Source organism: Oryza glaberrima, chromosome 9 (genome assembly GCF_000147395.1).
Source record: "Oryza glaberrima chromosome 9, OglaRS2, whole genome shotgun sequence".
Taxonomy (NCBI): Eukaryota; Viridiplantae; Streptophyta; class Magnoliopsida; order Poales; family Poaceae; genus Oryza; species Oryza glaberrima.
The window spans coordinates 2,762,565-2,834,653 of NC_068334.1; the positions used below are offsets into that span (position 1 = coordinate 2,762,565).

At 42.1% G+C, this 72,089-nt stretch overlaps 2 protein-coding genes and 1 pseudogene across 2 annotated transcripts; 1 reads left to right on the forward strand and 2 right to left on the reverse strand.

Moving 5' to 3' along the window:
• The window catches only part of LOC127784643 (E3 ubiquitin-protein ligase listerin-like), a 5,107-nt pseudogene extending 3,120 nt beyond the window's left edge, over positions 1-1,987 (reverse strand).
• A 6,458-nt stretch (positions 1,988-8,445) lies between these two features.
• On the reverse strand, positions 8,446-18,540 carry LOC127784645 (uncharacterized mitochondrial protein AtMg00810-like). The gene is made up of 11 exons (XM_052311988.1): positions 17,850-18,540; positions 17,713-17,778; positions 17,537-17,637; positions 17,341-17,410; positions 16,083-17,256; positions 14,685-14,815; positions 14,125-14,583; positions 13,796-13,963; positions 13,436-13,507; positions 12,524-12,767; positions 8,446-12,031 (listed from the first exon to the last, which is right to left on the reverse strand). The coding sequence occupies exon 11, from the start codon at positions 9,646-9,648 to the stop codon at positions 8,446-8,448; it is 1,203 nt and encodes a 400-aa protein (XP_052167948.1). The 5' UTR covers positions 9,649-12,031; positions 12,524-12,767; positions 13,436-13,507; positions 13,796-13,963; positions 14,125-14,583; positions 14,685-14,815; positions 16,083-17,256; positions 17,341-17,410; positions 17,537-17,637; positions 17,713-17,778; positions 17,850-18,540.
• Positions 18,541-39,409: 20,869 nt separating this feature from the next.
• LOC127784570 (uncharacterized) lies at positions 39,410-45,769 on the forward strand. Its single transcript, XM_052311901.1, has 4 exons — positions 39,410-39,740; positions 43,102-43,219; positions 43,294-43,522; positions 45,448-45,769. Exons 1-4 carry the CDS (start codon positions 39,589-39,591, stop codon positions 45,474-45,476), a joined length of 528 nt encoding a protein of 175 aa, XP_052167861.1. The 5' UTR covers positions 39,410-39,588; the 3' UTR covers positions 45,477-45,769.
• The last annotated feature ends 26,320 nt before the right edge of the window (positions 45,770-72,089 follow it).

A 72,089-nucleotide genomic window follows, 5' to 3' on the forward strand; every position in this document is an offset into this window, starting at 1 on the left:
GTACTTTTCTCTAGCTTAATGAAATGATACCTTAGCGCTCCTATGTGTTCAAGAAAGAAAAGAGAGTATGAAGCACAGATAATAATTGTTTGTCTAGGCAATACATGTGCATTAGTTGATGAAACACAGAGAAAAACAAAGAAAGAAATCTATCTATCTATATGACTATACCTATATCTAATCCATATTTAACATTGTGGACTACTTTTAAAACCCATCTGAAAGATATGACTACTGTTCATCAGATTGGTCATATTATCTAATCTAGCTCTAATATCGTGGGCTACTTGCGAGGACCTCAAGACACAAAACCCTCCAAAACCTACAAAAGAAACAACCAGATTAGCTACAGATAAACCTTATCATCTAGCTAGTTGCCACATAAATCGATTTATGTTTAAGTCTATTTTGTATAAAAAATACCTGGTTGAAACATTAAGGAAAAGGTCTGACTTGATTGTTACTCCTATCTAAAAACAATTAAGTTGGCTCATTATCTAAAAATAATAGTGAAATTATTTATACCAAAATTAGGAGGTCCGATGCTACTTAGAAGTATCAAAGATGATTTATTTCATAGCACTATATTTGCAGCAAATAATACCATTATATCATGTGTATAAACCATCATAGGGTCAAGATGCAGTGTTTAATCCATGTGATGAAAGTATATTCCTATTATCTACATAGTATAATTTATTTGCATAAGCACACAGTTGTCTATCAAATATATTCCCATTATCTACTAATGCCATTAACACTTTATCACGTAAATTCACATCCTTAAGTATCCCACTGTGGAGATAGTTCTAAGAACTCATTAGAATTTCCATACTTCGGAATCAGCAAGTAAAAAAATATTGACTATACATTGGCAACAATTAGAGCATAAAGGTACCTCAAAGAACTAGAAAGAGAGGATGCTAACTATAAGCCCACCGGGATAATACCATCATGTGGGAAGAGCTTGGCTGCGCCATTGATCATGGTGTGGCAAGATGAATTATAAAGACTGCACGCATTGTCAGCATTCAGTTTCCCTTGGTTGCTGAATAATTCACTTGTTTGATTTGTTTTCTTGTATATTGCAAAAGCATTAATTGACTGGTCATGTTATTTGGTTGTGAAATACCAAGATTATCTTATCTATCTTGGTGTGGACAGCTCTCTTGCCCAAGTTTGTTCAGAAAGTGGTGTACTGGATGCCTTCGTGAAGACATACATCATATGCAAACAACAACTAAGATACTTATTTCGAGGCCAGTAGTGTCCTCAGACCATTTGTAAGCTGAGTTCAATAAGTCTTCCATTATCTAAAAAAAGGTACTCATTTCGATCTATTGAATACTTCAATTTGTTTTGAACTTAATCATGATTATTCATGTACCTTTACTAAATTTTATTCATGTACCCTATACATATCGACTTTACAATCCTTTGAAAAACTAAAACAACAAATATGAAAGTAAAAATAAATGGAACCTTCTACTTCAGAGGTGAGCGGAAGGACAAAATTCTCTCTTCCTGTGTACTGAAAAGCCCAAAGGACTGGCCTCGGAACTGTGGAAAAACCAACAAAATAAGCAAACTATCAGCATCTTAAATTTACATGGAGGATATAATGAACTGAGTGGATATAAAATATTACAAAAATGCAGAGAGAATAAGAGGCGTATTTCATATGGCTCTTCACAATTGTAAAGGAAAAAAAATAGATTCCTTATTTAAAAATGTAGACAGCTCTTAACTTAAAAAGCATCTCCAGGTGACCAGGTCTGATCTCTGTTGTTTTGACAATCAATAAATTTGTTAGCATTGTATTGCAAAATTAAAACTGAATAAACGAGATGGGGTTTTGTTGAGGATGATGCTGTGACATCTTGTACTATGGAAGCATATGAATGTCAATGGTAATCTCCTGTGGAACACCGGTGGCGCAGGTCTTGGTGATACGCTGGTGGTAGTCTAGGTGTGAATGAGGTGGCATGGGTGTTACCCTAATAGCAAGCAAAAATAAAATGTTTCATTCAGTTCTAGACTACAGGCAAAATAAGCTTTTTTTAAGACAAATTGGAGGGAGAAAAGCCTAATCAAATAAACGCCGAAGCTAATGTCTAATGGTATGGTACCTTGCATGACATCTGATATAAATAGGATAAGTACAACAGAACCAATGATTATGCATCTTAACTCCCAATTGTCACTTATTACACAAAAGAGAGAAATTGTGACATGTTTCACATCTAGAGTTGATTCGGTGCACTATTTGTTTGTGCATGCTAATCACCTTCATCACTAAGGACATCACACACATTGATTGTGAATACCTCTATATGCTCTAATTTGGGAAATCAGATCTCCTCTACGATGGCATTCAAATTTATTAAGTTTCTACTTGTTTCAGTGAAAAACATATCTCAAAATAAAAATAGATAAACAATTGAGGGATGCATACTAGAGAACTAGACCATAATGATTGTTTCTCAAAACTGGAAGGATAGATCTCAAAGATTCTCTATTCTAAAATATACTAGATAGAACACAAATTACTGATGGAAATTGTGTTACATTCATTACTCATTTGCATGGTGATGTTCGCTCCAAAACATTTCTGCTCTGCAATAATTCATCCCCATCTATATCAACTCTGCCAAAATTGCTCTTTGCTGAATCTGAAATCCTCCTCCCAAAACAAGTATATAGGTCATTGTCAAAAAAAAAGGAGAGAAGACAATCTAAAATGTATTTTAATAGCAGTAACTATATTACGACGTGAAAGGTTCCCTCCGTACTGCCTAAGCAAATTACAAAGCGAAACAGGTATAACAAGCACAATAAATCACCAAGGACTGAAAGTGGATGTGAGCTGTTGGACAATCAGATGGATGAGCTAATTGAAATTTTTGTTGTACTTTATTATTTAAGCATCACAAAATTCCAACACCATTGCACAAAATGACAGGTATTTCAGCTAACCAATCAGGTACTCTTTCCTAGATTTCTCGCTTTTTGGTCCTTTCTAAAAACTTATTACACAAATAGACCTCTGAAAAAGCTTATTCTAGGAATGGACCCTTTTCGCGGTGTTGTAATTGGTGTTGTGGTCCAACATAACAGCACCAATGACATTGGCATCGTCCCTATTGCTCCCCCTCAGAAGCTAAGTCACTGATGTGAAGGGGATCGGTGTGGCACCACGAAAAGGGTCCATTCCAGAAATAAGTTTTTTAGGGTCCTATTTGTAAAACAAGTTTTAAAAAAGTGTAAAATGTGAAAATTCCAGTTCACTTTCAATGATTATGCCTAATGGATACAACTATTAACTAACCCAGCAGACATGTGCTTCTGCGTATAGTAACTCACCAAACCAAACAAAGAAAAACATGAAGGGAAAAAAAATCTAAAACCAAGAGCACTTTCCACTGCATGCATCAAATGCCAAGGCAAATAACATTTCTCTAAATAAAATCACAAAATTCATTTAAGCCAATACAACATATAACCAGCTGAAGCATATCATATATAATCATTCAGCCAAATACACATTTAGGAATTCAGCGAACTGTTACCTCTCCACAGAGCAACAAAAATATTACTTGCTCATTTAGAAGTACAACAGCAATCAAAAGACATGACTGGAAAAGCAACCCATCCTTTGATCATATTCTTCAATAGAAGCATAGGTACTTCTGTTATTGAGAAGGGTTGCCACCCAAATGCAGGATTAATTGTAGTCTTGGACAAAGCAATATAAACTAAAAAAGGATCACATCCAGCACTGAAATGAACATCTCATAGCAACGATAAACAAACAAAAATTGGATCAATCGGCCTCTCAAATGCATCTCAACATAAGAACCAAAATTACGTCAATTTTTCATGAGTATGTGCATCTCACTCTATGGGCTGACAAACTAATCAAAATAAAAAGAACAATCCACCTCAAATTATGTTCGTTAGCACAACGACAAAGATATTGACCGGACCAATGAATTGTATAGGTAATGCAGTTCCTTTTTTCGTACAGTAACAATATAAGTGACACAGAATAGCGATATACCTATGCAGTAAAGAATTGTGCAATTCCAAATTAAGGGATTAGTCTATTCCGTATTCAAACAACTCCATTGTAGCTACCTTGGACACCTGGTTATGCCTATGTACATGGACATCTAGTTGCTTGTTGACATTGCTGCCTAGGTTGAAAACCCTAAAAAAGGTCAAATATAACGGGACAAAAGGCAAAGAGAATTATTGACAGAAAGTATCGATAATCTCTAGCACTATAATAAAAAATTCTATTCTTTCTAAAATGATGCATTTAGCATAATTAATTACTATTTTTTTGGAAGACAAAAAAAAAGAGAAATAACAATTAATCATGTAGAACCAAACCTGTCGGATTACTTGTTTTCCATAATATATACCACAAAATTTCAACATTTTCTTGCTACTGAAATTGTGAATTTTGGTGCTAAATCCACGCCTATGCTAAAGAAACATAATAAAATGACTATTAAGGGAACCAACCTTAAATCTGACCCAAAGGATCCATACAATGTCAAGTAAAAAAATATTCTGAATTTCTATTGTGATCCTTTTTTTTGAAAACAATGCTATATGCCCTATAAGGCTATATGGCTCTATCTGCCCTATAAGACTATGTTTTTTTTAACAATGCTATATGGCTCAATCTGCCCTATAAGGCTATGTTTTTTTTAACCTTTATGTTCATCAACAAAGTTTCAGCTCACCTGTACCAAGGCAAGTTATTATCAAGGGAAGCATCATTGTAGTATCATAATGTCCTATTCAAAATAATGGTGATGAAATCAAATTAGAAATATAACTTACTGTTGTATAAAAAATAAGATGAGGCTGTTGCTGAATCTCTTAGTTGAATAAACAAAGAAGCTAGACATAGACCCATCAACCTTTCTTCTCCCATCCCTGCAACAGCAGCATCGTCTTGGACAGGAAATTGTCTTGCATTTGGGAAATAGTATATATATACAAGGATTCATAAATTAGGATAAAAAGAGCGTGGGATCTAAATATTTCAGAAATAGGTTCTCACTATTTATGATGGGATTAGATGGAGCCGTACCAAATTTTAATTCACATGGCAGAGTTCTCAGCTTCCATTTAGGTGTCCTTCAACAAACAACAGAAAGCTATGGAACATCACAAAAGGGAAAATGGACCTCTGCTGCCGCCTACATAATACATTTCAGTGACAGACATGTAAGCACATCAGTTAATGGACTGGAAAGAACGTTAATGACCTTTTGAAGCAAATGGCAAACTTTGGAACTGAATCTCAGGCCTTCGATCACTTGGCACATCTCCAATATATAGAAACAAAATGATACTGAAGATTCAAAGAGCTGCTCACTATACCTACAGACAAAACAGAGAATTTGAAGCTATGCAGGTCTCTATGAAGCTGAAAACATATGACATGTTTCAGGATATATATATATATATATATATATATATATATATATATATATATATATATATATATATATATATATAGGACACTCATACGGGGCACCAATTCACCCAAATTTTTCAAAATTTTCAAATTGTGAGTATATACCTAGTTATAAGTATACATATATACATATATATACATATATATGTATAATATATACATATATATTCCAGGAAATTAGGAGTGAATTCATGTAGAAAAGGATGTACGAAGTGATCACCTGCTAGCAGGAGTTGCTTCAGATGGAAAAACAACATCCTCAAATGTGGAAGTTAGCTGAATTGAATTTTAGTTTGGATTCAAATTATCATGTCAAATTCTCAGAATAATCAATTATGTTTTTGCACCTTACACACGTGTGGTACAGGAAAAAAAGTAATGTCATGACTGATAGTGGTAAGAGCAAGTGTTCATTGATGAATTCGTAATAGTGCATTTTTTATGAGAATCGGGCCAGATCATTGCACCAAATTTTAAATTACTGAAGCAGTTCAACATTACTCGTATGCAAAAAGAAAAAGATTGCAAAAAGAATATAAAAGAAGTTCAAGCTGATGAAGGCCGGTCACCGTCATGAGGAGGCCAAGACCTAGAGAGGACAAGCACTCGAGTGTTGATTAAACAGGAGAACCATTTGAACTATGGAATGGAATTACCTGAAACATGCTAAAAAAAATAAAAACATGTCACCATAATCTGCAACAGGAGCATAATATATTACATTCAATATATAACAATAAGCTCACCTTTAGACATGTCAAGGTTTCATACTATCCCTTGTCCTATTGCTGGCATCAATATATAACATAAGCTCACCTTTAGACATGTCAAGGTTTCCTAGCATGAAAAGAGATATGCTAGGAGATATCGAGTCAAATTAATAGAGATAAATATACAAATTAAATTGAATCATTTGCTGCTGATAAAATGTAGAATAGCTACATATATCAGTACCATTCCTCCTCTGTCCTCTCGGACTGTTAGTCCAATCATTCATTGGTGAAGCATATTACCAACCTCAGTACCTTACCAACAAAACACTAATTATTCAGTCACTGTTGTTTATCATCTATGTTTCACGTGATATTCTATATAGTTGACTACAGAAAAAGATATCGGTGGCTATCTACAACATCAATCAAACAGATTGGATAGAACAAGAATTCTTGATCGTTTGGCTAAACTCAAAAGCTCGGCTTCGAAAATGCATGAAAGAAGAACTCAATGCATGAAAGAAAAAACAAAAGAGGTACACAGAACGGACTGAAATCACTGGAGTTTAGATGGGTATAAAGTTGGTACCTTGTTGTAGTTTTCAGATCTCAGTGCTAATGTTCTACTACAGAAAGGAACCAAACTGAATTCCGTCAGACATCAGGGTAAGAAGTTAAGCACCGGATGGCACTAATAAAGGAAATGAATTCATGGCCTGCTTAAGAGAGTAACTGTCCGTACTAAATCTTACTATTATGCCTGATTCAAATGGGCTCAACAAGTCTGTAGCTTCTGCAACGGGAAGTAACTATTATAGGGAGAAAAAGTTTTGAATTTTGATTTTTTTCCCACAGACAAAAAATGATGATGTTCAGATTTCAAAAGCATGCATTCTTCAAGATTCACTAAAATGTGAAGTGTCTTTTCAAAATAACAACACAACTCATAACTGTGATTTGCAAACAACCGACCACGACCAATCTTAAATAATTTAGGGCCATGGCGCTAAATTCTAAGTTGTAAGCTTTATAAACTACCTTCCAGGAACTTTTGCTATGCCCATTTATTCCCATATATCCATACATGGCATTCATGAGTGCATGTTTCTCTTCAGCAGTACAAGCGTCTTTCATTGTTTCTGGATCTAGATGATTGTGCCACCTAAAGACTGTACAGGTTGAAAGTTAGCTCTATATAATGTAATGTAAAATGTCAAACTCATCACTTTTTTTTTCATAAAACATTACCATTAAATCTACTAAGAATGAAAAATCTATTTTTTCATAAAATCTTCATTTGCTCAAATTAAGATGCTTAGCGAAAGAAAATGTGTGTTAAGTCTACTACAAAATTACAATGTTCCCTAAAAATTCATTTTCGGATTTGATCCTGAGTGTTTTCTCATTTCAACTGATGGATTTCAGAGCACAAGATGGAATCACTATTTGGGAGTCCTATAATACTATAGATGTGATTTATTTGAAAGAAGCTAGAAATAAAGAAGCTACATTTTGATGAACACCTAGCAAGAATGTTTCAGAACAATGTATGGAAATGGAAAAAAGAGAAAAACCAGAACACAAGCATTAGGTACTCATATCCTACAAGATCTATAATACTGCCTTAGAGCCAAAATATTGATAACTTCCATTTGATTTTAGGAAAAAAAATGGTATGATAGGATAGTAAGGGAAGTCTTAAGACGAAGACTTGCTTTAACTCATGTCATGTGTACCAAAGCATCCCGCAGCATACAAAAATTGCAATCTATCAAATTTTCGATGATATAAAAAGAATAGGTGGATATATTACGCTGCAAGTAGCACTAAAAAAAATCTGAGCACATACAACAGAACTAATGAAGCATATACAACATGGAAGCACTTTATTCATTAGTAACTTTCATGTTTTAAAGGAAAATATGAAGCAGGAACATGTGCGACAGATATGTGGCCAATAAAGTTTTATATGAATTTAATTAGCAAATTGTTGTAACACTTTATTTAGGTAAAACGCAAGTGATTAGTCGAAGCTAAAACTATAAATGTAAATCTTTGCTAGGGTCAATAGTATTACTTACCTTGGGGATTACAATCAATACAATCCTTCTCTCTCTGGATGACAATATATATAAAGTCCTCATGGACTATATGGGCCTAATATATGGGCTGGGCCTTGATATATAGATATATACATAACACCCCCCCCCCCCCCCCCCCCCCCCCCCTTCAAACTCAAGGCGGAAGTAGAGGATCTAAAGCACTAAGTTTGAGCAAGTGAAGACGATGCTGCTCACGAGTTTGTGCTTTAGAGAAAAAGTCCGCGACTTGCAGTTCTGAGGGCACATACTGGAGAGCAATTGTTTTCTGATAACAATGAGATCGGGTGAAGGATGCATCAACACCAATATGCTTTGTAAGTTCATGCTTCACAGGATCATTAGCAATCTGTATGGCTCCAATACAAAGAAGAGGTGTGGGGGCACCACAGACAATACCAAAGTCAACTAACAACCATCGAAGCCATACAATTTCAGACGTGGTAGTGGCAAGGGCTCGAAGTTTTGCCTCTGTACTAGAGCGAGATACAACCGCCTGCTTCTTGGATTTCCATGCAAGAGGGGAAGAGCCAAGAAGAATGCAATAACCTGTAACAGAACGACGATCCGTTGGGTCACTCGCCCAAGTGGAGTCTGAGTAAGCATGCAGCTGAAGCGGACTATCACGAGCATAGAACAAACACTGAGATGATATTCCCCTTAAGTATCGCAGCACACGAAGCAAATGTCCAAAATGAACTGAAGTAGGAGCACTCACAAACTGACTCAAAATATGGACGGCATGAGCAATATCAAGTCTAGTAACAGTAAGGTAAACAAGGCTGCCTACTATATGATGATAATGAGAAGGATCCTCAAGAGGTGTACCATCAGTACCACGAAGTTGCAAGTGAAGGTCCGTAGGTGTTGCAGCTGTCCTATTATCAGTAATGCCAGAACGCACAATAAGATCTTGTATGTATTTGGATTGAGAGAGATAATATCCCTTTGCTGAATGCAAAACCTCAATTCCCAAGAAGTAACTAAGGGGACCCAGATCAGTCATTTGAAATTGCTCATTAAGGTGCCTCTTCACATGAGAAATGTGGTCGACATCATCGCCCGTAATCAACATGTCATCAACATATAGGAGAAGCAAAGTACGTCCACGTGGAGAGAGATGAATAAACAAAGCAGGATCATGTTCACTTGGTGAAAACCCAGCCGCTTGCATCACAGATACAAAACGCTCAAACCAGGCATGAGGAGCTTGTTTAAGACCATATAAAGCATGGCGGAGACGATAAACATATCCTGAGGGAGCATCAACACCTGGGGGTGGCTGCAGATAAACTTCCTCATACAAATCACCATGAAGAAAGGCATTCTTAACATCCATTTGAGAGATGGACCAAGAAGAGGTAGCCTGCCACTGCAACGAGAGTGCGAACTGTGGTCATATGAGCGGCAGGCGCAAAGGTTTCATTATAATCTTGTCCCTGAGTCTGCTGAAAATCTCGAGCAACAAGATGGGCTTTATATCGCTCAAGAGAACCATCTGACTTAGTCTTAATTTTAAATACCCACTTAGCTGTAATAGGAACTGCATGTGAAGGTAAAGGAACAAGATCCCAAGTACCTGTACGATCAAGAGCAACGAGCTCCTCAGACATAGCAAGCTGCCATTCTGGAATAGTAGAAGATTGCTGGTAGGTGGATGGCTCTGGAATGACAACACTCACATGAGGAAAACCCAATCGGTCAGGAGCTGCAATAGTAGTTCGATCTCGTAGATTACATTTAGGACCAACCTGTGACTCATCAATAGTGTTAGATTCATCAAAAACAAGGGTGTCAGGACTTGCCGAGGAGGTAGGAGTAGATAGATGCTCTCTGGGTTGTGTGGGACGAGTGTATACATGTGGGAAAGGTGATATAGGGAGTGGTGGTGATGGAGCAGGAGTGGGTGTAGATAATTCATCAAGAGAAGGTGTCATGTTAGGAACAGAAGTATCAGGATTGGCTAGTGCAGAGATATCATCACCAGAGGAAATGGGAGGCAGACACAAAGACACGAGCAGAAGGCGCAGCGGAAGGAAGACGCAAGGTGTCCAAAATATAGAGGCTAGCAGCACCTTTACGGCAATGACCAGTCCCAATCACAGCCCCGCTTCGACGATCCTGAATAAAACAAGATGAATCATCAAATCCAACAAAGCAGTTTTGGTTGGTAACTTGACCGACTGAAAGAAGATTCATTGATAACTGAGGAACACAAGAAACATCAGGTACAGAAAAATGAGAATTGCAAAGAGAACCCTGATGAATGATATAACAAGATGTACCATCAGCTGTCTGAATAGAGGCACCGTCACTAACTGGCTTGCAAGCTACCAACTAGGACTGATCAGATGTCACATGAAAAGAAGCTCCGGAATCAAGAACCCAAGACGACTGAGCCACTGAGGGGCGCCAATAGGTGAGGTGGCAGGAACGGACACAGAGCCTCTAGTAGTAGGAGCTGCACCGCGACCACGAGAAGCACGACGGGCACGATACTCAGCCAACTTCTCTGGGTGTTGAGCAAAACAATTCTCTGCACTATGTCCTGTCTTTCCACAATGCTTACAAGGCATTGAAGAGGTACCTCTGGATGCGCCAAACCTCTGAGAGAAGCTGCTAACACACCATGAGAAACTGACACAGATGGTGCAGGTAGAGATTTGAGGCGTGTCTCCTCAGCAAGTAAATCAGACAATGCCTGTGCCATGGTTAGAGTAGAGGAACTGTGAAGCAGCCGAGTACGGATAAAGTCAAAATCTTCTCTTACTCCCATAACAAAGCAATATGTAAGAAACTTTTCAAGAAATTGGTGTGCTGGACATGCAGCAGTTGTATAGGTAGGCACCATTTTAGTCAATAAGATGATCAAATGCAGAGTAGTACTCATCAATGGACATACCATTTTGCTCAATGGCATGAGTCTGCTGCATGAGAGTATGGAAAAGAGCACCACTATCTTGAACATAACGTTGCTTCAGAGAACCCCATATAGCCTTGGCTGTTTGAAACTTGGACAGACTCATAATCAAGGAGTGCTTAACACTATTAAAAATGGCAGCCATCACTTTACCATCATTAATTTTCCAACTTTTAATTTCAGCTGCATTAGTATCATTAGTTTTATCACCAGTTTTAGGCGCAGGTGGATCGTCGGTTAAATGAAAAGCTAAACCATGACCCCTCAAAGCAGTCTCTACACAAAAAGCCCACTCCCTATAGTTCTGACCATCAAGGATGATATTGATAGAAATTGCATTGATCTGTGACATGTTGTAAACTAGTACTAATACTTGCCACAGCAGCCAAACAGGAAAGATACCAGTTACCAATCAAATCCAAACCAGAGCAGTCCTCAGTCCAGAGCAGATTGCAGAGCGTGCTCCTAGATGAAGACCAGAGGTTGGGCTCCCAAACGTGAGGATGATGCAGAGGATGCAAAGCCTCGATGATGACCGGAAGGAGGCTTGACAGTGGTGAGATGGTGCCGTGATGAGCAGGATGGATCGTGGGTAGGAGATGATTACAAACCTAACCCTAATCCATGGCTCTGATACCATATTACTTACCTTGGGGATTAGAATCAATACAATCCTTTTCTCTCTGGATGACAATATATATAGAGTCCTCAGGGACTATATGGGCCTAATATATAGGCTGGGCCTTGATATATAGATATACATAACAAATAGCACTTGACATCTCCATGCCAAATTTTCACCCTGGGATATATATCAATGCAAATTAAGATTGATAGTAAGATTTTTCTTTCATATTAGTTCTTATATACATAGACATATATTCATCTTCAATGTAAACCTGCCACTAATCCAATTCCTATCAACTTGATGTAATCGTCTGAGATTAATAAAAGCTTCCTTTATCAAAAAAAAAATCCAATTCATTATTCTCTGTTGTGAGGTTTGCTGAAGCTGAAATAAATGGAAATAGAATGGAATAAAAGGCAAGGTTTATGCCATGGAGGTGGCAGATCAGAACATGTATATTCAATTGTGCTGTGGGCCTATGAATCATGCAATTCTATTGAATATTGACCAAATAGCAAAGCACCAAAATAGAATTAAGTGTAAGCATATAATAACATGAACCAGAAGGAAGGCTAGCAAAGGAACACATACAACTTCATTTATAGATTTTAGAATAAACAACTAAAAATATATGCATAGGGAAGCATAAATTTCAACCGACGTTACCTTGATTGGAGCATCTCACTATATCCAAAGAATACATGACATAACATACCACCAAGAGTAGATAAGCTGAGGATATAATAAGTATTGCACTATATATTGGCAGCACCAATATTTATGTAAGGCAGTAAGGATACTGCACGAGCCAAGTCTGTAAAATGCTTCACTCTTGTGCTGTAGCCATAGTCTTGTAATTGCTCATTATGCAATAACATGCCAGACACTCCATGCTCCGAAGTAGTGGTACCTATTTGCATCAGTATTGTTTTATTAGTAATTTTCCAGCATAGAGGCATCATTCAGACAAACACTTACATTTACAAAGCCACTTTCATCATGTTGATAAGTTCACATTGAAAATATTCTCTGCTGAGCAAATACAATCCTAGTGCGTATGGATTCTCTTCAGTGCTTACCTGGCTGCAAAGCTGATGAGCCATGAAGAAATCAACCATGACAACCTAGAGGCTTACAAAATTTTAGCCACCTATTTTGTAAATTTAAGAGACATTGAAGTAGGAACGCTCCACTACTTGCAGGTATACTGAAAGTGTAAATATGCCAAAGCATAAACCATACCACAAGTTTCTTAAATGATAAAATAGAAGTCACAACAAACTAAATGACATTTATATAATGTTTTTGAATAAGACAATAGTCAAACATCATGATAAAAGTCAACAGTGTCATCTATTAAAAACATAGGGAGTAGTTCCACATAATCTGCTTGCTAGTCATTATAATTCTTCACCATGCTATTTACATTCACCTAATGATTTTCTTTTCACATCGCTCTGTAATACTATCCATACATAATGCAAGAATCACACTATTTCTATATGAATATGTACCAAATGAATCGAGCGAATTGGATATATAGAACCAAAATTAACCTATAAATGCAATGTATAATACCTCATCCAGAGCTGCGTCCTTCTTTTCAGATTAGTCCAAAAATTTCTTCAAACTGCTTGCATCCCTGATTCCCTGTAATAAACAAATTATTTTTTTCTTTGCCGAATCAACCACACCTACAAATGAATGCATCTGAAGATTCTTTTTCAAGGGGAATGCAAAAAAAAAAAAATCAATCATTTTGCTATGTGGACAGACAGCGAGGCAGAATGACCAGCATTTTCCATTATTTTGCTATGACTACACAGAACCAACAAACATGTACAATCACCGTCGAAGGCAAAGAGACCAGCTATAAGAACAGGCCACCAAAAGAATAGCAGCAAGGCAGGCAGATTCAGGCGTCTAAATGATTTTTACCCGTTGCAAGGGTTGCAATTGCAGTTGGAGCCGCAGCAGCAGCCATGGGCAGTCTTGCCGAAATTGGTGGCCACCTCAAACTGTCGTGCCTTCTTCTCCAGCGCCAAGTCGAGGACGATAGTAACCTTGGTGCTGTTACTCTCCTCTTCCAGGTCAGGGTACTTCTTTCTGCAACCAGCCGCCCACAAAATCAATATTAAGTAGCTACCACAAAACTTAATTTTACAACATACATGTAACTCACAGGCTAGTCCTGATTGTGTTCAGAGAAATAATGAAAGCATTTCCCTACAGATCAAGAAAAAAGTCAGCAAGTTAGATGTACCCACTGGTGTAGTTTGTGTTGCAGCTGCACCTAGATCCAGAAGTGCAAAACATCTTCTCTCAGGCTGTAAGCTCAAGCAACTGAATATGAAATCAATAAAGGAGAAGAAGAGCTTTGAGATGATGAGCCGAAACATCATTATATGTCTACTGTAAGCATCTAAAAGCTGACACATTAGGCATTGGTTAGCTGCTATCTTGGGTGATATTAGAACTGTATGCGCAGGGCATAAAAAGGAAAAACTAAAATCCACTATTCATCTATTCATAGTTTTTTTTTCTTTTTAACCAGTTAATAATTGATATGTAATGCTTTAAATACGAGGAACCTTGGAAATAATAAGGAAGAGGTTGTAAGGTTTTATTTCATGACACAGACCACCAAACCTGGGAAGAAAGTAAACATGGAGCTGCAGGGCAAAGAGAGAGAGAGAGCGTGCAGAATGGTGTTGGATTGAATACTTCTGCAAGGGAAACAAACAGGTAAGCCCAGACAAAATCATAAATGAAATCATAGTGGACATAGCTACAGCAAGGAACTAATGGGAAATAGATTCAGGGTAACCTGTAGTAATGGCAGTTTGTTTCCAGAAAAATGTTGGGGGGAAACCCCCCAACATTTTCATATATGTGCATACCAATGTTCTTTGGAGGTGGCTATGAAATACTTTGCTCTGACTCCCACTATATCTTTTCCTGTGCAAACCAAACGAAGTATTATAAATGAGCAAACATGAAAAGCCAAAAAAGAGCAGTGGATAAATGTAGTCATTAGACCAATAAGAATTATCATACATTGTCGTTTAACCTTTAACCTAGTGGTGAATCCAGGATAACAAATAGAGGATGGGCTCAAAGCAAAGTCAGTAGAACTAAATTGAAGAGCATACCATTATGCAAATTCAACACATATGATTGAGAAGAAAAGAGAAGAAACGAAAACGAAGGGATAACTTGCCGATGCAAAGTGAATTCTCTTAGACCTCAGGAAGTAGTCAAGTTAGCAAGCACCAACACATATAAAATAATTAAGCAATGTTGTTTCTTTCTCCATTACAAATACACCAATAAATCAAATACTATGAAACATAAGGCTCGATTTCTTAAAAATCACATCATCAGATCACAGTTATTGAGACCAGACCGGACCGGCGGTCGGACCGGGAAAAACCGGAACCAGAGCCTCCGCCGGTCTGGTCCGGATAAAAGATCGCTGTGCAATTGACTTGCTAGAAACCGGATGGACCGTCCGGTTTTTCTTTAAAACCGGCTAGGAAACCGGTCCTTGAGCCGCTGATTAATGCTAACTACCCAGGAGACAGGAGGGGCGAAAATTAAGAAAAAAGGGTTTGGGTGGGAATCGAACCAAGGAGCTCACGCAAGGAAGCCACGAACCTTGCCACCAGGCGAAGCTTGCCCTTGCGTTTCAATGGAATCAGTAGTATATATAAACACTATTGAACCGCTTTAGACCGAGGGTAGAACCAAGGGCTTCGTCGGTTTAATTACCGGTCTGGTCTCAATAACTATGCATCAGATCATCTCAAAGTTATGATGTTTAAATATTCTCATTCAATAGACAGTGAATAGCATGACTTGTAGTCTTACGCTAGCAGCGTAGCACAAGCAGTAGGCAATAGCAGAGTAGCAGACCTAAATAATGTGACCAATGAGAAGAATGAAAAGATAATTATTGTGATCTCCATGCTGACAAAATAGTAAATATTGTAAGCTACTTACAAGGAGGAAAAATATATTCAAGACAAAAGGAGAGGGAAAATTGGTACTAATATAAACCTTTTGAAAGAACTAAACTAAATGGTTCTAAAAAACATAAGAAAACATTTTTCATCCTTATAAACATGTGCCAAACTGCGCGGTAGGTTGGAAGTACAGATATAGTGACAGCTGACAGACAGAGACAAAACAAAGTTAGAACATCTAAAATAAAGTGCAGACACACCTTTCATTAGAGATTTAGAGTATTGAACTTCTTTTCCCGATCTGTCAGCCACCATCACATTCTGCTGATTCAGATAACACCGTTTTTCAGTTAACAAACCGTCATGTAATCTTGAATTAACAAAAAATGATAACCTTGGTAATACCTAATGGACACAAATAGATGGCAACACATTTATGATGTGGGTGTTAACAATAATATATAATTTTTCAGTCTGAACAATGTCTTAGTGGACAAAACTGAAATGAAGCAAGAAGTGGAGAAGTAAGAGCAAGAAGTGGAGGAATGTAATGCCTGACTACATAAGTTTAAGTGGCCTATCACAAGCATTAAATAAATTACACTTTCATGTAAAACCATATGTTTAGTTGTTTAAAATTGTGAAACAGCTTCATAGTTAGTTTCATAATGGGCCATAACTTTGATCCAAATTAAGACACAACCAAGAACACATATAGTGAAATCAGAAAAGGACAGTCCGATTTGGTTGCAGTACCTCTCCGCCAATTTTGCTAGCCGAGATAATGGACATGAAGGTGCTACAGCTCCATCATTCCTTCTTTTATATAAAAGCAGTACAAATGAGGCATGCCACAAATCATCTTTTATTAACATTTCTGAGGATTATACAGAAATAAAATTCATAGACAATTTTTAGATAAGTAAATAATTGTCATTATCGAAAGCATCAATATATGGGATATGGAAGTATGCATGGCATTGCGTGCGTAACAATCACATATTTATGCAGACATTTTGATAGAATAAAACATAACTTTCTTTTTTTTTAGGAATACATAACTTTCATTCTTCAGGGGCAAGCAAATAGGCAGGGTCCCTCAATCAGGAAATAAATAAATAAATAAACTCTAACTGTGAATTGGGGGAAAAGAATCACAAGCTTTTCTAACAATAAAAAAAAACTCTTAACTGTGAATTGGGGGAAAGAATCACAAGCTTTTCTAACATCAGCTTCTAATTTGTATTCCAAATCACAAAAATGAAGGGAAGTATCTGTCCTAGAAGAAAAGCAAGAATAAAACAACTAACCCTAACCACCCCCAAACCCTAGGTAAATGCAAGAATAACAAAAGGTATATGGTTTATGTTTGCAACTTCACCCTCTCTTCTTCCCTCCATGTTGGTATCCTCGGTGAACCTTTGAAAATAAAACCTGCAAAGGTGAAAACCAACCAATCAATTTTAGCCAAAAAAAAGAAAGAAAAAAACAGGAAGGAGTAGAGCAAGGCGCCGACACCGTTTTATCTTTTCAATCTCTTTAGTTTTTCACTTTTTTGTTGTCACGGAGATGCCAACACTGTCTTCTCCTTCCATTGCCAATAGAGCCATTACACAACAATCATTGAAGCCATTCCAAGAATGGGCAGATACAGAGCCAAGTTTCAGTTTCACTCCACAAAAAACAGACAATATACATGTGAATCAAGATATACCGTGGATGAGTCGACGTGTGGGGATGGCGGATCTGTGGGTACAGGCTAGGGACACCCTCCATTTGGAACCGGCCCTCACTCTCATCGCATGTTCTTCTTCCCTGCGGAGGCGATGGACAACACAAAATAGATGAGGATAAACAAAGACGACGACCTGAAGGAGAGAGGGGACTGACCTGAGGTGACGACCAGCAAGCGGCCAAAAGCTCCACTGGATTTGTACCGCCTTCTAGGTTTGGAGCCTGCGACAAAAGCGAGGTTGAGCGAAGAACGGATCGGTGACAAGGGGCGAGCTCGAGAGCTGGCAACGTACGGCTCTCCTCTTCTCGCTACAGCACCCGCCTTCCTTGACGTCGGTTCTGGCAACGGAGGGCAGAGCAGCGGCCGTTGGCGAAGGCAGCGAAGGACGCAGCGGCGGCGCTCGGTGATGGCGGCAGTAGTGGAGGACGGTGCTACGGCAGTGCTCGGCAACAGCAGCAGCAGCGGAGCGAGGCGGAGGCGGCAGCGACGGCGCTCGGCGACGGCGACAGCGGTGGCGGAGGCAGAGACGGCTGCACTCGGTGACGGTAACAGCGCGAGGGGGGAGGCGGAGGCGCCCAAAGACGGCGACGTGATGGCGGCGGCGGAGGAGGTGGAGGCGGCGCGAGGGGGAGAGGCGGAGGTGGCCGGCGACGGGGACGGCTGGAAGCGGAGGTGGCAGGGCGATGGGTCGGCGGCGACAGCGCTCGGCGGCGGCGGCGGGGGTCGAGGCGGTGGCACGAGGGGGAGCCGAGACGGTGGCGCGGGGGGGAGCCGAGACGGTGGCGCGAGGTGGCAGCGCGGGAGAGGGAGCGGGCAGAGGGAGAGGGAGCGGGCGGCGGCGGGCATGGTAGAGGTTAGGCACCGGCGGAGGGGGAAGCACAGGCAGGGTGGAGGTCAGGCGGTGGCGAAGAAGCGCGGGTGGGTGGAGAGCAAGCGCCGGCGGAGAGGCGCAGACGCCGGCGAAGAGGAGCGAACGGGGTGGAGTGCGCGGCCGACGGTTTGTTCAGGAGAAGGATTAGGAGTCGACGACGGGGTGCAAGCGCTAATCCATGTGTTAATCCAACTCACGATGTGGATCGTTGGATGAGAGGATCCAACGGTTAAGAAACTTCTAGCTATACATTTTTTGGTGGATGAAGGAAAAAAGCAATCAAGCAAATAGTTATATGCCTCATCCATACATTATTCAATCACCCAAAATTCTAGCATCATTGCACAAAACAACAAGCTTATGCAATTTTGTAGATTTAGCTAGTCGGCTAGGTACTCTTCCAATGATTATACCTAATGGATGCATTACTAATTGACCCAGAAGACAAATGTTCAGACGCTGATGCAAGTAAGGTAAATAACATTTCTCTAACTCAAGTCATAACTTCATTTAAGCCAATGTAACATATAAGCAATTGAAGCATATCACATATTTTCAATCAAAAACAATTATAGGAATTCAGCAATTTGCTACCTCTTCACTTAGGAAGGAAAACATTACTTGCTCATTTAAAAGCAGAATAGCTATTCAAAAGGCATCACAGCAAAAGCAAAAGCTTAACCCACCATTTGATTGCATTCTTCAACAACTATTGTCAACAATTGTGTTAGCTTATATAGATTGATTATTGCTTTTGCTATACAGATATATTAGGCTAAAAAATGTACTAATAACCACTAATTAGAAAAAAAATGCTGGTACTTGTTATTGGTATGAAAAATTATAGGTTAGGGATTACATTTTTTCACATTGTATAAGCATGGAAAGGAATAAAAAAATAATGATGCTTGTGCTTTTTTTCAGCAGAAGAAGATAGTCTGACAAATATCTTAAACAAAATTATGTTAACGGTAAAGGGAAAAGTGTGAATCATTGACAACTTTCTTAATAGACCAGGCATTGTAAAGCAAACAATAAGATGCAAGTAGGTGAATACGGGATCCCAAGATTAAATGTCCTTTCAAAAGAATTTACATGGGTTAAGTGGCAGAATAATTCATTTCTTACCATTGAACCCAGTGAAATGGACAGGCTAGCAAGACAAAGAAGGAATATAGCTTCTGAGAAGTAATTGAATGGAAATAAGCATCACACACAATAGAGAAGTTTTATTGACTATTGTAACATCCTGAAAATTCCCAACAATAAAAATCACTAAAATTTCGAACTTTTTAAAACTTTTGCATCATGCTGGTTGTTATGATTACTATTGCTTGCCAAACCGTAAATGATCACAAAGAAAGTAAAGAAAAGATCTACATTTAAGCAATAGATATAATTTACGAGAATATGTTATTTATTATTAACCCTACAAATATTAGTGCACAAGAAAGCAAGCCAAATCAAGTATAAGTCAAATATTAATTTCTATTATAAATCATGGATCAAATATTAAATATTTGAACCATGCTGATGGCTTGATGCCATGATTAGCTAAAAGAAATAGTAAAATCGAATCTAATTCATTTGAATCCAATCTCACATGAAATATAAGAACACATAAAATGATGATCACCACTATAATGATCGTGTTTATAAATAAGTAATTCACCAGCATATATAGATTGATACTTAGAACATTTTACCGAGTTCTTCATGACATGAACATCACTCATATAAAATAATGGCCATATAAATAAATTAAGCTTTATATATAAATAAGAATATGTGAGTGTATAATTGAACAATTAGATTAATGTTGTACCGAGTCTCAATCTATATTTATAGAATGAATAGACCCACGTAAAATGCATTGTTATACAAATAAGTTCATTCAATGTGCTATTGTAATAATAATGGCCACAATAGGATATTTTAATTAATTTTAGAACCCTCAAAGCCTCCAAAATTATCTAGGTTAATTTTAGAATTAGAACTCATTTAAATAATGCAATAGAAAAATATATATATAAAAGAAATAAAATATGGGTAATATTAAAATTTGGTACACTTTCATCTAAATTAAAACATATATTGGGTAAACTCCATTTGTGTGAAATCTAGAATTTATGGGACAAGTTTTAATAGGAAATAGGCCCCAAAATTGGATAAATAGGAAAAAGTCACTGTTCATTAGCCCCTAGGTGTTCGATTTGGTTCCTAGCCATCCTAGCTCTCTTCCTCCTCTGCCACACCGCGCCTAGCCGTCCTCGCGCCCCGCGCCGCCGTGGGCCGTCACCGTCGCCGTCGCCTCGCTCCGCCGCTGCCGCCGCGCGCCGTCGCGCCGTCTCTCGCCCTGCGCCACCGTCGCCGTCGCGTTCCGTCGCTGCTCCCGCGCCGCGCGCTGTCGCCGTCCATCGCCGCCGACGTCCCGTCGCCGCGCCCCTGTCCCGTCGGCCCCGCGCCCCTGCCCCGCCGCGCGCCTGTCACGCCGCCGTCGCGTCGCCCGTCGCGTCGCCAACGCCGCGCGCCGCGAGCCGTCGCCGTCAGCCTCGCGCCCCGAGCCGCCGTGCGCCCGTCGTTGCCGCCGCACGCCGCTCGCCTGTCGCCGTCCCGCCCGTCGCGTCGCTGCTCCGAGCCCTGCGTCATCGCGTCGCCGTGCGTCACCGTCGCCTCGCTCTCCGCGCGCCGCGCCGTCCCATTGCCATCAGGCCAACCACCCCTCCCCGCGCCTATATAAACCCCTCTCCGGCTGCCCATTGCTTCCCACACTACCCTCACCACCTCCCCTCCCTTTCCCCTCTCTTTCCCATCCCCGGCATCGCCGCCTCTTTGGAAGCCACCGCCGCCGCCGCTGAGCCGACGCGCCCCGCCGCCGCGCTGCGCCTCATAGCCGCGTCGTGCTCTGCCGTCGACCCCGCCGCCGCGTCTCCGTCGACCCCGCTGCCGGTCAGGTGAGCCTCCCCTTTCCCCACCGCTTGTCGTCGCGCCGCGCCGCCTGCCGGTTCTAGCCGAGCCGTGAGAGAGAGAGAGGAGAAAACAGAGAAGAGAGAGAGAAAAGAGAATGGAGGAGAGAGGCTAGAGTGAGCCCCACGTGATTAGTAAATAGTAATCCTCCCCTTGATCTTTATTAGTTAAGTCCCTTACATCTGGGGTCCCTATGATTAAAATCTATGAAAATTCACTTATATATATATGTATGTTGTGTCCATGGCAGGCCGGTCCCACGGGTCAGTCAATGTAAATTATGGAATAAAAATAAATGAATTAGGAACAGTACTGTTTCGCAATTATTCAAATTTGAATCTTTACACTAGCATAACTTATTCATTTTAACTCCGATTTGAATGAAACTTGATCCTAAATTCATCTAAATTCATAAGCTTTCCAATGGTATATAATTCATTATTTAATAAAATATATTTATAATTATTAAACAATTAATATCAAGATGATGCATAGTAGCCAACTTAAAAATGTGCTAATAAATAGATTTGATAATGTACAATAGAGTAGATGTAATAATATAGGCCTTTTAACATGTTTTGTCACTGTAGCAACCACATAAATTAATTATAATCATTGTTTCAAATTAATTAAAGCATAGGAAATGCTAGTGCCATTTATTAATACATGACCACATATAATTATACCCATAACGTCCAAACTATATAAATAATGTTTAGCCTCATATTTTGTGACTAAAATATGAACACATGTTGATGAGTCTTTAACTTGTTTATGAGAAATAATACCAGAGCTTGTATGATTAAACCACCAATATGAAATTAATTAACGACATTTCCAATACAGTAGTATATGTTTAGGTTGGAAATCGACCCTTAAGTTGTATAGGCAGTAACTCACTCATAAATCCACTTAAAATCACATGTACTATATAGCTTAAAGTAAATAGCAGATATTCAAATAAATGATTCAATATTAAGATATTGTGCACTCACATATACTGTACAGTCCATTATAGCTATACGTTGTAATATTAAATCGCTTGATTGCATATTTTAAAATTAAGGAGGATATATGACAAACATGTATAGTGGATAAATACTAATTATAAATCTTGGCCTCGTATAACTATAGTTCAATTGTAAATTAGGATTATTCATTGTAAAATTATGTGATGGGATAATCTGTAACCATAATTGATTAACCTAAACAACTCTAACATACAAAGCATGGATAATTATTAACCTTTTATAATTTATTGTGACAAGTAAAATATGTTCATAATTAAAGTAAAGCCTCCATCAATTAAATAATAATACAAATGATTCATTATTTGATTGATCCTAAATCCATCTAACAACAGAACCTCTGGTATGTAACTGTGCTATTTAGATAGATGCATATATAGCCATAATCCTTCCATAGCCATTTGATAGACTAAACCACCGATTAGCCAAATATATATGTATCCCATAAATGCTATGTTGGTTAACTCCTAAATAGACCACGATGACAATAGAAAGATTAAGAAACTTTAGCCCTTAGCATGATTGGGATCCATTAGCAAACACGAATGGTACATTTTGTTGTGCATATTTGATTGTTGTTTGAATATTGGTTTTTCTCGCGTATTATAGACCTTGTGTATCGGTTAGTCATGAGGCAACATCTGCAACTTCCAGGAGGTGAAGGTTGATCAAGATTATATCAATAATAAGGATTATCCTGAGCAGGCAAGTCATCACTATTCCTTGAACATGTTGATCCCAATTGTGAAATTATTTTATTTATAAATAAGGTTGCATGCAATGATGAACATACTATTTGTGAATATGCCATGCCTTGATTATTGTTTACCCTTATTCCCTTGTAACCATGATTACGTATGAGTCGCTAGTCAACTATGACAAATGCTTAGAAATGCTACTCTAGAATCATGCATACTCATATTTATCAAATGCTATATGCTTGGGCAATTACCTTTGGGAAGGTAATTGAGATGCGGCATGTGGAGACATGAGCGCCACATTGCCATGATGTTGATGACATGATTTGTGAAAGGAGAAATAAAATTAAACAACTGTTTTCGACTGGGGCGGACGGAGGATTTAGGTGGTATCCGGAAAAGGCTAGCACCGTCCCCGGTCAATTAAGGACCGAGCCATGAAGTTAAGCATGAAACGACCCCCCGTACAACCGCACTTCTCGTATGGGTATAGACCTAGTGGAATAGATAGCTGAGCGGAGGCAGTATCCATGCATAGTGGTTTCTTGATGTGTGAGGCAGGGGCTCTACGGTGGGGCAGCCATTGGTAGAACCGCGAGGCGAGTGTCTACAGTGGTGTCGCCATCGGTAGGACTGCCATGTGAGAATTTAAACATAGTTATAACTTAATGCATATGTCAGTCTTTCCTTCCCGGGTGCGCCAGAACTCCTCTCACTGCTAGAAACCGTGTACGCGTAGAGTGCATGAGGATGTAAAGTTCATGGAGCGGGTACTGCCAATGCGAGGTTATCGAAAAGCTTTGCCGTGACGCGTCTCATGTGTTGGGACGAGGCTCATGTGTTGGGCAGTCGCGGAGTGTGGGTAAAGTGTACATCCACTGCAGTGTGAGCAAATCAAATCTATTCGAATAGCCGTGCTCGCGGTGATTGAGCACCGGGACGTGTATTACACTTGGTTAGACTCTAAATTCTTAACTTGTGTGGGATGGGATATTGCATGATGATTTTTATGCTGTTGGAGCCACTTCCTGAGAGACGGGAAGGTGGACGTCCTCAGAAAACCATGACGACTCAATGGCGGGAAGCTATCCTTGGGATCACAATGCATGGTGGACAGAACCGTCGTTGTTTAATGTGAACACTGGTATTAAAATTTGATCAGTCTATGCTAGGTCTTAGGCTTGTGAAAAGATTTGCAAAACTTGCTTTGCGCAAAGGAACCTGAAGCCATTCCTTGAAATACCCTCTATCATATGCATCGTTGCTGTGGTGGCTTGCTGAGTACGGTTGGTACTCACCCTTGCTATTTATATATCTTTTAGGAGAGTGTTGAAGAGAAGACCTTGTTAGTACGCTTGCGTACCTGACAAGATGATCGGAGTGCGGTTTTGTTCTAGGTCTCGTTCCCCAGTCGGCTGCCTGTGGTATGTCAACCGGGCCCTTATATTATTTTGTCTTCCGCTGTTGTTCTCTGATAGTTGTTGGCCTACATAGCCCTAATGTAAGTATTTAACTCTTTTAGCCTGAATTCATTCATGATATGTTGTGATCCAACTATGTATGTGTGTACCAACTACTGATCCAGGGATTGGTACGGATAAACACAGAAGATTTCCGATTTCCAAAATCGGGGGTCTACAACTATTTTTGCAGTAACAGAATATTTTCATACCAGGAACCTTGTGCCACTATTCTCTGCAGTAAAGAACTGAAATCTAAAGGTATAGTACAACAAGATGTAAACTTAGCTCAATCTATCTCCCTATACACACTAAAAGTGTTGTTTTCTCATTTTAGATTAAAATTGACATGCCATTTTATTTCTTCAAACCACACTGATTACTTTCCTAAGTGGGAAAGATATCATGCTTACCTTAGCAGGGTGATTGGAGATATGACATTGGTACGCATCTAAGCAAGAGCTCCTTTTGTGACAATCAAGAAAAAGCTTCCACATCTAAGAGATTTTCATTTATTGTACTTCCTCCATCCCAAAAATCATTTGGTTACAGGGAGCTATTGCTCTTTTATGTTTGGTATATAATGTTAGAGATGCATGTGGCCATTATTGCTATGCTTAATGGACTATTATAAATAGAGATAACAAAGCTTAGATAGATGCCTAAGATTTCAATTCGATCTAATCCCACTACGCCAGATCCTCACACCTGTGACGGCACATTTGTGACGGGCTTAAGTGTTGGTCAGTGATGAGGGTCACCTTTGACGGGTTCTGCGGGATGCCGTCATCGGTGAGCCATCCGGCGACGACCCGTCACAAGTAACTAGTCACCTGTGACGGTCCAAAAATAGAACCCGTCAAAGGTGAGGTAAAGTCACCTCTGACGGGCCAAAAATATTTAGCCCGTCACAGGTAACTAGTCACCTGTGACGGTCCAAAAATAGAACCCGTCAAAGGTGAGCTAAAGTAACATGTGACAGGTCAAATTTTGTGTGCCCGTCAAAGATCACAAAAAAAAATTCACTCTCCTCACCCTTATCCTCTTCTTCTCCCTACTGCCGAGTCCATCCTTATCCTCTTCTTCTTTCTCCCTCCCCTCTCTTTCTCTCCTTCCGGGCGCCTCCCCCACAGCAGCGAGAGATCGAGCGATGAGAGTCGGGCAGCGAGGCAACCGCAGGCCGCTCGTCGCCGCCGGACGGCGCCCTCCCTCCTCGCAGCCGCAGCCCCAGATGGCGCCCTCCCTCCTCGACGCCGCCTCGCCCTTCCTCCTCTACGGCACCGCCGCCGCCGGTGGCAGCAGCAGGCTGCTCGCCGCCGCCACCACCGGTCGCCGCGCCGCCTCCTCTCTCCGCGTCGGCGCCCTCAAGTACTGCCGGATCTACAAGCCCTACCACCGGATCTAGAAGCCCCGGAGCTCCGGTCGCTGCCTCCTTCACCCTCCGCCCCAGGTCGCCGGTCGCCTCATCTCCACCATCTCGAGCTCCTGGGCACCAGATCCGGTCTCTATGTGGTTGGGGACCACCGGATCTGGTCACCCCCATGCTCCGGCCACCGCCTTCTTCGTCTACTCCGCCGGCATCGTCTCTTCGTCTACTCCGCCACCGAGCTCGGGTCGCCGTCGCCTCCATCCACGTAGTGCTGACCGCCGTTTCTTCGTCTTCTCTGCGCCCAAGCTGATGGCAGGTGGAGGCCCATTGTTCTGTTCATGATGGACGATTATGCTTGCCTTCCTTGTGTTGTTCATGTTGCTACTGTGATTGATGATTCTGCTTCTTGTTGCGATTGTGATTCCTGTGATTTGTAATTGGGACAAATGTAATGGAGACGAGAAGAATTGCGACGATTTTTTTGATTTGTGAATGCCAGATGTGATTTGTGATTGTCCAAATGAATTTGATGGTAACCTAGGAGGATGGTGTTTTTTTTTTCTTTTTTCCCCACTTTTCACACCAGTGACGGCTCCTAATGTTGACCAGTGACATGTTAAAATATATACCCGTCAGAGATGGCTTTTACTTGTGACGGGTTTTGGTTGAGACCGATCAGAGATGACTCTCACCAGTGACGGGTTTTAGTTGGGAGCTGTTTGAGGTGACTCTTACCTCTGACGGGTCTTCACCCGTCATAGGTGAATCGAAGTCATCAGTGACCACTAATCTCTGACCAGGGCTAAACCCGTCAAAGGTGAGGGTTTAGGCCCGTCAGAGGTGACTTGATCCAATGTAGTGTCCATAGGAATTCTCATGCGTTGTCAACAAAGGTAGTTAAATAGGCCATATATGCAAGTCGCTTAACCGAATTATCCAACTACTATAATTACAGATAAGTTATGAAAAAACCATAGGATTCAAATCCTCCGTATTTCCTATGTTCCAAAAGAGATAGGAAATGAAAACTCTACTTTAATCAGAATGAATTTGCCTACCAATAGAATTGAAATGAACTCATAGTATGTAGAATTGAAATGGTTGGGTAGTCTTACATTGATACTTATATAGAAAAAATGCACTAAGTCTATTCCTCTATAAAACTAAACTAATGTAGACAATTCTCTATATACAGAATGCATGGGTAGATTGCATGTTCATTTGCTCCTGAAACTGTTGACAGTTACTTTCGCTACTTACATGTACTATGAAAGGCAGTTTATTATTTATGCAAGATATATGAGTTCTAAAACAAATATATCGTACTACTCCATGAATTTTATCCATCTAAGAGTTTTATCCTTGACGACACTGAGAATGCATAGGTGTTCTGTATACAAGATTAGAACTTCCTTGATAACAACAAGAACATGTGAGTAGATTGAACAATATGTCGCTAGGCTGCTAGCAAGGGAGCCAGTCTAATGCCTTTATTTTTACACAAACCATTAAAACTTGCATCAGTCTAATACCTAATTTACTTTGTCTGAAAAGATTATTATAACAAAATAATAATACAAATCCATCACCCAATAAATTTATGTATGCAAAACTATGTGTTACACATTTTCAAAAAAAGGGACGAAAATTAAGATTCATCACAATCCTAAATTAACTATAACACATGTTTTCACAACTGAACTTATCACACTTTAAAAAATGTGAGCCTAGTTCAGAATTTAGAACCTCAAGCTGCAGCTAGAAATATAGAGAAAATGTTTAGACTAAAAAGTGCTACTCCCTCCATCCCAAAATATAACAACTTTTAGCCCTCAAGATTTGTCCCACAATATAACAATTTCTCCACCAACATTCTCTTCCCAACCAATCACATCCCTCCACTATTCTCTTGTTGCACTGATCTTCCTGACGGATTGCCTTGTCTACCAGCTTCTCAAAGTTAGCATAATCCCTAGAGATCAGCTGGTTGGTCAGTTCATCATTAAGGCCAGAAAGAAACTTCTCCTTCCGCTTGGCATCAGTACGCACATCCTTCAGAGCATAGCGCGCGAGGCGGTTGAACTCATGCAGGTATTCTGTCATTGTCCTGCTGCCTTGGTTAAGTGCTCGGAACTCCCTCTTCTTCTGTGCCACTATCCCGTCAGGAACCTGAGCTTTCCTGAAGCTACAACAGAATTCCGCCCAAGTGACTTCTGTTCCGGCTAGACGGGTAACCAAGTAGTTATCCCACCAAGAAGAAGCATGACCTTATAGCTAGTGAGTGGCAAAGGCAACCTTCTCTTGGTCATTGCACTACAGAAGGTTGAGCTTTTTCTCAATGGCATGAAGCCAGTCATTTGCCTCCATTGGGTTGGTGGTGCTTGAGAAAGTAGGTGGCCTGATACAGAGAAACTCTGGCAGCTTGGATTGAGGAGGACCAAACTGTTGGTTCTGCTACAGCTGCGTCTGCTATTGCATCTATTGATGCACCTGCTGCATCATCATGGTCATCATCTGCGTCTGGTTGGCCAGCACTTGAGCGATAGTTGGATTCTCCGATGGTGGAGGTGGGCCGTTGCCTGGCACACCATTGACATGAGCAGTCTGTTCCTCACTATTGCTGCCATCTCCTGCTACACGACTGCCAGTCCTAGTGTTGACCATCTGAAGGGGTAATAGGCAAGAAGGGGATATAAAAAAAGAAAAACAAACTGCTTAGAAACTAAGCTTTATTACATTATAATTAAACTGCAATTGTTCTTATCTGACTTAAAACACTTAAAAGACAGCAACCAAGTCCTTATTAAGATAGCCATACCATAGGCACATGGTATCGACCACCAACTAACCCTCAAGCGAACAGGCCTAAACACGGAAACTAACAAGCAAACGAACTGCGCAAAGAGCTAAACAAAAGGGTAACGAGCTAAGCAAAGAGGTAAACTAAAGGGTAACGAGCTTAATGCTCGGAGCGGCTCTTGCGGTTGGTGGAGTCGTAGCCAGTCTTTTGCTCGTCTCCCAGCTCCTCTAAGCGACTCCTGGAGTCCATCAGGTTGGTGTTGCCATTGGCTGCCTCTGAACTAGAGTTGTTGTTGCCACTGGGTGTAGAAGGTAACCATCTACTGCTACCACTAGCTACGCCTCGGAAAGCTGAGGCTAGAGCGAAGGTGAGAACTGGCGCTGGAGTGGAGGCTGAAGCTGGTACAAGAGCGGGTGCGGGTGCAGGAGCTGCAACTGGCGAAGATGAAGGAGCTGGAGCTGGAGCTGGAGCTGGTGTTGGTGCTGGGACTACTGGAGGTGGTGGAGGTGGGTGCACCAGTAGAATGCAAACTGGAGCTGTGTGTTAACTGCAGAATTTAGAGATAAACTCAAAGTCAAAGAACAAATCGAGGCAGATTTGGAGGGAGATGGAATTGTTCCCAAATTTCGGGTGTGCATCGACTGGAGGTTGTATCGGGTAGAAACGGAGTCGAACTAGGTTGAGCCCATATAGGGTGACATGAGCCGATACGGGTATGGCTGAGCTTGCACCAGGCCTAGATTGGATTACAAGACATTGCCGTGCGAGGAAAGAGTCCATTATAGGCAATTATTTCTATTAATTAGGTATATTAATGTGGGTTTCTTAAAGATTTGGCAAGAGTCTGCCATAAGGACTTGTTTGTATTTTTTTTGTAATTTAGGAAAGCTTTGAGTCATGTCCATAATGGACAAGTTTTTACTATGGGTATAAATATGTGCCCATAACCATGTAAAAGACAACAATCGTTCAATACAATCTTGGCACTTTGCCAGCTTTTCTTTTAGTTCTTTTCGACGAGTTCTTTGCTTTGGGTTAGGGCATCGATTTCGATCTACTGACAAGAGGTAATGCTTGTCTCAGAGATTTGTATTATTAAGGTTATTATGTCGCTTTAGATATTTTAATCTTACTAATATAATCATTGTTTATCATATATATCTTAGTTAATCTATGTCAATAGTTCATTTTATATGTATCGGCTAGTTCTTTTCTAGGGTTTTGCCGGTATCGGTTAAGTTGTTTTTGTTAAATAGATTAACTAAGGTATCCTGAAAATCAGCCAATGGCTTGATTGTCTAGATATATTGCTTCTTTTCATACTTAATGCTGCATCAGTTAAGTTTGATCTATTAATATGTGATTTGAATATCTAGCTCAGCATGCTTTTTGATTGCCAATAAGGGTAGAATCGGGGTCTCAGCCGATCTTACCTAATATAGATGTTTTAATATGTTTAGTTAATCTAATTATGCTTTACATGTTATATCTATCCTTTATATATATGTATCACTTAAGATAAATATACTGGGGCAACTGTGTTCTTACCCCTACTTTGTATTCTAATTGTGATTTACCCTTTTTTTAGGGTTTGCATTTTTGCCCTTACTTTTTTCAAACGAAGCTTCAGTTTACCCATATTCTGTTAACATCAGTTAATTGTGTCAATTCACTCATAAAAAGACATGTATACCCTTGAACATTTGTCCAACTTCTTTTAGAATTTTGATAGCATTTTCACACAATTGGCACGGTTGCAGAACATCAGCACAAAGATTCATCACAAATTCGTCACAAGTCACAAATACTATGAGATGGGGAAAATAAAAGGAAAATCAAGCAGCAAACGACATGGCATTGTTTGTATTTGTGGACGAGCTGCTTGTCGTGTGTCGCTATTGCCGGCTTGCCGCACCATGCTGCTCGCTGCTCGCTTGCCCGTGCGTTGTGCAGGAGCTGCCTCACCACAGCCTTCGCCGCCGCCTTCCCGTGGCGCTGCGCCAGATTCACTGCCTTCCTGTACGCTGCGCCATCCCGCTGCCAAGCTTCCCTGCTCGCTGGCTTGCTGGCCGACAGAGCCGCCGCTCCTCTCCGCCGCGCGCTGGCCGCGGGGCCGCTGCGCCTCCCTGTGCGTGCACCCGCGGGGCCGCCACGCCGCTCCACCCTGCGCGCTGTTGGTATTTCTTAACGTCATTACTAGAAATATAATTCCCAACAATGGCGCAGAAATACTCCTAGTATATTACGGTTACAGAGTTCATCCGCCAGCGCACGGATATACCATTGTAGCATTTCACCCGAGAGTATTCCAAGGGTATCGTATTTATTTTATTCCGTGGGAAGATCATGTAGAGAGAACTCAACTAATAAGTTTATATATTATTTGTGATAATCATATTCTAAGCAGGGGTTAAGATAATCCAAGGGTAGAGTGACACACCAGCATTACTACTCATTCTCATAATAAATCATCTAAGCTAAGTGGAAAGAAAAGAGAGAAAATCTATTCCTATACTTCTAATATACATAGTATACATACATTCTAGTTAACTGATATACTAGCTAATACCCCTTATCCGATGCCCTCCTGGTACTTCGAGAAGCCACCCCTGACTGCCGAGTTCCTTACGACAGCCCGTCATGACCATACAACCGGGGCTAAATACGGAGGAATACCCTCCCCAGGGAATTAACATAGGATTATATATCGGCGCGGAGGAATACCCGTACTGAGCTGTCACCATCAGTGGCCCACCTCTCATCCGCAATATATAACCCCAAATAATGATATCCCGTAATCTAAACACCACGCCTAAACTACCATATACTACTCTAATATCATCGTCATGACATAGAGCAATTGCATAAGCAAACATTATACCCGCACCAAAGCATCTCCCAGATAAGCTAGCCGTATATTCAGTATAACATGAACATAATGTAAATTAGGTACTCATATACTCGGAAAGTATTTCAATACCATAAATGTATTTAGAAGAGTATTCTAATAAAAGTACAAAGCTTACAAAAGAGGAAAGGAAAGCTACTAGAGCCATACCCGAACTCTTCCGAAGGCTTCCGGACTCCTGATTTCTACTCTATTCCTATTCCACTAGCTAGATACTACTAAACTAAACTTGAGAGAAATGAGAGAGCTATTGCTTGAGGAGTGTGAGTGAAGTGAGAAGGTGAAGTCCTTTTATAACTGAACTATGACGGTTGTGACGGTTGGAATGGTCGGTAATACGTACCCTCCAACCGTCATTGGGGTTTCATCTCAACCGTCCAGCCAAAACCTGGATCCAACGGAGGCAAGGGAGGTTCGGCCGAACCACCAGGTTCGGCCGAACCTGGGGCTGGCCCAATCCAGCCCAATTCCGGCTGGCGGCCTTCTCCGTTATTCTTCTCCGCAAACTTGTGAATTTTGGCCCAATTTATCGTGTCAATTCTGAGTTCTTGGCCCATTCATACACAAGTCTGGTTCTCGACATCGTCCAATTGATTTATCGTCTGAGTTGATGTTGATTCTCCTCCACTTTAGTGTCTATCTAAGTATTGTTCTATTGGCTATGATATAAACACATCTAATCTCTAAAGATGGTCAATCTGATTTATATACAATCCATATTGTCTCTATAAGTCTGATCTATACCTTTTGCCTATGATTCAAAAAAGATTGACTTCGAGATTAGATGATTGTTTGCCTCTACAGCCAATACATCATACTTAGGGTTTACTTGTATTATTTTAACATCACACCTAACAGTCGATCCTGTTTAATTGCATCGGCTAGTTTAAAGACAATACGTCATCAACTTTCTAGCCGATCGGCTATCGTTTGTGGTTCTAACTGTCCGCTCAATGGCGAGCTCCCACACTAGGTTCACTTGGAGGTTCACGACATTCCTACCGTTCTACCCAACATGGTGGTGAAAACAATAGGAGGCACCTTCAAGCATGCTTGTCAGAGGGCCGCTTACATGATGATGGCCAGGATAAGGGAGCTGCATGACCATAACCTCCACAACACTGCTTACCACTACCACCCTCGTCATGGCAGTTCTGCTGACGTCAGCACCTTCAAGTCACCGTCTGAGGAGAACGACACAGTTGACGAAAAATCCGCGCTTGGCCAATGGTTCCGGAACTGTGTTGGCGCGAACTAAGTCAACGAACACAACGACCTGGGAGATTTTCTTAGCTCCAATGTAGGTCTAAAGGTTGATGAGATGCGGGCATGGCTTTGATCCTGCAAGTGACAAGATATACAAATAGAAAATCAATGAGCCGATTGGCCGACAAGCCGATAGAGTAATTCCAGCCGATTCCGATACCAGCCGATAGCGATAGGGTTTTGAGCTAATGGCTATATGCTTGATGTAGAGTCTGACACTTGATGTAAATAATGATATAAAGACAATCGGCTGATGATGATAAATAAAATATAATCCAGTAGAAACCAATTGGCTAACAATGATATGATAGAATAAGCAACGAATCGAAGGTTAAAGCATGAATCGGCTGAAGGTCCGATGTCATAAAATCCACGAGATTAGATAAATAGTGAAACATGTGTTGCGATCGGCTAAACCAAACTTGTATGTAATCCTTACAAGCCAATGCGACATCTAGATACCTCAACGGCTGAAACCCCGATGAAACCCTTATTGACAATAAAAAAGCAGGGTAGAGATTAGGGTCTAAACACGACTTAGTAGATCAAACTTAACTGATGTAGCACTAAGTATGAAAAGAAACATAATATCTAGACAATCAAGCCCTTGACTGATTTTCAGGGTGGTAGATACCTTAGTTAATCTAATCTAGCAAGATAATTTAGCCGATATCAACATAAACCCCTAAAACGAATCTCAGCTGATATGATCAAATTAAGATGCTTAACTAGATTAACTAAGATATATGATAAATAGGTAGGAAAATATATCAACTAAACCAGAGCAATCCAAGAGGTCGAATGTGCTGATGCAACCTTGAATAACGCCAATGTAGCCAATACAATTGCCAGGGGCTGGCGGAACGTAGGACTTACCCCTTCGCCGGAGATCGAAAACCGATGCAAACCCTGCATCTGGTGCCAAGTTCCGCCGCGATAAGTAAAAACCTCGGTAAAGAGGGTGGAGATGCGCCGAGAGTAGTTGTATTGATCTGTGAATAGTTTACAATGACCCCAGGTGTACATATTTATACCCATAGGTAGATACTAGTCCTTCTCGGACAAGAAAGAAACTTTCCTAAAGATAAAAGGAAAACATAAAGTCCTTATTGGACACTAAACACAGTTTCCTAAAGATAAAACTAAACTAACAAACTCTTCCTAATTAATAGATAAACTGCCATGCCGCATCCTCCTTGAACTCGGTCACTTCTGGATAAGTTTCCTTTAATAGATTAATTTCCTTAACCGAATATAGTAAGAATCCGACTATTGGCGACTTGATAATTCCCATCAGCCGATTCTAGGACTCTAAAGCCGATAATGACTCGAGACCGATCATGACTTTGGAGCTTAGCAAATTTCACCGTTAATAGACACCACCTTTGGACGCATGTGCTTTGTGATGAAGAGTTTATACAAGGTCAGTGCTGATACCAACTTGTTACGCCTAGAAATTCATGAACCAAAATCCCCAAGCAGAATGTTCATTGGAACCCCTGTCCAGGACCGGCCAGGGTACACAAACGACAAAATTGATACACATATCCACGTCTTACAAACATAATAAAGTTTTACATATGGAATGAAATTAAAAGCAAGCTAAACTAGATTACTTGACGCTCGCAACGTGACGACTCCACTCTCACTCTATATGCATCCTTAACGGCAACGACGAGCCTACTTCTCCGAGTAACCTTCATCTGAAAAGTACTCTGCCTCTGAGGTAGGGAAGATAGAGCAAGACTGAATACTACCTAATGTACTCAGCAAGTCATACCAAGAGGAGGTATGATGCAAGGTAATTCCAAAGGAGGCTAGGGGTTATTTGCATAAAGCGCTTAAAAGCAGAAGTTGAAAGTAGGAAAACTACTAAAGTAAATTAAGCAATATTAATCATCTATGTCAAACGCTACACAACATTACAACAGGCCCAACCAACCACCTGAACTAAACCAGTTCCATTTAAGTCGAATTATTAAGGGTGAGACTAATCACGGTGAGTCTGGTTGATCTCCCATAACCGCGGGCACAACTATCCGAATAGTTTTACTCTGATTAGAGGTGTACAACTGTACCCACAAGACACAGCCCCACGACACGTTTCCGTGCGCTGACATGCCACCATGATATACCAGAAAGAGACTGTGACAGGACCCATCGCATAACCCTCCCTAACCAATCATACCCACTTCAGGTTTTGCCACCACCTTTATAACCATGGCGGGCTACCCCATCCTGTGCCTAGGTGAATCCGGAAGCCGCAAAAGCCATCACATGGCCCATCCAAAGTCCATCACGCTCACCCTTCCGGTGGTACGTCAGCTAGGGAAAAGCTACACTACAAGCCCAGCCATTGACCGCACTGGCTTGTGGTAAGCACGGTAATTCTTCCAGCGTAACCCACGAACCGGTCCTTAATTGCCATGTCCCCGCTAGGCCCTCCGACGTGGCCAACTTGTAGAAACTAGGACGCCGCCACAAGAGGATGAGAATCTAGAGCGTGCTTGCGCCGATTGCTCGAGTGATTTCGACAAGGGGATACCTAAACGATGTCTCCAACGAGAGAAGTGATGGAAAACCGCCGCCGCCATCCATCAAGGTCTCAAAAGAGCCAAGACTGGGCTTTCGCCCGGCAACCACCCTTGAGGGGTGAGACGGCATGACAACGCCCTTAGGAGGGGGAATGACACTCGAGCGCCATCGTTGTCAGTCCGGCAAAGGCCGGGCTGGGATTTCAAAAGCCGCTCACCACCTACGAGTCCATGGCTGACGCACCAATGCTCCACCACCACCCAACCTCTACCGACATGTGGGACCCCTCCACTGGCGCCCCCGCCGGCCAGCCGTCATGCGCCGTAGACCGCGCCACACCCACCAGCAGCTCCTCCTCATACCGTGGTCGCCTCCTCCACCACCAACAGTGCCTCATCGTGCCACATCGGTCTCCTCCACTGCCGGACGCACCTCATTGTGCCAAGCCGACCTCCTGCCACCGGCCGCGCCTCAGGCGCCAAACTGGCCTCCACAGCTGCTGGCCGCACCTCCTCACGTTGTGCCTCTCTGCGCCGAGCCGGCCTTCGACCCCTCCTCCAATTGCTGCGCGCCAGCCAGATGCAGCCGTCTGCCACGCCCCTGGCTAGCCATCCGAGACCGCCGTGCCTCCTCCCGCCACAGCCACGGCCACGGTCGCCACAGCAACCACAGCCACAGCCGCCGCAGCCCCAGTCCTCCGCCTCCTGGGCTCCGCCACCGCCGTTGTCGCTCCACCACCAACCGCGCCGTCATCGCCACCCCATCGCCGTGAAGAAGGCCACCGCAAGCATGCCGTCCTCCACCTTCGTAGCTTCTCCGGATCCAACAGCCTCCGACGCCCGCCACCGACGTCCACTCACCGGCCCGCTCGCATCGGCGACCCGCCTCGAGCCGCCGGCCTGCCACAGCCTGCCGCTGGGCACAACAGCAGTGCCTTTGTGCCTGCTACGGCCACCCGTGCCTCCGCTACCTACTGCCGCCAACTCCGCATCGCCGAGGCCGCCAACTCCATCCACAACCTCCACTCAGCTGACGCTGCCAACTCCACGCCGCCGACCCCGCCAACTCGACGACCCGGCTCTCCGCTGCCCGGAGCAACAGATCCGACCATAGGGGGACCGGATCCGTGCATTCCGGCGCCGGATCTGGAAACTGCCATCGGATCTTCCTCGGTGTTGGCGCCTTGCCCTGAGCTCCATCTTGCTGGCACCCCGACCGCCTTGACCGCGAGCGAGGGAGAGAGAGCCCGCCGCCGCTGTCCTTGCAGCCACCTGGCTTTGCCGGCAGCGGCGAGACGGGGGAGGGGAGGAGAGGGGTGGAGGTGGCGCGGCTTGTTTCGCCAGCCGCGCCACCCCCGGGGCACAGCGACCGGGCGTCTTGAACTACTGAAGAAAGATCATGATCATAGCCACCATGGTATTTTCCCCATAGTGAGCTAGTTGATCTAAGCATGGCTAAGCATCATATTAGATCCCAATTTATCAAAGGCATGTGGTAAACAACATATGGCTGAGTAATAGGAACCATCCACATGACAATGTAAAATAATGCAATTTAAATAGAAAGCAAGATGTTTGCAATATAGGTATAATATGTTCAATGAGGGATGCATGACTTGCCTTGCTCCTGTGCTGCTAGAACCTCTGCAACCACTTCATAATAGACGAGAGCGTCGAAACTACCGGAATCTAAGCGACAAACAAAGCACATAAGCAAAACGGGCTATAAGACTACTGAAACAGGAAACAAACCACTTTTAATGGATTCTAGGCATTTTTATGAATTTACTGAGACTTGAATGGACTTAAACGAAGCTCGGATGAATTAGATATGAAATTTAGAAGATTCACTATGTTTTTACTATAAACAGAACAATCCTTAATCAATTACTGCGTATTAAAGCCGGATGTTGATGTCAGCAAGGGGAGAGGCAGCACCGACATGCGGGTCCCATCCATCAGTGACACAACGCCCGGTCCACTGTGGAACGGGACCACCGCGACAGTCCATTGCCGGTCCACGGGGATAGGGGCTCGGCTCGGGACGAGCCGGCTAGGTGATGGCGGCACGGGAGCGAGCGGCGAGTGGCGGCGGCGCCCACCGGAGAGCAGCGATGTGGCAAGGAGAGAGAGGAGGAAAAGAGGAGGGCCTCACCGACGACGACAGCGACCGATGCGGAGTGGACGACAACGAAGGCGGCAAGGGGCGAACGGGCTCCGGAGCAACCTTGGGAAGGAGATGAGAGGGGTTAGAGGGAGGGAGAGAGAGAGAGAGAGAGAGGCCACGGCGGCAAGCATTGCCAGCCGTAGACGGTGGGCATGCAGAGCTCATCGGCGAACCGAGGGAGGACGGTTCCGGCGGTGGAAGACGACGGGGGAACGACGGCTGAGGTAGCTCTCGACCTCGCGAACCCGATGGAGGCGACAGCGCGGCTTGGCGCAGCTAGCGATGGCTGGAGACGACAGCGGCGGGAGTGACGGTGTGGGCGCGATTTAGGGCACGGGAGCAAGCGACGAAAGAGGGAAACAGAGGAGGGGAGCACATGTATCATTTATATAGCGGTGGGGCTCGGATGTGGCAAGTAGGGGGCAGATTTTGCGACGGACATGGGAGAGAGAGAGACGACGGTCGGATTCGAAAATCGAATCCCGCCGATTTTGAGGAGAACCACGTGCGGCGAGAGTGGTGGAGGTGGTTCCGGGTAGTGGGGTGCATCAGGTGCACGGAGAGGGCGGAGTGGGGCGCCTCCCTGACTTGTTATTTTGAGATGTAAACCTTAGATATATATAAATTTTGTACGTTTCAACCCTTGGAAAGAGGGGTGTGTGATATAGAGGGGCATGGGGGCCTTCGGGACTCTAAGCAGAGTAGCTCCTGACCGCGAACCCCTGCCCTGCCACCCCTGCCCTGCCACGCGGTTATTTTAAATAATAGCTAAACAATGTTTTCTTTATGTGACGAGAATATAACCTCGGGTCCCCAAGGAAATGGGTACCTAGTTCTCATTTCACCAACAGTGGTTAATGTGCAAAATGGGCCTAGCGTTAGCAGGAATCATATTGTATCTGATGGCTGATATTTGAGATGAGGAACGATCAAACGGCTATAGCATTTTTAGTAAATTCCCTGTATATCATTGGAAACTCACTCAATCCTGCTCATATCCCTAATATTTATCTGATCCCTTCTATACCACTAAAATTTTAACTTGATCCTTCTATGATCATACTGTTATATTTTCTTTCATTTCACTGTTAAGTTTGTTTGCAAATATCGTTTATCCCGTGACGATGTAGGTTTGAATATAAACTTAAAAAACAATTGAAAATTAAATTTAAAATTTTATTTGAATGCTTAGTATGTGCATTTTATGAAACTAATGAGACTAAATAATTAGTGCAGGAAATGTTAACATAAAATTTGAAAATAAAAATGTAATAAATTGAAATTTTTATTTAATATTTTAATAGGATAATGACTTTTTATTGCGAACGTCATAAAAAATGAGGAGCATCCGTAAAAAAGAATTGTGAGCATTATTAGACCCATCTTGAATACTCCTCATTTTGTAGAACTTTTTAATAAATAAAATAAATACATATTGTTTTTCTTTCATTATCTAAAAAAATTTGTGATAAATAATGTGTCGCACAATAAACTTATAACTATAATAGTCTTATGTAATAAACTTTTACATTTCAATAATATAATTCATAAATTTTAATGTTTATCCATGTGTAATAATAATATTTTTTGTAAAAATTAGACGGTCAACTAATAATAAACTGACGGGAGGGCATGGAATAAATCAAAATCAAATTTTGGGACTTCAAAAGAAATTTTCTCTTTTTTTTGTTATGATGGGACTATACGTAATTGCAGATACAAATTATAGGGTTCAGGTACAAATCAGATCCTATTATAGGGTTCAGGTACAAATCCGATCCTATCAAGTGCGTGCGTGCGAGGGATTGTGGCTTGATAAGATCGTCCGGACCTGACGGGAGAAGGCGTGGGTTCGTGCGACGGGACCTCGATTCGTCCATCCAGCTTCCACTACCCCTCCGCGCGCTGCCTAGATCTTTCCTCTCTCTCGCACCCTCTTATTGGCGGAGGAGGAGGAGGAGGGATGGTGCGGGAGGTTGCGGAGAGCTGTGTCGACGGGGTGGTGATGGAGATGGTGGCGGCCTACTGCGGCCGCTTCTACGCCGCCAAGCCGGAGCTCGCCGCCCGCCGCATCGAGGCCATCGGCTTCCAGGTCGGCCACCAGCTCACGGAGAGGTAAACGAATCTCTCTCTCTCTCTCTTGCTGGATGGATCTGCTGCTGCGCCCCTCCCCCGATCTTTCCGGCGAGTCCGCCGACGAGGGCCTCAGATCTTCTCAGTCGGCAGTCGCTATCGGTTCTTGCTGACTCCGATAAATTTTGAAATGTTGCTTTTAGTCGCCCTAAATAAGGGCTTATTAATCAGATTTCGCAACAATATCGAGCCTTAGACTTGATCGCGAAGCACTTCTTGTCTTTGGGAGCAGGAGTGCAGGGCCTTGCCTACAATCAAAATTTGGGTTAATTGGATCCGCTATTATAAATTTCACGGTTTAGAAAAATACCATTACTATTTGGTACCATTGCCATTGCAATTTCATAAGTATTATCACTACAGACCTTTTCATAACATTTTTTGTTTTTTAAGACCAAATTACCCCCTCTTCTTCCTTCTTCCTTCCCCTCTCTCCTCTCTTCCAGCCGACGAACTCGTATGAGCTCAGCAGCTCATGCCGCAGGCTGCAGCGCTGGAAGAGCCGCCGCGCAGGACACTGCTGCCGATGGAGCTGAAGGAGAGTGGCATAGAGTTGTGAGAGCTTGCTTGCACTCATTTAAGCTAGGATTCAGTAATGTCGTGCAGAAACGTACAACATCCGTTGGCCTATGTAGTGTGTCATTGTGTATATGCAGAGACGTACGGGACATGCATTTGCTGCAAGTATTCAGTGACTGAACCATGCCAGGTAGGAGTGTATGTGTATACAGGCTAGTTCCTATATGCTGTGTCGTATGGTAGGGCACAGCACCTCAACCGGATCACGCCTCCAACAATGTGGCAAACGCTCTTGCCGTCTACAACAGCCTTTCTAGCACACCGTCGTCGACGTGAACGGACCAACTGCTGCCGGCAGCCTCTCTGAACTCTGCCGAGACTGCAGTCCTCGCCGTGCAGTCCAGCACCGTGGCCGGCTACACAATTTCGTCAGAGTTTGTTAAGCTGGACTACAGGAGATTGGGGGAAAATAAGTAGATGAGGGTAGAAGAAAGGGACAATTTGGTCCTAAAAACTCAGGGTTAATTGGATCCATGCCATTATAAATTTTTTAGTTTTGACGTATGCAATTACTATTCAACTATTCAGAGTCATACCATTACAATTTTTCAGGTGTGGAAATATATCACTACATACCCCTTTGATGTGTTTCACAAAATTTTTAGACCAAAATGCCCTCATCTTCTTCCTTTGTCTCATCCCATCTCCTGTAGTCCTGTTAATCTTCTTCCTCCTATTTTTCCCCTTCCGGATCTGAATCTGGCAACTTGTCTTCTTCCTTCTCATTTCCTCTGTCGGCCATGATGCCAGTGTTGTGCTGCGCCATCTAGTTCCTCTTATTCCCTTCGCCGGCCAACCAAGGAGCGGAGCTCGTCGTCGGCGCATCGTTGTGGAAGGTGCTGCTGGTGTTGTTCGCCTGCGGCGACTTCACCATGGCACGTGGTCGTCGATGGGCACACGCTGTCCATGATCTGACAGAGTGACCTTTTTCATGTGTAATCTCAAACTGAACATCCTTTTTTATGTGCCTAATTGAGTTGGTCAAACATCCCAAAATCCATTCCACTAGCTTCTGCCGAGCAGCAAGCAACCAACTACCAGACTACCAGTACGTCCTTCAACAGCAGGAAACCAACCATGTGCAAGAAATGGGAAGAAGAAGAAGATGAACAGCAGACAGGTCGGGTAGCTCTGACCAGCTGCTGCAGTTTCGTGTATATGGGGCTGGTGGCCGGCGCCACCGGGACCAACACCATCGAGCAATGGCGGTTGGCTCGGACTAGGTGCTGCGGCATCCAGATCCGATGAGCCTGAACCCAACGCCATCTTTGGCACAGCCGACTCGAGCCAGCCTGTCCCAATCGGCAACCCCTTGCACTGAACTTGCAGCAAGAATTGAGAGAAAGAAGATGTACAGGAGAGATGGAAGGACACCAAGGAAGAAGAGGAGGGCATTTTGGTCTAAGAATTTTGTTAAACACATTGAAGGGGTATGTAGTGGTATATTTTCAATACCTGGAAAATTGTAATGGCATAGCTCTTAATAGTTGAATGGTAATGGCATATGTCAGAACTGAAAAAATGCTGTGAAAGGGTATATAGCGGCATATCTCTTAACACTTGTAAAATTGTAATGGCATGATTTCAAATAGATGAATAATAATGGTATATTTCCAAACTGCGAAATTTACAGTGGCATAGATCCAATTAACCCACCATATATATTCCACAATTCCAAATGTTCATTCCATAAGTTTTAACTTCAGTACATGTCTAGTATTTCGAACAGGTCACTTGTTTAACCGTTTACTGATGTGTATACAAATTTGTAATTCTAGACAGTTTATCTATTCTCTTGACTGGTACTGTTGTATCAGCCTTTATTAATAGATCGCATAACTGGATGCCGCCAGCACCAATGTTCTGTCAGACAGGGTAAAAAATATATCACATGATTACAGCCATACGGAGTATATATTTTTATTTAAACAAGTACAACTCTTTTTTACTGCATACCTGGCTTTCAGTGTAGGGATCCGAAAATGTTATCACTTTGAACTGCAGTATATCCTCAAATATGGTGGGTACTGGATAGGTTCATCTCATATAGCCTTGGAGATCTAGATAACATAGATCATTCTGGAGTTAATTACTCCCCGGCATTCTTCTTGAAATTGATGATATATTTCCTAAACTTTTGTGTGTGTGTGTGCGGGAACTTCAAAGGACTCAATGAGCTGAAACAGTTGATTGAAGAACCTTTGTACCGATACTTTGATTCATATGCGACAGAGTTTAATAATGCTTACATTTTATCGTATGGACATTTTCTCGTGCAATATGTATGCTCATTATTACGAAAATCCTATATTCCTTCAGTAACCATTGACATCCTTAGTTAAAAGGATAGGGTATGTTTGATCGATGATTGGGTGCTTGTTTATGACTAATTTCTTGAGCAAAGAATTTTGAAGCTAACTATAAAAAAGGTTCAACCCGTATTAATCATTTACAAATGTTTATGATGTTTGTAATTATTTACAAAACAAAAATGCTACTTAGCAATTTTAGTTATAGTTTATTCTCCTTTTATTTTACTTTTTTCAGAAATGTGTTTGCAATTGTTTATATAATGGAAGTTTCATTTTAATTGCTAATTAAATTTTGTATGTTTTTATTGCCCTCAGTCATTTATTGATTGTTTCCTGAAGTATCATATTCTTGAGCACAAATGTAACTGCTGTCTGAATTGCATATGTGTATTGGGTTCTTACCTCCACTCCTTGTAGTGCTGCGATTAACCATAATTTCTGTTCAAAATCAGATATACCATGGAGCGCCCTCGATTTAGTGATCATCTTGAAGCAATCAAATTTATCTGCAAAGACTTTTGGTCAGAGCTATTCAAGAAGCAGATTGACAATCTTAAAACTAATCATAGGGTAATGAATTTAAAATTCGTACCTTATTTTGCGCTTGTGACAGAACTGATGTTACTTGACTTCCCTATATGCAGGGAACATTTGTTCTTCAAGATAACCGTTTCCGGTGGCTTACTCGTGTTTCTATAGATCCATCTGTAGAGAGCATGGATGCAACTGACAATGACTCTGCAACACTAGGGGATAGCGCAGCCCAAACAACAAGCATGCTTCTGTACTTTCCATGCGGGATAATAAGAGGTGCCTTGACCAATTTGGGTATTTCGTGTTCTGTCACTGCAGACATGTCCAACCTTCCAGCATGTGAGTTGCACTACTCCTTTTCATGACCTTTACTTTGCATGCAACTCCATGAGGTTGCAAAATGCACTGGATGGTACTCCTTCTGTTTTCATATAATTACTGCCATTAGCTTTATTTTTCAAACTCATTAAACATGGAATACCTCAAGGGAAAAATATTAAAGTATTTTGAATGATAAATGTTATAGTATTATTCTTTCCTACTAACTAAAAAAATTAAAATACTACTTGTCAAATGTTGAATAGTATAGTCATGCTCATTGCTGTTAAAAAAGGCTGGGCCAGTACTTGAATTAAGAAAATCAGATCAGATAATGCTCAACATGAGTGTCTCCATATGAGAAATTATTTGGTGAAAAATCTTTTGGTGAATATGATGGATAAGATTTTCATTGTGGATATTTAGTATCTCAGATTGAATAACCTTATCACTTGATCACACAAGCATATTCAAAAGCACTCTCATGTGGCCATCATTGATGCCCCAATCATCAAAACCAAGCAGAGAATTTTGAGACCACCTGATCAGGTAGCAAGTTCCAGCTTAGCTGCTTAGGATAGATATGTCAGGAAGAAGCAGCTAGTATCTTTCTAGATGATTTTGATTTCATCCAGATCCAGTTCACGCAGCAAACAAAGTCTTCCATATGCACCGTATGTGGCATCGACAAAAAATAAGTATCCCACCTGCCATTCTTATGGACCACTGGACATGCCTCCCTTCTTTAGCGTTATTTGGCTGCTTGGAGCCTGCTTACTTAGTGAACTGTTTGGGGAGCTCCTTGCTAAGGGTGCAAGGGGATTCTCTTCCTATTCCTCGACTAAATCCTTTCTGCTGATCTGTTAAAAAAAATAGTATCTATTTCCGTTTGCCTTTCCTAGAAGGTTGTTCAAATGTTTGTAGAGATATTCTTCTTGTCATGGTCTTTTTGTTTCTGTACTCTTTTTAATGGGATTTTTTTTTCAGTCCACAGCTTATATGTATTGAGCTGAAAGAGAAATTCATTTTGTTCATTGAAATGTGGAAGTAATATTCGTACAATGAATATTTGAAATCCCCTAGGGGGAAAGGGCCGTAATAAATATAACTCCATTCCAAATTTAAGGCATTTTAGTTTTGTCCTAGGTGAACATCTCTAACTCTGACCAAGTTATAGAAAAATGCACTAACATCTAAAACATCAATTTAATTTCATTGAAATCCACCATGAAATATGTATTGATAGTGCATTAATTGGGTACTCCATCCCATTAAACAAGGCGCAACTGCTTTGTACGCAAAGACCAAGGAAGCTCATGTAACTTGTGAGATGGATGCTGCAGAACTAGAGGCTTTAAACAACCAAAGGAAACCAAAGAATAGCTAGTGCATGCATGCGCATGAACAGAAATTACAGGAGTCAAGAAGGTGCAGCTGCCGTTGCTGCCCTGTATTCTGGGACTTTTGAAAAAAGCAGTTGCGTCTGGTATAATGGGATGGAGAGAGTAGTGTAGATGTTAATATAGGGCCAATTTGGATTGCTACCTACCAAAATTTTGGTAGGGTAGCAAACCAAACACCTCTATTAAAACACTACCTTTGTCATAAATTTGGCTTTGCCCATGAACTTGTGTCTTATGGGTATATTTTAGCTTCAATCCTAATCAACATTTTCGACTCTTTACCCTACAACATTTTGGTAGGGTATCAATACAAACACAGGCCCATATTTTTCTATAAACTTGGTCAAGGTTTGAGAAGTTTGACTTATAACAAAACTAAAATGTCTTATAGTAGTATGGAATGGAGGGAGTACATGACTCTAGGTTAAACTATTCGTTGATGTTTGCAGTTTTGAGAATTATAACATATTTCTCCATTTGTAGTTTTGTACCATAAATTCCCTCTGCCTTTTGCAGCTATGACTATTATGTGAAATATTGCAGGTTCTTTTGTTGTGCGCATAAAGACATGAGCTGCAGATTTTATGCCTGCTTGTTCGATCAAGTGGTTTGAACATTAAAGAGTGCAAGCACGCAATAGCCTGGGAAATACGCCTTGTAGCTGCTCCTTTTTCTTTCTCTTTGTTCTTAGAGGCACCTCTTTACTTACTGACTTCATCATACCTTCCTTTGTGCACATCTTAAGATTGGGTGTAATTTTGTGATCCGTGTGAACAAGAGAAGACAAAATGTAATATTTCTCCTGTGATACTGGCTAGAGCCATGTAATTTTGTTGTCTAGCAGTGGAGAATGTTTTATCTTGTATGTGATGCCCGCGCACAGTCACGATTTACCTGTTTTTATGGTTTCATCGATTTACCCTGTTTAGGGGTGTTTGGTTTGTAACTTGGACGTTGTGGAAACAATAGATCATAGCTGATAGTTTTGTTGTTTGTAAAGCTATCCGTTTCGTAAAGATAATGTACCGCATGGGCTTACCAATCCTGCGAGCCAATTTTTTTTTAAGTGTAACCATTAGCTAGTACACAAGCTCCTTTTAACGGGGCTTTTAACTATTTGCCACTCTTACGAATAGTGCTTAATGATTTTTCACTAGGCCCACATGTCATAGACACATGAGGACCTACATGTCATTGATAGGGTGTGGCAAATCGTTAATTGCCATGTCACAAGAGTGGCAAATAGTTAAATTTCCCCCTTTGAACATGAGTACAATGGCCAGACCACGTTGACGAGGGTATCTTTAGTTTATGCCTCCTTGAACGCATGAATTTTATAGCAAGGATTTTCATTTGAATTAGTTCAATTTTCTTAAAATTCCTCTAATCCCACTGTAGAATCAAGATGTTGATTTAATATACAATTGTTAAAGGTGGGTGTTTATTTGAAAATACGATGAGTAGTGTTTTCGGACTATGATGTGTGATCGAACTGGGAGGCCAGTCAGACTGGAGGGGTGTGATCGGTCTGACCTAGCAAACTCCGGAAGAGAGTTGGTTTTACCAGAGTTTTTATGCGGTCTAACCAGCGACATGGAGGTGGTCCAATTGGCGGTTAGATCGGCGATGTGCAGGGAGTCAGACCGGCGAGAGTACTGCGGTCGAACCAACAGCGATCTAATAGTGTGAACGGCACAACTTCGTCAAGTTTAGGGTAATATTTTAATTCCAAAAAAGATTGGAATTATTTCTCCATAAAAAGATCTAATACTGTGCTTTGGTGTTCCTACCATTCATCTCTCTGGTAGGGTTGGTTCTTATATTCGATCCTACACTCACATTCTGAAGGAGGCCTTGGTAAGTATCTTAATGATCCTTATAATGAATTACTAATTCTATAGTTTAAATATACGGAATTATTTAAATTAGTATAAATTAGGTTTTAAGAATATCATAATTCTTAACGATTTGTCTTAATCTGAAAAATTATGTACGTACCATTTATTATAACTTGTTTCGTTATTAAATGTAATTTAAATATCCTAATCTTAACTAATTAAAAGATTCGTAATTTTCAATCGTCACCGTCCATTTTTTGTTTGTCACTTTCGCGTTCATCCGTTAGGCGTTGCACCCGTCTCTCCACCAAATCGTTACTTTGCATCCTCAGAATCGGACAATGGAAACCAAGTCATAACAAAAGAATCAGCATAAGAATCCAACCTTACACAAGCACCTTTTAAAATCAGTGTTTCACAGCTTCAATACAATCAAATCGGATGCATAACAAAACAAGGGAAAAACAAGAACTCAAGATAAAAAGCAAATCCAAAAATTCCCTAAAAATAGCCTAATCTTTGAACCTGTGGAGGCAGTGACAAGAGACAGGTGGAGAGGAGGGGGGAGGTGACCCCTGGCCGCCGCACGACCGAGCCCCGCGCTGCCGCATAGCCCCACCATGCCATGCCAACCTCCGCATCGCACCGAGCCGCCGCACGACCTTGTCCTTGCCGTCGCCCGGCCGCGACGCCCACGGCTGGCCGCAGTGCCTCACCAGTCTCTGCACCCGCCGCGCCGCCACCGGCCGCCCGACCGGCCAGTGCACCCGCCGGCGCCATCAGGGGAGGAAGGGGAAAGAAAAGGAAAGACAAGGGAGAAGGAAAGAAAAGGAGGTAAAGAAAGAATCTCTAGAGGATTTGCAAAAAGGCCCCTGTGGTTTCCGAAAATTAATCGCATATTCCTCTGCATTGGAAACTTTGCATTTTAAACCCTGAAATTTCTAGAAAATACACAAATCACCCTATGTATTTGGAATATTTGTTTGAATGGCATTATAAATTTGCAAAATCCACTGAAATTATATTTCTGTTATTTATGATTATGAAATTTATTTATCACATTTATGATTATTTATTATTTGTATGCTTTTATTATTTTTAATTAATATCTTTGCGGTAAAATATATAGAATTGCATAAAATATATTGGAATTATTTGCGGGAATTTTAATTAAAGATGACTGACATCGTGAACTAGAAGTTTGCTAAATCTAGAGTATATCTGACATATACATTCAATGTAGAAATTATAATGGACCTAGAAGCTCCATGACACCGTCAAATCAGTGTTCTAATCACTAACTCGATGTGATTGAGCAAGCATTTCTATCTCTCGTTGGTACCTCCAAGCTACTCTAATGAAAGAGTATGTGTCGCGTCCCAAATCGACCCTAAAATACATCCTCTAAATTATGCCTAGAATAATTAAAATGCTTGTGAAAGCCTTCAAAAATTAAAATGTGCAAAGTTAAAAGTCAAATAGGGCTTGGAGGATTTTTGTATATTTCCTAAAAGCCTAAAATGTGTAAATAAATTTTAGTGGAATTTTCAGAGCACAAATAATAATTATTAAGAAATAAACAAAGTTAAAAAGGTTTTATAAAAAGAAAACCCTAAAAATCACCCTCTCCCCTCTAATGGGCCGAATTCGGCCCATCTCCCTCCCCCTCTCTCCTCTCCCCCGCGGCCCACTCGGCCCTCCCCGCGTGCGCCGCTGACGGGCGGGCCCGCCCGCCACCCTCGCTGACGGGTGGGGCCCACCCGTCATCCCCTTCCTCCCGCCGCCGCCGCCGATTCCGCCGTATCCCGCCGTCCCCGCGTGCATTAAAGCGGGGGGGATTATTCCCCGGGATCCCCTCCCCCTTTTCCCCCATTTTTTCCCTCCCTCTCTCCCTCGGATTCGTTTGGAAACCTCTCCCCTAACCTCGCCGGCGCCATTAATGGCGGCCGGGTCTCCTGCGCCCATTTCCCCCTCCTCCGGCCGCCCTCTCTCACTCCCAACCCTATATAAACCCTCCCCGAGCTCCCCACCACCGTTTCCGCCACTCACCGCCCTCTCTCCTCGCCGGAATCGAGCTCGCGCCGTCGCTCTCTCTCTCCGCCGTCGCCGCCGAGCTCCGGTCCGCCGCCGTCGTCGCCCCGGACCACCTCCCACCTCGGCGCTGCCTCCTTCGGCTTCGCCGCATCCTCGCCGACCTCGTCCACCCCTCCCTTTCGCTCGCCGACCGCCGGAGCGCCGTCGACCCCGTCCACCCGAGCCGCGCCGCCGCCTTCCTCCGCTCCGGTCGCTGTTTCCGTCGTCGCCGTCGACCCGGGGTGAGCCATGGACCGCCGCTTCGTTTCCCCCTTTCCCTCCCCTCTCCCGGCCGCCGCTCCGCCGTGCCTATGGCCGCCGCCGGCGACCATAGGGGCGCGGGCGAGCCGCCTCCCGCCGGCCGCGCCGACGTGGCCGCCTCCGGGCGCGCCTAGCGGCTGCTGCATGGGGCCCGGCCGTCAGCCGCCCGCGCCCTCGGGTGCGGCTGACGCGTGGGGCCCACGGCGCCGGCCGGTGTGAGCCGGGTGCACCCGGTCCACCGTGGACCGTGAGGCTGCCGCGTGGGTCCCACTCCCGTGGACCCGGTCCGCGCGCCCTCTCTCCTGGCTAACGCAATAAATATATTTTAAATTAAAATTTAAATGAAGAAATTCGTAAATATTCATTTAAAGAGCATATAAACTTCAAATGGCCATAACTTGGGCATTTGAACTCGGAATTGGACCGTTCAAGTCTCTAATTTTTCCTTAAGAAGTCAAGAACCCATTTTTGTGCTTTGTTTCTGCTTGTTATATGGAGTTTATTAGAGTAAAAGCCCTTTTCTTTTCCGTTGGTCGTGTAGACGCTGCAGCTTCGGAAGATCCGCTCTTCGTGGAGGTTGAAGCCGACGTTTGGGAAAGCGAGCAAGGCAAGTCACATCATTCTTTGAACATATTGGATCCCACTTTGTGAAATTACTTTGATTTAAATTATTGCATTATCGCTTTATTTAAATTCCCGCGTTATCACTGTTTTATTTAGCCATGCCTATTTACCTTTGTTATGACCTTATTATTGTTGTTATTGTTATTATTACCTTGTTCACCCTAGAATAAACAAAACCCCAAGTAGTGGGCACTCTATTCATGGTTCCACTAGTAAGAATTTAGGTAGATGCTTCGCTGATTAATTAGGCAACATTAGGTGGTTTTATAGCTCTAGACTTTGGGAATATTCATATCACCTGGACATATTGGAATGGTTGGATTATTGTGGAATTGGATGCACACCTCCCCCTCTATTCAAAACCCCCAAAATGGTTTTAGGCTGGGCTCGGGGTGCATGGTTTTGATAGTAGCACCTCGGCCACATAAGGACCGGTCTTCGGGCCTCTGTTGCAAAGCACTACCGTACTTCCACATGTCTAGTGGGTAAGGCTTAGTTTGTGGCTTAGTTTGGTTATAAACAAAAGTACACGGATGGAGATGGACGAAGTCGGGGGTCGATGGACATCTCTAGGACAAATGAAGGCAACACGGGCTGCGGCCCGGTAGTCGAGATGTCATAGCACAGGGCTGGTGTCCTGCTGCTAGGGGCTCAATTCTGCCTGCCTGTCCGGGGGTTCCGGCCGTAGGTGGGTTGGGTCGGTACTCTTGTCTATGGCTAGGATGGGTTGGAAACTATGTCATGTCTTCCGTCCATATGCCGTGGTGGTATGTGGCACGTGGTTGCACGTGAGGAAGACGTGTCTTGTGGGTAAAGATGTACACCTCTGATCAGAGTAAAACCTATTCGAATAGCCGCACCCTCGGTTATGGGCAAGCCTAGCAATGTACCCAAGTTAGTGTTTTTAATTCTTAAAACCTGCTTAATAACTAAAATGTGGAATGGTTGGCCTGGGTTGGCTTGGGACGAGCTGGGACCCAGGGTCGGGTTGCCAGTTCGGTCTGAATCATCGTAGGCCTTGGGTTAAGGCAGGTTCGTGTGGGTTCACGGCCTTGTTTAATAATATTAAATAGTTCTAGGATCGTGTTTTAAATTTAGCTTTGAGCAACTAAGGGTCTTTTAAATGCTGTTTATTGCAAAACCTAACCCCTATACTATAACTCCATTGTACTCCTTTGCATTTATGCTGCACTTGTGGGTGTGTCTTGTTGAGTACGGTGGTTGTACTCAGTCTTGCTCAATTTTTCCCAAACCCAGAAGAGGAGCCCCTGGATGATGAAGGCTTTGGTGTCTAGCTCGTGCCTGCCGTCAAGCGCCTGTGGTCGTCGCCTTAGTCTTCCGCTGTTTTTCGTTGTCTTTGAGTGTGCTGGGCCGTCGCTGCCCATATAATAATTAACTATTTACGCTTCCGCTTATTAAACTCTGAATTGTATCAACTTCTGGTGTACCTTGCCTCCTGGGACAAGGAATAATACACGCACGTAAGGAACGCCCGTTGGGTTATTTCCGGTCGTGACAGTATGCTAAGTGGATGCACGAACTAACACTCTTTTGACGGCACAAGGAAGCAGTTTTTGATTATTATGGTGCATGCTATCACTCGTAGAACAAGAACTATGAGCAACAATGGGTATTTTCGACTATAATTCACTGAGCAAATAACCCTGAGAGTACGGTAGTACGATGCACCGAATACTGTGGAAACTCTCGATGATTCTACCCGAACTCAATGAAAGTCACGAGCATCACAAGAATTACATGTACTTCTTTTTTGCAATTATTGTTTTATGCAACATATTTGAATTATGCAATTAGATTAGCAATTCTTAGTTTTTATACAATATATATGTAACTGAAAGAGCATCTATGCCCCTAGTGGATTTTTGTTTATTGATGACAAACGATTAAGGGACTAATGCACTTATTGAGTGTATAAGCAAGTGATTAGTCCGATGAAGAAGCTAGGAAATGGACTTATCGATGGATAAGAATTAAAGAGAAGATATTGAAGATGCGGGTATGAAGTGACTACCTATGGCAACACGGTGAAGCGCAAGCGCTGCTCAGCTGCGATGGACCATGCGGTGGTGAAGGGCAAGCAAGGGGCTTGGCGCCGACGAACCGAAACCGGTGGTGAAGGATGAGTGAAGACTGTGTCGTGATGAACCGTGCGAGGCCATTTGAAGATATGAATTATCTGCATCAATCATTTGAGAAATGAAAGATGAAATGCCAAAGATCAAGAAGATGAGATCTTCCCGATGATCAAATGAACTTGTCATTGGTAATCCTCCAAGTGAAGAAATAAATTGGTGTGAAGTTATTCCTATTGGTATAACTTTCCTTTTACATTTGAGTTTAGGATGCCGTACTATTAAGGGGACACCACATGCATATAATTGGTTGAATACTAGTGCTCAAAATGCTTCATCTTTGTGTGAGTTGAAAAACCTAAGCCAAAATTTAAATCCTGAGTTGTTTCACTTGTCACAACACTTACACCGGGTTTCTTTGCAATTTTTTTAAAATCTCTTGAAGGTTTTGGACCATGTTTTATGTTGGGTTTGATAGCCCACAAAACTAGCTTTCTATACAGTCCAAGATCTTTGAAATCGGAGTTCGGAGTAAAAAGTTATAGCATTTTTACTTGAGCAACATCAGACTATCCGATTTGAAATCAGGCTATCCGATGTATCGGACTATCTAATTTTTCACAGAACTTTACTCTCTATCTTGATTTGAAAAAATCCTATCGAGTGAGTTTTTCTAAGTATCGGAGTATCCGATGCCGGATTAGATAGTCCGATGACACAGAGACTCCGAAATTTCATGGAACTTGAGTCTCTGTTTGAGGACGAAGTTTTTCTTCTAAAATATCGGATACTCCGATTTAACATCAGATAGTCTGATGTCTCGGAAAGTGTAACGGACTCAAAATTTCAGGAAAAATTTTTGCAAATTATTTTAAGTCATGCTCTTCTCGATTCTAGCATTAGAGTGATCTTGCTTTTAATATTTTCTTTTATTCTGGACTTAAACTTTAATTGCAAAGTTAATTGCTCTTTTTAAATTTTACAAAACCTCTGTGTTTATTTTCTTTAATCTCTAACTTTGGCTCTAAATTATCCTTTGAATCTATTCCCGAACATCTCCAACAAATACCCTTTCAATTCCCGTTCAACCATCTCTAGAGCACATGAAATATCAATCTCTCTAGAGTTAATACCTTTTCATCTAGAGCTTACAATACTACCTCCAAATCCAGTTTTATCTTGCATCAAATACTTCCCCTTTGATCTCTACCCAAACACATGAAATACCAATTCTTATTTTTCCCCAAAACCAATACTTTCCTTTTGATCTCCACTCAACTACCTCCAGAATACATGAAATGTCATCCTCTAACCTCCCTAGAGTACAATTTCCATTTTCCTCAAAGTTAATACTCTCCCTTTGAACTCTACCCAAATATCTCTAGAGTACATGAAATGTCGATACCTTTCCTTTGGATCCCCACCTAAATATTCCCAGAGTCCATAAAATATCCTTTTCAATCCCCCTTTGAGTCAACATACCCAACCTTTAGAATTTATCAATCTACCACCAATCCTATTCCTGTAGAAATTCCCATCCACATATACTTCCGAGTCCAGATCTATACTCCCACAAATATATTCCCTTGAAATCCCGTTCCTCCAAATTATCCATTCAAGATTCCACAGTCTACTTGGGCCAATATTTTCCCGATTGACCCGACTCTTTGTTATATCCCATTAACCATTTTTATCCTTGGGGTTAAACCAATATAACTCCCCTTTTGTTGTAATTTATTTTGGATCAGACCTCTATCTAAACCTATCCCCAAAAAACTTTATTTCGTTTTAATCGATCCAAATTATCCTATGATCAAGTTCCTATTTTGATCCATCCACCAATTTGATTCTTATGACTTGATCATATCCTTGGCACAAAGAATAATATATTCCTAGAATGATTGCTCTTGTGCTAAGAAACCTATTTACAATCCCTTCCATTTAAAAATTGCGAATTTCCTTTAGCACACCAATAAATCACCAGAAACCCGTACCACATATATTGGGGGCTAAAGTCCTATTTATCCCTTTCATCTATATTGCCACTATCCCAAAAATTTATCCAAAGTTAGAAATTAAATTATTTGTATTTCCTTTCCTTCTCATTTTACTATTTTAAAATATTAGAGAAAATCTTTTGCGAAGGTTTTACTTTTGGTTCTTATTGAATTCTTTTAAAATTGGAGCATCTTTATTTTTGTCCTTTTTAAAATCTATATCTCAAAAATAAATATCTTTGATTTTATTTTAAAATTTTTCAAACTCCTTTTTGCTTTAAAAACTTTATATTTAAATTATTTTTATAAAGTTCAAGGACCCCAAACTTTTCTCTTTTAAATTTTATCTCCAACAAAATCTTTTAAAACCCTCCTTGTAAAATTCCTAAAGGCTACTGTTTAATTTGGGCCGAAGTTCCCTCTTTTAGCCCAATCAGGAAAGTCTGTTTCCCTTCCTTCCTTCCTTTCCTAGCTGTGGATGTGCCGCCGCCGCCGTCTACAACCACGGCGCCGTCACCGTCTCGCCAATTCCCGATGCCGCCGCCGTTTTGCACCCGCCCAGCCACCCGCTGCCGCCACGTCGCCACCTTACCGAAACCGGGGGCACCTCGTGTCGCCCCCACAGCCACCGCTGCCATCGCCAGTCCGCGGCTGCCGCTGCTCAGCCGCCGTCGCCCACTGTCTTCGCCGCCGCCGCACAATGCCACGCCGCGTCACTAGCCACGCGCCACCGCAAGCCGACGCCGACTACCGAGCCGCCCCTTTGTCGCCAATCGGAGCTCGACACTCGGCGCCGCCATTTTTATTCCATTCGACGCCGAGCCGTGCCGTATTCAGGGGCTGTTTGATTCATTACTTCAACTTGCCACACCTCCTTAGCCTTGTGTTTGGTTCATTGCCATAGTTATGGCAAGCCACACTTTCTTACCATCTTACCCCACATGTCATAGACTTAATTCTTTGCCTAACTTTGCCACAAGTGTGGCTTACAATTTGTAGGCCACAAAAATTGTGGCAAGCCACACTTGCCTAACATTGCCTAAAGTGAGTTATGGCAATGTTAGTCTCTCTCCCACAACCCACCTCCTCTGCCTATATAAACCGGCGAACTCCTCCATTTTCCCCATCCAAACCCGAGCCCCAAACTCTCTCTCTCTTCCCAACATCCTCCTCACCCAGCTGCCAATCCCTTTGCCCTACATCACCGGTCGCCTTTCCACTCCTAGTGCCGCCTTCGGCCGCCGTCGCCGTCGAGCCCGGCCACCGAAGCCATCTCCCTCCTCCGCGCGCCCCCTTGCCGCGCCCCGGTCCCTCTCCTCTCTGTGCCTGTGAAGAAGACGGGAGGATAGAAGAAGAAGAAGAAATAGAGGAAGAAGAAGACCCTGACAAGTGGGCCCCACTGAATAGTAACTTCCTTTTTCATTTAATTGTTTTTCAATCTCTAGGAGCCCATATCTTCCAAACCACAAATCCAATTCCAGAAATTCTTTGATCTAAATTCATCCAATTTCAAACCCTTTATTTTGATACCAAATTTCCTATTTTAAAATTTTATTTAAATTTCTTTATTTAAATACCTTTTTAATTTAAACCTATTTGATTTATCTTAAATCCCTTTAATTTTAAATTTCTTGTTTTACTTAAAAAGCCTTTTCGAATTAGTTTATCCTTTTGATTCCTTTAAATATTAAATTATCCATTTGATTTCTTTAAATATCTTCTCTTTATTTATTTAATTACCTTTTCTTTATTTCTTTTAAAATATCATTTTAAATTTTATTTCTTTAATCTATTTTAAAACCCCCTTTTGAATTTAAATTTCTTTGATTTATTTATCCCCTTTTATTTCTAAAACCTTCAACTATTTCATCCCATAGCCACTAAACAACCGCCGTGGAAACTTTACACCTTCTGTGGAGACGTTCGCGTGGTCTTAATCCCCGGCGTCAAACTGTTGGTCATAAACCTCGGCATAACCTAATCCCAAGGTCGAAGTGTTGCTCTTCGCACCCTACGCTTCGACGCATACAATGGTCGGAGCCTCACTACTCCCTCAACCTCCACAGGACGCCGCACCCTAGCTTTTGGCTCTGTGCAATCCTAACCGCTCTGCTGTCACTCACGATTGTAGAGTATCACTATTCCGTAAACCTGCACCAACCTCTCAACTCCCTGGTCGTTGTGCTGCTTAATTGTAGCATCGACTATACGAGCCGATATTTAGCCGTTATGCTGTCCATCCTTAGCATCGGCTAACCAATCCAAATATCTAGCCGTTGTGCTACTTTACTCTAGCATCGACTAGAAACCAAATCCACCAAATAAACCCCACCTATCCAAAATTATCCTTTCTTCGATTTTATTCAATTTCCAACCTATAGAAACCATCACCTCTCTTTTATTTTATTTTTAAATCAAAATTTATTTTGAACCATTCATTTCTCCTCTCGCCTAGCTCCAATTTTATTTGTTCCTTGGTTCTATCGTTTCTTTGTAGCAATTTGCTTATAGGCTTTATTTGCTATCTTTTCATATCCGTAAGTTAGATCGTACAACTAGTTCGACTATCGAATCTAAGGAGCTGACGTGGACCCAGATGGCTACACTGAAGCCGCGGAAAATCTTAAAGCGCAAGGCAAGACATAACTAAAATTTTGATCATATAGAAAACTTGATATAATCTTCATATTAAATTTTGATGCATGATGTTAAATGCTTTTAAGCATGATTACATAATATTATTGAAAGACATATTTGAGATCATTTTATGTGGTTTATTATTCAAACATCTTTACAAACTTAGGAATCCGGTTAAAATGGGCATTTATGAATTGAGATTGTGAATATTGTGATTATGAATATTGATGAATGATGAAGTTGTAATATTGGTGTGGGGAGTTTGGAAAGTTTTGGGTGGTTTAACCGGATTATAATTACCCCCTTATATCATGGGAAATGACATAGTTGCGTCCATCCACACGACCAAGAAATTGGACTTAGCCTAGTACATTGTCCCACTATATGAAAGACTGTTGGGTGGCTCTATGAGTGGTTTTGGGGTGAACTTGCGTAAGGAGTTTGGGCGGCAGTGTTTCACAACAGTGGGGTTCATGAAAGTGTGACGATATAGATACCTTGCCTAGGCCTGGCAAGAGTTCGACCACTATGATGAACCAAGACCCCACTGTGCAGTAACTAGTAGTAAGTGGGTTTCTCGAACGGCTATGGTGTTTTCAGCCTTGCAAACTGTTCTCATCGTGTGGGTAAAGCTGGACAGTCTCTGCAGAGGTGAATTAAATCATTCGAATGTGCCGTACTCCCGGTTCTGGAGTTGTGTCATCAGGGTGATTCCTACTCCTGAAGTATAAGTAGTTTTAAAAATTAAAATGTTAAAGATAGAGATGATTTATGATTTTTATTACTTCTTTACTTTATTATTGTTTTGTCTATTCATATCTATTTACACTTAATTATTTATAATATGTCTTGCTGAGTACATAAGTACTCACCATTGCATAATTTAACATATAGAGGATTTGTGCTAACAAGAAGATTAGAAGGAAGCAGTAAGGTCTACGGCAACGATGAGTTTTTCTAGGCTAGTCTACACTCGAGATTTTGCCTGTGGAGTTCTTTGGAGTTTATTAGTTATAGTTTTAATAGTTGAAGAATTTAGGAGTTTAGTAGTTTAGAACTTTGGATTTTCTTGTATTTCAAATAAGGATATATTAGTTTGGATCTTTTCACCCTTTAACAGTTGTATAATTAGCTTGTATGAACAAACCTGTGTAAATAATCGAAAGCTGTTCTGTAGATCAATCTGTGCGTGATCGAAATCCTGGACGATCACGAGTGGATTTTTGGTGCACCAAGCCTAAATTGGGTGTTCCCACAGAAAGTCTGAAATTTCATGGAACTTCGTTCTCTGTTTCTCATTGCCTTGGAGGTTTAAAATATCGGACTATCCGATCTTGTATCAGACTATCCGACGTGGGCTGAAAGATTCCCCTCCAACGATCACATTTTGAGGGGATCTATATAAACCCCCCACCAACCCTTTTCTAGGGTTGCCCAAATACATTTCATTCAAATCTTGTTTTGGGTTGAGCTTTGTGCTAAGTGCTTTGGATCTTTGAGCTCTCTCCCTCTCTATCTCAACTCCTCCTTGTTCTTTGTGACTGTTGGTATTTAATACGGTCACAGATAAAATCCGCAAGCGCACGGATATACCGATGTAGCACTTCCACTACGGAGTATTCCAAGGGTATCAAATCCAAGGGAACGTGTGTGGTCAGATCGTCCTCCGGTTCATCCAAGACACCAAGCAAATGATAGGCCAGGATAGAGAGGATTTACTAGTGAGAAACAGTGTCTTAGGAAATCTTAACTTTAATCCTAATGCAATACTACAGGCTCTGGCAACCCGTTGTTCCCAGATGTTGCTCTACTACGTACCCGGACAGGGAGGACTTAAGTGATCTCGAGGGCTGTCACCACCTCTACACCCACCTCAAACGTACTGTGGGATACGCAGCAATTACTGGATAATAATTACCTAAACACCACGTCTAAGCAACTACTATCTACTCCAGTGTTTATAACTCACAAAAGCAATCACTATATTTTAGTTGATTATAGTGAACAATAATCCCGTATGCTATTCAGGAACTAACCAAGAGATAATTATCACAAGATAAATCTAAATTACTCAAGAAGAATATTATATTAAATTCAGAGTAATAAACAGAATAAAACAAAAAGGAGAAGATTACCGACAGCTCCGGAATTCTTCCGACTCATTCTACTCTACTCTCTTCCTATTCTAGTATACAATATAGTACAATAGATCCTCTTATAATTCAGCTCAAGCTTGGAAGTATATGTGAGAGTGAATGAAGTGAGGTCCTTTCATAAGGCAGTTATGACGGTTGTGAGAAGGGGAAATGTCCGAACTGCCCCGCAACCGTCATTGGGAGAACATCTAGAGCGTCCACGCCAAACCCTAGGATCAACCGCGATCAGGGGGTTTCGGCCGAACCTAGGCTGGGCCCTCCTGGCCTGGCCTTCGTTCAGTGGACTCCCTGGACCTTCCTCTATCCATTTCTCGGAGTTTTGGGTTGATTCACTGATGTTTCAATGAAGTACACAACCCCTCCTTGTATGGATACATAATTCTCCTCACTTTAGTCTGATTTTCCTCCCAACATCAGGGTTTATCATCTGCATACAAATATACACCAATACTTGTGGAATATGAGAGATTAAGCACCTATCACTATATTGGATGTTTTATTATCTAAACTTTATGCAGATGTTGGCGGTATGGGATTGGCATTTATCAGCCGCCAACAGTGACTTGGATCTTTGTGTGTGGATTTGGAGTTTGGGAGCCTGGTGTGTGTTTCTTGATCTTGAGCACTAGGATTTGTCCAAGAGTTGTGTGGTGTTTATTACTCTTGGAGGTTGAGGACTCCTAGATGGCTAGGTGTCATTCTTGGCCACCGATCTACGTGTGGTTGGACAAGAGAAGTTTGTGAAGGCCGGATCGCGCCTCTGCAAGGAAAGAGATACCCTTAGTGGAAGGAGGAGTGCATTTGTCCAACCTCATGAGGATAGGATTGAAAAAGACCCGGCTCTTTGCGAGCCCCTCAACGGAGACTAGAATCCCCTCAAGGATTTGAACTCTGGGAAATACATCGGCGCGTAAACCTCGGTGATATCTTCACTCTCTTTACCTTCTTGTTCCATTGCTTTGTGCTATGCTCATATTGTTGTTGGTCGAGCTCACCTCTTTGCCTGTGTATAATCTAGAGCTCTTAGGTTGTTCTCTTGTTTGTATTGTTGTTGTGCAGGTCAGATAGTCTGATCTCAGTTCAGACAATCCGATCTGATATCGGACAATCCAACCCTGTTTTGTTTTAGCTTCCGTATTTATTTTTAAAAACCGCCTATTTAGCCCCCTCTAGGCGACATCAAGGTCCTTTCAATTGATATCAGAGCCAAGTCTCTCTATTAAGGGCTTTACCGCCTAGAGAGTAATGATGTTGACTAGTGGTTTGGTAGATATGGTTCTTTACTCCTTTTGGATGGTTCAAATTATGATTCTTGGAGTACTCACATACTTGACATATTTAGGACCATGGGTCCTTAAATAGAGCGAGTTGTAGATGTGAGCATTTCTCCTCCTAATGATAAAGAGCTATCATTTGAAGAGGAAGAGAAATGCATGCATATCAATGCTCAAGCTACTATTGTTTTATTTGGTGTTTTTGAGTGAAGATGTATTTAAAACCGTCATACCGTTTGAAGATGCTCATCTCATTTGGACCACACTCAAGGAGAGATACGACAAGTCCAAATGTGATGATGTACTCTTTTTGGAAGAAGCACTTGAGGAGTGTTCAACTTCATCACCAAATTGCGACTACCTTCGATGATCAAGATAATCATCCCACATCCACCTTATCATCAACACATGACTACGTTGAAGGTAATGAATTGGTGTGTAAGGTTGATGATCGTCCAATTCTCCCATTGGATTCCAACAACACCGATAATGAATTTGTCATATTGCATTGTGTTGTTGACTCATGCATCTCACCTAGCCCCAAGTATATGTGTGAGGATGATATGGATAAATGCTCTACTTCATATAATACTTGTGGAACTAACCTTTTGAAGGGAGAAGTAAATGAGCGCCAACGGACAAGTGAAGAATCCACCTCACCAAGATGCTCATCTTCTATTTCCAAAGATCATGCTTGCTTTATGGGAGAAGATGGTGACTTCGAGTTTGATCACTTGAGCAAGAAGGATATTACAATTGTGATAAAGCTCATGGAGACCATTAAGAAGCAACAAGCATGCCTCATTAAGAAGAATGAAGATATCATGAGTCTAACCGAAGAACATAAGAAACTTAAGGATTTTCATTCTTCATTGATTATGAGGTATGAAAAATTGGAAAATGAATTTGCTTGTGCCACTAATTCTATTGCTTGTGTAGCATCTTTGGAGAAGCAAAATCAAGAGCTTAAATCTCAACTTGACGAGATCACTAACAAGTATGTGGATTTACAAGAAAAACATGATGAACTTTTGTGTTCTCATGAGAATCTTGTGGATTCTCATGCCATGCTAGAGGTGTCTCATGAGGTGATAATTCCAACGGTAAAATCCTATGAGCCTCATGTTCAAGTTGATCTCACTTGTACTAACCCTAGTTGCTCCCAAGCAAATATTTCCCCGAGCACTATATGTGACTTGGATTGTGTAGGCAAAAGGGAGAAGCAAATAGATCATGGACTTGTGTGCATTGCTCAACCTTCTCAAGATAACCGTGAGGGCATGGTGAAGAAGCTTGTGGAGGGATCAACCGTGGCTTGCACCAAGATCCATCAAAGGGATAGCAAGTCCATCAATGCTTATATCAAGGGACGAAATCAAAAGATGATCAAGAGTTCCATTACTTGCTTCAAGTGCAAGAAAGTGGGACATCATGTTAGAGATTGCCCTTGGAAGAAAGGAAATAAGTTAAACTAGAAGAAGGACATTCCTCACATCAAGTGCTTCAAGTGCACCGAAGTGGGACACTTTGCCTCAAGGTCTTCTTGCACATTGGATGAACAATGCAAAACATCAAGTGAGAGGCAAACCGGCAACAAGCAAACCGAAAAGCAATATAGAAGTAAAAGTCGACTTTGCTATAATTGCCGGGCAAAGGGACATATTGGTAAAAATTGTCCCATGGGTAACATTCCTAAGCCAAGTCTCTCATTTGATCATAATTTGCTTAGGAATGCCAAAAATGACATTGGTGCTACTAGGGTGATTTGTTCGCCACACACTAGCACAAAGGCCATTTGGGTGCCTAAGTCTCTTGTGACTAACCATTATGGATCTAATGTTTTGGGGACCAAAATGTGCTAAAGTGAGAAATAGGTACTTGGAGATGCATTGGAGGTTTGACTCATTTGTGGAAAATCAAGTTCACACAATATGCAAAATTGGAGTCAAATACGAGGATAGTTGTTCTACATCAAGAACCAATGTCATATCGGTAACAAGTATTTACATTTAAATATTTATGTCCTAACATTGTGTAGGTTATGCTTGTGCATAATGCTTTTCTTGAACATTTCATAGTTGATGCAATAAGTTGAATTTAAGTAATTGGTTATCACGTTTTGGGGGAAATCTATAACCTCTTGTCATTTGCATCCTCTAAATGTGTTTGGCTCAAATCGATGTTGTGGTAGTCTTTAAAATGCTATTTGGTCATATTGTAGTATCGAGTGAGTTTTGCCACTAGAACCATGTATCTTGATATATATTGGTTCATGGAGGTATGTCAAGTTCATACATATGCATTCCAATCCAATATCTTCTCATTTTCTATTTCTTGACTTTTGGAGGACTGTTTTTGAAAAGTGAGCTTTTATGTATCTTTTTGCTCAATCTTGTGATTTATCCCTAAATGTTAATTTTTTTTTCATGTAAGAGATACATTATGGTGAACTTAAGCAAACCACATTCATGTATCTCTTGCTCTCAAAGCATAAAAGTTTTCAAAAGTTGCATCTATTGTTTTTTTAAAAGAGCATATTTGGTCAAAAGTCAAAAATCCTATGTAAAAGGCCAAAATTTGTGGAAATATTTTCAAAAGTGTAACATGTGTTTGAAATATTTTACAATGCTTTTGGAGCCAAAATTTCTTATTTCCGAAAGAACCTATTGCGATCTTGTTTTTGCTAAAAGTGAGATTTTACCCCAAATCAAAATCTATTAAGTTTTTGAAAAAGTTTCCTATTTAAAACTTTTAGGGTTGGTCATTTCAAACATATCTTTAGTTCAAAGCTTTTGGAAAAGACCAACCATTCAAATGTTGCAGCCTTGCGAAGTTCATCAAAAATCTTGATTTGACCATATTTGGCAAAAACTTGCATATGGTGGCATGAATTAGTATCTCTAACCCATCTAAGGCTTTCCAAATGTCAAACTTCATAAAAATCTTATTTGGATGTGATTTGACACTTTAGTTGAGATTTATTGATGTGAATGGCCTACAAAACTCTTTTTTACATTTCTCTTGATAGAAAAATCTTTTTGAGAAATTATTTTTGGAAAAGTTTCTATTAAGTGAAATGATCATTTCTGCAAGGTTTGGCATCATTCCGATTTAATTTGGAAAGAATTTGACTTTTTCTCACTTTGCTCAAGTTGCTGAAATTTTCAGAAAATTCATGATTTTCGGCTGATTTGTGATTTTTATATCTCTCAATGTATTGCAAATTGGAAGGAGTTTACATAATTACTTTTGATCCTCTATGGTTGGACTTCACTTCTAAATTTACTTGGATTTTTCTAAAGTCATTTGAATATTGTTATGATGCCCTTTCCAAGCTCATTTTGAGTTCCAAAATCTAAAAATCCTGAAACTTTCAGTTTTCTAAATCTTTGTGATTTTTGTGGCTTCTATTTGTTTCAGAATTGGGTAAAACTCCCAAAATGAAAGATATGCAATGTTCTATGACCTATCTACAAGATTTATTGCAGATTTTATTGTGGAACCAAAGGCTTTGGTAAGACTGCTCGATTTGCAATCAAGCTCATCTATCACCATGCCATCGAGCCCGGAGGCTCTGGGTGGATACCCCGGAGACTCCGGGAAGATTCCTTGGTCACCCGAAGAATCTAGGCCGGAGGCTCCAAGCTCACAAGAACATGCATACTTAAAGGTTATCCTTCCATGCAAGAATCACGGGTAACCCAAATAGTTTTTCATATCGTAGATTGTCATGCTTTAATTCAATATCTTCCGATAATTTACATGCTCATTTTATAATGTGTGTTATATTTTGGCACAAGTGTTTTCTTGAGAATTCTTTATGTGCCTTTCTCTAAAATATAGGCTACACTCCCCATTTGTTTTCATTAAACAAGTGCGTTTCTACAAGTAATTTAAGAACTTGGATGCACACTTTTAGGAGGGGTATATTGTCACGCCCGGAATTTCTATCCAAAATTCCAAACGCTTACATGTGCGCGAACCCTCGTCCAGGAATCAGCCGAGGCACACAATAACAAATTGATAATAGAGTACAATTATTACTCTAATTAATAAGCGAATAAAATGTCATTACAGAGGTAGATAGTTCCTCTCAATCAATAAAGATCTAAGCAGCGGAAAATAAGATAAACGGCGCAGACGATTCCACTCCACAGGCAGCTTGACCAGGGCTACACCTAATCCTCCACACCATCAGCATCACTGTAGAACTCCTCCTCTGATGAATGATTGCAAGGTGAGTATATGACATACTCAGCAAGCCACGCAGCAAATATGCAAGTGCACAGGATAACAAAGGATGGCATAATAGGGTTTCATTTGCATAAACAGCATTTAATAAACATTTCAGAATTTAGTAAAACAGTTGAGTAATAATTAAACAATATTATTCCAACGCTATACAACATACCCTGTTGCATAGGCCCAACCATTCTGAACAACCAATCCCGGCTGCACAGTTCTATCTCCAAACCAGGAATATTCCATTCCAAACCAGGAGCTAATCAAATTATTACCAGTCATAGTATCTTTTATTATGATGAGAGGTATGAGACTAATCACGAAAGACATTGTTAAACCCGCCCATAACCGCGGGCACGGCTATTCGAATAGCTTTACTCTGGCCAGAGGTGTACCACTGTACCCACAAGACACAGCCCCACGACATGTCACCATGCGCCTTGATACCACCACGGTACCTCAGAAAGGAGCTGTGACAGTACCCCTCGCACAACACAATCCACCACAGCGCACCGTTCCTGGATCATAATCACCCCCTTATAAACAAGGCATGGACTCCCCAGCGACCCCCGTGGGCTTATCTCCGCCACTTCTCAGTCTGGTGCCCCGCAATGAACCATGCTATACAAAAGGTAAAGCCGTTGCCCACGCTGGCTTGTGGTTGGCACGGTTAATGTTTCACAACCGAAACTCGTGAACCGGTCCTTAATTGTCATGAGCACGACCATCAAAACCATGTGCTCACAACCCACCATTAACAGGTTTTAGTAGGCAAATTAATTAATTAACCAATCATGATTAACCATCATGAGTTATCATTAAGCCATCATTGAATAATAGGGAGTCATAAGTTATCCCAATAGTGTGCTAATGTTTCTAAGCATGGCTAAGCAATCACATCTAATATCTAGCTGAACCAATATATAAAGCTCAACTAGTCAATTTATAAGAACCCAAGGTATCAAGGAATAAAGTAATCAAGAACAAAAGGGCTATAACAAACAATAGGTTAATTCCACCCAATGACATTCGAAAATAAATGCAATAGTTGAATAGAAACAATAGCTTTAAATGGGATCAACATGCTCAAAGGGGTTGTTTGGGATCTATGTGACTTGCCTTGCTGGCCTTGGAACTCTTCAAATTCTTCTCCTGCGAAAACGGACTCTCCGGAAACGTCGGAATCTAAACAGAAAAGAGCAAAACACCAAAACAGCACATAAACAAGTATGAACAGTACATGTGGATATTTTTAACATGTAGATCTCAATTTTAGAAAAATTTAGAGACTTGAACCAACTAAATCCGAGCTAAGATGAATTAGTTATGAATTTTTAAAGATTAAAACGGATTAAAACACTTATATGGATTTTAATTGAATTATGACGCAATAATGAATTATTTTTGAAAAGGAAAAGAGGATTTATTGCGTCAGCGGCTAGGGCTTGCGGTGGACCGGGTGCACGGCGACGGTTCACGAGAACGGACGGCCGAGATCGATTCATTCAAAACGAACGGCCGAGATCGACCGGTCCACAGCCGGACCACAGCGGACGGCATCGGTGACGTCGGCGATGACGTCACCACCGGCGGCGACCGAACCGCGCGAGCTCGCCGGCGAACGACGGCGTGGCGGCGCGAACGGAGAGCACCTACGGGTAGCGGTCGGCACGGCGAACTCACCGGCGACCAAAGCGACGGCGGACGATGACCGGACGACGTCGGCGACGAGGAAGAAGCGGCGGCAACCTTCGGCTTGACGACGGCGACGATGTTCCGGCGGTCGACAGCGACGGCGAAGGGGCTGACGAGGACGACGACGCGACGGCGACCACGACGGCGGCCTTCCCGAGCGACGGCGACGACTGGAGCGACGGCGGCGCACGGCTGGAGCGGCGGCGACGACGGCGGCGCGAGGACTCACGGCGCTAGGGCTCTACGGACGACGAGAGGCGAAGGCGAGGGTGGCGACGGGTAGCGGAGACACCGGGGATCCTTTTATAGGGGCAAGAACACGGCGGCGAAGGCCCACGGCGGCCGGCGACGAGAAGGAAAGTCTAGGGTTCGGAGGAGAGAGACCGATCCGATTCGAGATCGAATCCTCCGCTTTCCAAACGATTTTAGCCGAAGTTCCAAAAGGGAAAAGGTAGAGGAGATCGAGAAGATCATTTCCCCTCTATTGATTTCACCGGAAACGGAAAGGATCGGCCGGATTTGGAAAGAGACGGCGGCGGCGCGGCGCTAGGGTTTCGGGCGGCGGCGGCGCGAGGAAGACGACGAGTCTGACAGGCGGGCCCCACCTGTCAGCGGGCGAACGCGCGCGCGAGCGACGGCTGCGGCTGCGGACTGGGCCGACTTGGGCCGAGGAGGAGAGAGAGAAGGTTTTGGGCCGACTTTCGGCCCAAAGCCAAAAGAGACTTTTAAAAACCTTTTTCCATTTAAATTATTCATGAAATGCAATTCCATTTATTAAAAATACTTCCTTAGCTCAAATAAATCCCAGAAAAATCTAGAAATTATAGAATTAAGCAAAGTATTTAATAAAATTTTATCTAGCCCCATTTTATATTGGAATTTATTATTTAAAATTAGATCTTCTCTTCTAGGCTTTTAAAATCAATTCTAATAATTCCAATTAAACAACAATTTATATATTTGAAATTTTTAGGGTGTGACAAACCTACCCCCCTTAAACAGAATCTCGTCCTCGAGATTCGGAAGAACTGGCGAACAGATGCGGATGAGCTGACTTCAATTCATCTTCTCGTTCCCAAGTTGATTCTTCTTCCGAGTGATTACTCCATTGAACTTTACAAAAACGGATCACTCGATTCCTGGTTCTTCTCTCATCTGTTTCCAAGATACGGATCGGTTTCTCAATATAAGTCAGATCCTCTTGGACTTCTATCTGTTCAAGATTAGCTTCTTCGGTTGGTACCCTTAAACACTTTTTCAATTGCGACACATGGAACACATTATGGACTCCTGTTAGAGATTGAGGTAACTCCAACTGATAAGCGACCTCTCCTCTTCTACTGACAATCTTGTAAGGTCCCACGAAACGCGGTGCCAATTTTCCTTTAGTGTGGAAGCGATGAACTCCTCGAAGAGGCGTGACACGAAGGTACACATAATCTCCTTCATCAAAACTTAGATCTCTACGACGACTGTCGGCATAACTCTTATGACGGGACTGGGCCACACGCAATCTTTCTTGAATGATTTTTACCTTTTCTTCTGCTTCCCTTAGAATATCAGTCCCAAAAACCTGACGTTCTCCCGTTTGATCCCACAAAAGCGGAGTGCGGCACTTCCGACCATACAGCGCTTCGTAAGGAGCCATCTGAAGACTAGCTTGATAACTGTTGTTGTACGAGAATTCTGCATAAGGTAAATTCTTATCCCAACTTCCACCGAAGTCTAAAGCACAAGCTCTCAACATGTCCTCCAAAATCTTATTTACCCTTTCGGTTTGTCCGTCTGTCTGCGGATGATAAGCAGTACTAAAGTTCAGCTTAGAACCCATCTCTTCTTGAAGCTTCTTCCAAAACTGTGAAGTAAACTGACTACCTCGATCAGACACTATTTTCTTAGGGACACCATGCAAGCACACAATCCTTGCCATATACAGTTCCGCCAACCGACTTCCGGAATATGTTGTCTTTACTGGAATGAAATGAGCCACTTTGGTAAGTCTGTCGACTATCACCCAAATAGAGTCGTGGCCTGATGATGTTCTGGGTAGACCAGTGATGAAATCCATACCGATTTCCTCCCACTTCCATTCAGGAATCTTCAAAGGCTGCAGCAAACCTGCGGGCTTCTGATGTTCTGCCTTGACTCGCTGACAAACATCACATACTGCTACGTATTCTGCGATTTCACGCTTCATACTTGCCCACCAAAATCTTTCCTTGAGATCCTGGTACATCTTGGTACTACCAGGGTGAATGGAGTACAAAGTATCATGAGCTTCCTTCAGGATTGCATCTTTTAAACCTTTGTTGTCTGGGACGCAGATTCTCTCGCCCAACCATACAGTTCCTTGCTCATCTTCCAAGAAACCGATAGCTTTTCCTCTTCTCATATTCTTCTTAATTTCTTGAATATCGGGGTCATTAATTTGAGCTTCTCTAACTTGATCAATTAGAGTAGGCTTTGCTTCTAAGGCTGCAACAAAACCTCTACTAACAATTCCCAAATTTAATCTTTCAAATTCCTTGCATAACTCCAATGGCAACTGTCGTCCTTCCGTAGCATTGCAATAACCTTTCCTGCTAAGAGCATCTGCTACAACATTAGCCTTTCCCGGGTGATAATGAATTCCCATGTCATAATCCTTAATTAATTCCAACCACCTCCGTTGTCTCATGTTCAGATCTGGCTGAGTGAAGATATACTTTAAACTCTTGTGATCGGTGTACACCTCTGTACGAGTACCGAAAAGATAATGACGCCAAATTTTCAATGCATGAACCACTGCAGCCAACTCAAGATCATGAGTAGGGTAGTTCTTCTCATGCGGGCGTAACTGACGAGATGCATAGGCAACCACCTTCCCATCTTGCATCAGAACACAACCTAAGCCAAGCTTAGATGCATCGCAATACACCTGGAAACCCTTCTTTGGATCAGGTAAAATTAAAATAGGAGCTGATATTAAGCGATTCTTCAGCTCTTGAAAACTCTGCTCACATTCTTCTGACCACTTGTACTTTACATCCTTCTGAAGCAGTCGTGTCATGGGCTTAGCAATCTTGGAGAAATTCTCTATGAACCTCCGGTAATAACCTGCAAGACCCAGGAAACTGCGAATCTCTGAAACTGTCTTCGGTTGTTTCCAGTTGGTTACGGATTCCACATTACTAGGATCAACGGCAACTCCTCCGGCTGATATGACGTGACCAAGGAACTTCACTTCAGACAACCAAAATTCACATTTGCTAAACTTGGCATACAACTGATGTTCTCGCAGCTTCTCTAGTGCAAGACGAAGATGTTCTTCATGCTCTTCTTTTGTTTGGGAGTAGATAAGAATGTCATCAATAAAGACCACCACGAACTTGTCTAGGTATTCCATAAACACCTTATTCATTAAGTTCATGAAGAAAGCGGGGGCATTGGTAAGTCCAAAAGACATAACAGTACATTCGAACAATCCATACCTAGTGGTAAAAGCCGTCTTAGGTATATCCTCTTCTTTAATCCTCAACTGGTGATACCCTGATCGAAGATCTATCTTGGAGAAAACGGTGGCACCTTTAAGCTGATCGAACAAGTCATCAATTCTGGGCAGCGGGTACTTATTCTTGATAGTCACATCATTTAATGCACGATAGTCCACACACATCCTCTGGGTATGATCTTTCTTTTCCACAAAAATAACTGGAGCTCCCCATGGAGATGAACTTGGTCTGATGTATCCCTTTTGAAGCAAATCGTCGACTTGCCTTTTGACTTCTGCCAACTCATTGGCTGCCATTCTGTAAGGTCTCTTATGGATCGGAGTTGTTCCGGGTATCAGATCTATTCTGAATTCAATATCTCTCTTAGGCGGCATACCAGGTAAATCGTCCGGGAACACGTCCGGGTATTCCTGTACTACGAGAATCTCTTCCAAAGCTATTTGGTTCAGACTTGACCTTAAAGACTCAGAGGACAGTGCATGAACTGTTACAACTCGACCATCATTGCTGGTGAGAGTTACTTTTCTGTTGGCACAGTCTATCACACCTTTATACCTGACTAACCAGTCCATCCCTAGGATGACATCAAGATCTTTGGATTCTAACAAGATAAGATTGGCCAGGAATGGCACTTCTTGAATTTCTATTCTGACAGAGGGGCTACGTTGCAAAGAGAGTACTTGATTACTCGGGGTACTAACCATCAAAGGACGTCTAAGATCTTCTACTTCCATCCCATGATTTCCCGCAAAACTCGTAGATAAAAATGAATGTGTAGCACCAGAATCAAAAAGCACTGTTGCAGGCACTGAGTTAACAAGAAACGTACCTAAAATCACATCTGGAGCACCTTGAGCTTCTGCAGCAGCAACATGATTGACACGAGCCTTTGGCGTAGGTGCGGTAAAGTTACTCTGGGTAGGGACAACCTTCACGCGTCGGGGCTTCGGACACTTGTCAGAGTAATGTCCTGGTTCACCACAGTTGAAGCATACTCCGGGCTTGCTGCCTTGCTCCTTCTTGGCAGGCTGTTGTTGGGTTGGAGCTGCCACAGGACGTGGAGCTTGATTTCGGATGTTGTTGCCAGCATTGTTGCTGAAGAACTGACGCTGCGGACGAACAACAGACGAAGAACCTCCTTGTGGCATGGACTGGGGTCCTAAAGTAAGACGCGGCCTCTGACTATTCCCTTGTTGTGCCTTGAAGTGAGCAATCCGACGTTTCTTCTGCTCCATGCGGTTGTACTTGTCCTCCTGACGAATAGCCTTATCCACTAACTTCTGGAAATCATGGTAATCCCCAGTCATGAGTGGGTAAGAAAGCTCATCATTAAGTCCTTCCAAGAACCTCTCCTGGCGCTCTTCATCAGTGCGCACATCTTCTGGAGCATAACGAGCCAGACGATTGAACTCGTGCAGATACTCGGTGACCGTGCGAGATCCTTGGGTGAGCGACCTAAATTCTTTCTTCTTGAGAGACACCACTCCCGATGGTATATGCGTCTTCCGAAAAGCAGCGGTGAATTCAAGCCAAGTGATAGGTTCAGCAGTAGTCCTGTTAAGGCGGAAGTGATCCCACCACTCAGAGGCAGGGCCATGCAGTTGGTGTGATGCAAATGAGACCTTCTCCTGATCGGTGCACTGAAGCAAATCCAACTTCTTTTCTATGGCGTGGAGCCAATCACCAGCTTCCACAGGATTAGTGGTGCTAGAGAAAGTGGGCGGCCTCACACGAAGAAATTCTGCTAACTTGTTCTGGGGAGGTGCGTGGTTATTTCCCTGATTCTGCTGGTTCTGGAGTTGCTGCATCATCATGTTCATAAGCTGTGCCTGTTGAGCCAGGACTTGAGCAAGTGTGGGGTTCTCTCCATTGTTGTTGTTGTTGTTGTTGTTGGGGCCATTCCCGTTGCTGCGAGTGAGCACCATCTGGCACAGGCAAGAGCACAGGAAGAGAAACCGGGAAAAACTACTTAGGACAGAGAATTAATTTTCCCACTAACTTAACTTTTATTGATCTTAACTGAGTTTCATTATTACAAAACTGAAGACTCTCTCACACCACTAAACTCACCAACTACCTAACACTCGAAAGCAAACAAACGCATGCACTTACATCCCACCACTGATGTAAACCACATGCAGGACCCACACACACAACCAAACTTAAAACAAGCAAACTAACACAACGATCTAGGACAACGGCTTGACAAGGAACTCTAGGTCTTCCGGGCATCGGAGTTGATTGAAGGCTCGTTCGGCTCGTCTTCATCATCTTGAGTGGCTCCCCACTCGACCTTTGAATGGGTGCGCTTCGATTCTTCTCCTTCATCATCACTTATATTGACGACCGGAGGATCTGCTAGGGCTAGGGTAACTTCTTTCTCCACCACACGGACCTTTGGCGCCAATTGGTAGCGAGGGACGAATAGAGCTCTCTTCCTTGCGGTAAGACGAACCCTGGCCTTCTGCGGCGGTGCTTCCCCCTTCAATGCGGCTAGTTCTTTCTCCAAACGATCCACCTTGTCTTCTAGCTTGCAAATCTTTCCACGATTCCGGTCTTCACGATCTTGAGCTGCTAGCACAACCTCCGCGCGGGTCTCATCCATAGCCCACAGCATTTCAACCAAATGCCTTGTGGTAGCATCATTCTCAATCCCCTCAGTCTCAAGGTAGCTGCCACGGTCACTTCCCTGGGGTTGGCGAGGATGGTAGCGATACTCAGTGTCGGCCAACTGATCACTGTAGCGATCACGGAGCTCTCCTATGGCGATCCTTGCCACCTCCTGACATGCATGAATATAATTT

What these genes read in the sequence shown, in the direction of transcription:
- LOC127784645 (XM_052311988.1), bottom strand. Translation starts at nt 9,648, where the DNA reads ATGGATGTTAAGAATGCCTTTCTTCATGGTGATTTGTATGAGGAAGTT.
- LOC127784570 (XM_052311901.1), top strand. Translation starts at nt 39,589, where the DNA reads ATGGTGCGGGAGGTTGCGGAGAGCTGTGTCGACGGGGTGGTGATGGAG. An exon ending in ATCTTAAAACTAATCATAGG is followed by an intron (nt 43,220 to 43,293) that starts GTAATGAATTTA and finishes CCCTATATGCAG; the next exon opens with GGAACATTTGTTCTTCAAGA. An exon ending in CATGTCCAACCTTCCAGCAT is followed by an intron (nt 43,523 to 45,447) that starts GTGAGTTGCACT and finishes GAAATATTGCAG; the next exon opens with GTTCTTTTGTTGTGCGCATA.